The 72,089-nt window shown below is 39.7% G+C and overlaps 1 protein-coding gene across 1 annotated transcript; it reads right to left on the reverse strand.

Annotated features, from left to right (window-relative positions):
• Window positions 1–6,235: 6,235 nt before the first annotated feature.
• ache (acetylcholinesterase (Yt blood group)) lies at window positions 6,236–46,142 on the reverse strand. The gene is made up of 9 exons (XM_062444319.1): window positions 45,942–46,142; window positions 18,305–18,827; window positions 16,670–16,893; window positions 16,305–16,565; window positions 15,187–15,409; window positions 14,511–14,738; window positions 11,365–11,557; window positions 9,245–9,423; window positions 6,236–7,241 (listed from the first exon to the last, which is right to left on the reverse strand). Exons 2-9 carry the CDS (start codon window positions 18,735–18,737, stop codon window positions 7,120–7,122), a joined length of 1,863 nt encoding a protein of 620 aa, XP_062300303.1. The 5' UTR covers window positions 18,738–18,827; window positions 45,942–46,142; the 3' UTR covers window positions 6,236–7,119.
• Between the last annotated feature and the right edge of the window lie 25,947 nt (window positions 46,143–72,089).

Below are 72,089 nucleotides of genomic sequence, written 5' to 3' on the forward strand. Positions count from 1 at the left end.
TAAAGGAGTGTCCTGAAAATGAAAAATGTCAACCATACAAGATAATGCATTGTGCCAATGAAAGCTAATAAAATGCAGTATTACTTACGGTTATGTCAGTGATTTGAAGACCACCAGCCTTAAAAAGATTGGAAAGCAAATATTTTTCAGGTCCTAGCCCCCCTGGGGCATGTCTAAATTGTGGTGTTAAACAATTTATGATCCTATGTATCAAAAATGCCCAAATGTGTGCAATATCATGACAGGGGATGTAAAGAAAGCATACACACACCTCTTTCTCATACATAAAGAGCAAAGTTAAAGAGGCCACTGGGGTGATTCCTCAGTCCCTTATCTGTTGATTGAGCACCATGTCAGGTCAGACATGTTGAGATTCTCTGTTAAAGCTGAACTGATGTTAATATGATGCAATAGGTAAGCTAAAGCCAGCAAAATACATATGTGATGTCGAAAACAGGGGCAAGTATGGAAGACTGGTTAGCCAATGACGGGTAAGCTCCACCTGTGGTACTAACCTACCTAAAGTAAGCACAGCCATGAGTACTTGACCTTAATGCTCCTGTGAACAGGCACAGTGAGCAAGAACAGAAAGTGCTACGTATTGGTACGTGAATAGAGGATTGGTACAGACTTTAGGAGAACGTGGTGTGCTTTGGCTTGAGCTGTGTATGTCTATTGTTACATGGGACTGAGTGAGCCATCCTACCACTGGCCTCTATACCCTTGTCAGGGTGTGATGCCTCATAGAGTATGATTTGGAAAAACTTTGAATATGAATGGACCTCAGACCAAGAGGAAACATCTGATCTTGTGATACAGTAACATGTGTATGAGAACATAACTATCTACAAATCCTTGGAATGTCTACAAGCTATTGCAAATTATCAAAATATGAAAACAAAACAAAACACAAACACACAAAAATCCAGAAAAAAACAATAAATGATAATAATGACAATAAATTGCCTCAAGGTTAAAACATTGGAATATGTGACATGCAGATCCGCCCATGGGGTCAACTGGCTAATAATGATAGAAATATAATATCTCCCTCCTCACTCCCAAAAAAATAAATAAATGTATTAGATAAATAATAATAACAACTCAAGGTCCACTATAGTTCAAGTCTCATAAATGTGGTAATATGGAATTGCCTAATACAATGTCATATATTGTAGTAGCAGAAGAGGAGCAGCCATGTTAATAAAAACATACACTCCCCTTGATACTACAACATGCAGTCTTTGACAGAAAAAAATTCAATAGAGTTTCACAAAAGTAACGTAAAAAAACATTTGCTGAACAAAATGAATGTGTGCATGTTGCAGAGCACTCCTCTTCAGTTGTGTAGGTTTCCTGTTGTGTTTTGGGTGGTTGCTCATGTATTAATAGGTGGTTTACTACATGGTCATGGTTGCCTATTAACCTATTGTTGGAGAGATGTGCAAGGCATTCCTGAACCCTCCAGCTCTGAGTGGTTCTTCCACTGCCTTACTAGAACACAAATCTAGCTCAGTAGTTTGCCCTCAATTCTAAGCCTGGACAAAGTCGTGCTTCCTCCTCCCCAGTTGCCTGATACCCTTTTCATACATATAGACTTTTGCCTGCCACAAGTTTGAAGGTTCTAGGCATGTTTGGTGTTGAGTCTTGATTTGAAAATTCAGCTCATTGTCTCCTACTAAATTCCAAAAATTCATGAGCGATTTGTCAAACATCATTTTTAAAGTTTTTTTAATTTCATATTATTCAATGGGGAAGCTGCTCACAATGTAAATGGCTGCTTGTTCTGCCTCTAGTATTTGAGTCCAAATACTGTGTGTATATTCTTGCTCAAGAAATAACACCCAAATATATCTTGAAAACTATTACACACAATTGCCTTAACTAGACAAACCTCAGCCAACTGAAGGTATGCCCACAGCCTTTTAGTGGCTTTTAGTGGCAACGTGGACAAAAGTCTGCCTTCAATTTCTCCGTCACCTGGCAGGTTGCTAGAACCTCATTTATGCTCCCCACCCAAGTTTTTACTTTTGCGACCACAGAAACTGTAGTCCTTCTAAGCTCCTGATACCTACCTGTCTGTTGATTCAGCTAACCAAACCTAAAAGGCTTCTTTGTTTGATATGGATGCCTCTTCCAATGTCATTGTCCACTATCAGATTCATGGTTGTCTGCCACAACAAGCACAGATGACCTTTAGACCTCCACAACAGAGTTCTGAAGATGGCCCACTAAAGAGGAATACATAGGGCTGAAGATGAGAATAAACTATTCAATGTTGAACCTAAATGTGTAGTAAAACTTTCTTACTTACTTGGAGCTAGTGATGGACAGTCTTTGGCACCATAGCAAAGTCCACTCTGCTTTTGATTAAGAAAAATCAATCAATAAATAACCAAAAAAAGAAATTCTTCATGGTCTTATGTACTTGTTGATCCTTTACTATCTGCTGTGTTATTCCTCCTTCCAGTCAGTACAGTCAAGATTCTCATCAGAAATGTGAAGATATCCTTCAAGAATTTGTCTAGCAAATTTAAAGCATAAAGTTTCATAATCCTTCAGCGTGAACTTTGACTTTAACTCACAAGTGTCATCGTTATGTAAGGGCAACACTAGAACAGTAGAACTCAGTAAATTATCAAAGAAAAACTATCAAATCCTCCCAATGACACCTGAAGCATTGTTAAATCCTTTAGACCAAATGTTTATGCAGTATTTAATAGAAACACAATACGCATGTTCAGTATAATTTTCATCAGTTATTCATAGAAACAACACTAGGTGGCAGCATGAAACCGTTACAAGTCTGTGACTGAACATTGTGTCTCACCTTCCTCCCTGTGTCCTACCCAGTCTACAAGATGTTACAGTATATATGTTTTGATTTAAAATAATATATGTCTTTGTTCCATGTTTATTTGGCTAATAAATTCACCGCAAATGCAAAATCTCTGCAATCATATTCCATGAGTTTGTTAAATTACTCTGGTTGTGTTTGTACCTCTAAACACAAAACACTGTTGATGAAAAAATGCAAAACAGTTTTCAGATACAGACAATTTTTATAAACACAAGTTCATGGTCAAATAATTAATATTCATAAGTCACATTCTTAACTTTTCTCATTTCTTTGCGCTTTATGAAAGTAAGAATTACTGTGACATAAAGTGATTCTCTAGACGGTATAATCTACAGGAACACAGTATATTCAATTTTTTTTTCTCTCTCAAAAAGTTTCCAAAAGAAGACTCCTTTGTGAAAGTTGGTTTCTCCTCATTATTTGGATAATTTTGATGAAATGACCACTGCAGTCTGTTTTGAGTTTACAGCATCATTTGATTATGACATTATATACACAATGTGGTTATACTATAATCAACCTGATGAATTATCACATATTTTCAATTTTTATGCTACGCAAGATGTGACAATTTAGCATCAGCAGTCGTAAAATGCAGTAGGAGTGGAGTGTATGTGCTGTCCTGTTATGTCTATTTGTACACTGAGAAAGATCAACCTTCATTCATATGATTAAAATCTCAGGAGTGCTGATCATGCATGCAGAGACTCAATAAAAGCTCAAGGTGGACAGAAGCAGCAGGGTGTCTTTATTTCTGTTGCTATAGCTTAACCAAGTCAGCATTCATGATATACATAGACATACTGGGAAGCTACAGAAGCCTTCAACACTTACAGTACTAGTGACTGGAACAAACAACGATGAGACAGAGGACTGGAAACAAAGTCAAACTAACAGAAAAATACAAGAAAAATGATTTATGGCACTCATTTTTAGTTAATACTCAGAATAATATTGCTTTTAAAATACAACCTCTATACATCATCATTGCTGTTTTATCACGTTATATTTTCACTGCATTTAAATATCAAATATATTCTTTTACTGACGTATTTACGTTATTGCTAACATCAAACATACCTAACATTAGAGATATATTACTTAGTTTGATAATAGTTTTGTTCAAAAGTACAAATTTTACAGAAAATAACAGTCCGAGTTTGGTAAGGGGGACTGGGGACGGGTGGACTTCAGGACATGCACAAGGATTTGATAGGAGGGCAAAGGAAGGAGTAGGGCTTAAGCAGGGTCTTCCATTGGATGAGAGGAGCTGGAGGAGCTGTCACTCACACAGCCATTCACACATGCATTCCTCACTGGTATTTTAAACATCAGGTACAATAATTTATTCATATTTATTTTTCTTTTGAAAGCTAGACTACACTACTCTAGTCCATAAACAGGATCTTCACATGCCAACACAGATGCTTCCCTGGGACTGCATCAGCCAATCACAGTGCTGATGCAGCTCTCTCCCAGTGTTCAATAAAAATGAAAATGGCAGATGTTCACAGATGGGTACAGTGAACACACACACACACACACACACACACACACACACACACACACACAGGTGGAAAGTCCCATTTAGCAATTAAAAATGTTTAATGTTTAAGTCTGAAATGTTTCCTAGAGAGGCCGCAAAGTCCTGAAAGATTTATCTCGAACACACTGCAGGTCTTGAGGTTTTGTTGTTATTACTTCTCAGTAAACCACACTCCTTAAGTCATTATTGTCAGTGTCAATCCTGATAACATTAAACAACACTGTGCAGCTACTGTATATTTTGGGGAGGGCTTGAGGCCAATTGAATTGCCCTGCATGTTAAAAACAAATCTCAGCCGGATATTCATTATTAAATGAACTCATAATGCGTGCCAGTGTCAATTTTAGTTAAAATGTTTGTGTAGGTTTGTGTAAAATGTTATTACATTTTAAAGATTTATGTGCGACATGTGTGATGTGTGTGAGCTGCAGTTTAACATTATGACAAAACATCCAGAAAGAACACACACATGCAGAAAAGAGTTATGTAATGATGTATTTCTCTGACTGTCTTTTCATCTTTCCATCAGATCTCCTCCTCTTCTTCTGCCTACTCTGTCCCTCTCTCTCCCAGCCTCATCTCTCTACCTCTACCTCCATTTTCCATCCATCCATCCGTCCATCCATCCATCGTGTCCTGTTGGCTGGCAGGCCAGAGGCTGAGCCAGCGCTCTGTCACATTACCCTGCTGCTGAGTGAATTACTCTGCCTCCATTAGACTAATGAGAATGCAGGAGGACGGAGAGAGATGGGAGAGGGGGTAGGGACAGAGAGCAGGAGGGTGAGGGGAAGTGTGTGTGTGTGTGTGTGGGGGGGGGGGGGGGGGGGGCAACTAAGTGTAATGCAACTGAAAGATGAATCAGAGAAGGAGATGAGGAAGATGATGAAGGATGCAGAAAAGTTAGATGAGGTGGAAGGAGATGGGAAGGGGGCAGATAAAGGAGTGGTCTGACACAAAAGTGAGAGGAGGAAAGGAGAGGAGGGAGCAAAGGATGAAAGGAAGAGAGTAGGAAAGACAGGAGGGTGGGTGGAGGTTGAGTAGAGATGAAGATGACAGCCGGAGTATAGAGGAAGATTAAAGAGGAGGAAGACGGAGAGGCGGAAAGCAGGGCAACAGGGAGGAGATGGAGGGAGTGGAACAGATGCAGGAGGACAAGGACAGAAGAGATGGAAGATGGGAGGATGGGTTAGAGACAGGGGGAAGGTCGGGATAGGGGTGGGCAGTTGGTGAAAGAATATAATGAAGGAAAGGAAAGAAATAGGGAGATGTGAGGAGAATGTAGGAAACAAAGAGGAAAAATATCACTGACAGGACAGACCGAGCATACACACACACACACACACGCACACACGCACACACACATACACACACACACGTTAATGAAATACATTACAGCTGTACACGACACTGAGTGGAAGCACACACATCAATAAGTGCAGTTGTTCAGTAGACTAATGGCTCCCACACAGAGCCGGGACTGAGGTCATGAGTCCTTGATTCTTACATCTCAGTAAAGGTTTCGGAGTGAAAGACACACACACAGACACACAAACCTGCACAGACATGTAGACATGATATATTTAAATGGTTACTTTGATTATGTTGACATGAAAATGAATGAGTTTGAAGAGAAAGTTGATAGAATTCAACGTATCCCTTCAATCAGAAGTTGGCAGAGATATTTTATGACATTGACAGTTTTTACATTATCAGCTTTCACATTTACACTTCTTCCTCTGCTCACCGCCTGCATGCTGCTCTCTCTATCTGGGCTGAAATGGAAAAGCATGTGACAGATATAAACTGCAGACAGACCACCTGAGGAGTGGGTCTGAACGTCACATACCATCTACAGTAGAAATGAAAGGATCTAACTTTTGTCAGCAATCATGCCAAACCTACATGTAACATCAAGCTAGCATTAAGTGGTTTTCCAATACAGAAGAAAAGCTAAGGGAGTTTTTTTCCCCACACAAAAACCCGGTTTATGGCTTTACCACATGAGAAATAAACAAGACCAAGTGAGGCAGATTATGATAAGTAACAGGAATAGTGGTCATAATAGTAGTTAATGAATAAGAACATGACTAAAAGGCTTCAACAGGAACGTGAGACACAAATGAACAGTACTGTTGACTCAAAATAACAAAACTAACAAAACAAAACCCTGATATGAAAAGAAGGAATCCTCAGAGAACAAAAATTTGACGGTATGAGATTAATACAAAGACGAGTGAATCAGCGGTAAACCAGCAGTGTCATGGGCCTGTTGAGATTTGAGTTCAACCGGGGGCTTCCAAGCCACACACACGCACGCACGGACGCACGCACGCACACACACAGACACACACACACACACACACACTCACACACACACGCACACACACGCACACACACACCCGAGGTAATGACACGTCTTTGACATTTCTAATATTCCTCCATATCGATGACAAGTTCCCTCTATAGCCCTTAATTTCCACAGAGACACACACGTCAGAAAGAACAAAAACACATAAATAAATAGTATAAATATATAAATAATGATCATCAGTGCTTGTGTTTGTGTGTGTATAGAAAAAGAAAAGAAAACATAACAAAAAAAAGGTTTGAAATGAAGTCAGAATTCATCAAGGGGCTATAGAGGGAAATGGCCATAGCTTGTTCTTTCTGCCTCCCCCCTCCCCGCCATTCTCTCATCTCTCAGCTGAGGCTCTCAGAGGTCAGTGCAGCGCTCCTGCTTGCTGTAATGGTCAAACTGGCTCTTCCAGTGCATCATGTAGGAGGACCAGCGGTGGAACTCCACCTTCCACTGACGCTCTGCCTCATCTATGTTGTCTGGTGGGGAGAAACACAGGGACACATAGATGATGTTGGTTTAACCAGCTTCACACTTACACTGTCCTGTTACCAGTAACATTAATAAAAACATTTAATGTGAGCTTGATGTAGTATGCAGTATTACAGTAAAAGTACTGCAGTATTATGAGTGATGTAGTATGCAGTATTACAGTAAAAGTACTGCAGTATTATGAGTGATGTAGTATGCAGTATTACAGCAAAAGTACTGCAGTATTATGAGTGATGTACTATGTAGTATTACAGCAAAAGTACTGCAGTATTATGAGTGATGTAGTATGCAGTATTACAGTAAAAGTACTGCAGTATAATGAGTGATGTAGTATGCAGTATTACAGTAAAAGTACTGCAGTATTATGAGTGATGTAGTATGCAGTATTACAGTAAAAGTACTGCAGTATTATAGTGATGTAGTATGCAGTATTACAGTAAAAGTACTGCAGTATTATGAGTGATGTAGTATGCAGTATTACAGTAAAAGTACTGCAGTATTATGAGTGATGTAGTATGCAGTATTACAGTAAAAGTACTGCAGTATTATGAGTGATGTAGTATGCAGTATTACAGTAAAGTAGTGGTTTGGTCCTCTGACTGATATATTATTATTATGACATCATTAGATTATTAATAGTGAAGCATCAGTGTTAGAGCAGCATGTTACTGTTGTAGCTGCTGGAGGTGGAGCTAGTTTACACTACTTTAGAGTCCTTCCAGAAAAATGTAGATTTTTTTTGTGATTGTTGCGGGCAAAAATCCTTGATTATGTGGCACGCTTTCTTAAAAAATGCCATGGAATATGCGGAATATTTATGCAATTTTTATTTTACATACTACTAATATACTTACAACTGTAAGGTTTTTGAAACTAGTATGATTTAACCCACTGGTAACAAAAAAGTGCAATCTTACAACTGTAAAGTTGCAGCAACTCCTGAATGAAACTACAACAGTCCACTGTGAAAATGAAAACCTGTGGTCCAACACAGAGTGCAAAAATAATTTGCCCCCACTGTCATGTAATACACCAGGAAACTGCTTTGCACGGCCTTTTGCATTTATTTTTGTTGGCAAATGAGACTGATTCATCACAGGGTTTGCAGCTTTTCGATGACGTTCACGTCGCGTAATTACGTCACTTCATAACGTTCCCATGGCAACAGGGGGAAATGGCTGGTTTGTATGAAATAAACGTTACAATTTTCAACTTTTTGCTAAGATATATGTGAATTTTTTGCAACAAAAATGATGTATTTATGTTTTATTTAATTATGAAATCATGCAAGCCCCGCATATTTCGCGCATTTTTCGCGGAAATCAGCGATTTATGCGGCGAAAGTGCGGCGTCTTTGAAAAAATGCAGCCCCCGCATAAATATGCGGACTTTGGCTGATCATGCGTTGAATTATGCGATCACATAATTGCGTTTTTCTGGAGGGTCTGACTTTATATACAGTTAGCTAGTTTAGTCCAGTGGTTCCCAACCTAGGGGTGGGGCCCCTCCAAAGGGTCAGCAGATAAATGTGAGGGGTGGTGAGATGATTAATGGGAGAGAAAAAAAGAAAAAACTAAGTTCTGATACACAAATGTGTTTTCAGTTTTTGGACTCTTTCTCTAATCTTTGATTGTTTTATCCCTTCAAATAGATATTTTCAAAATTATATTCGTCAGATATTTAAACTCTAAAATTGATATTAATTGGGCTGTACATTATAATTATAATTTGTTACTACTTTACCCCTCCTAGGTGTGCTTTATCTGGCCTTTTTAGGGACTGGCCTTTATTGGACTGTGCCACTCATGGTGGCTGTTAATAGAGACTGATGATTGAATACCAGCTTTTATGTGGAAATTTACCGTAAGACCTTTTAGGGACACTCTCAGACCTATAATGTTGCACTGCTTCCTGATAACTGGAATGAAGATAATTAGTGAAGAATAGTTTCCAGTACAGATGTGCTGTGTAGGAGTGAGTAGAGTTGTACCAGTGATGTTGAGGAGTCGTGGCAGGAAGCGGTTCCAGAAAGCACACATCTGGTTCCTGAGACCCCTGTAGATCTTCAGTGGTTCAGTGTTGAGTCCAACATGTTTCTGCTCGCTGACAGTGAACAGAGGCCAGCGCCTCTTGTTTTCAGTCATGACCTCATGGTTCGTATTTGGATTTCTGACAAGGTGGAGGGAAGGGGGTTGGAAGAAGGAAGGACATAGGAAGAAGGAAGGTTATTATAATTTATAAATATATGCACAAACATTTTTTCTGAATGTTCGTGCATATATTTTTCTCTATAATAAAACTCAATTTTAGATGTTTAGATGTCTTTTTTGGTGAGATGTCTTAATGTGTCTTGCTATTTGTACAAATAAATAAAACAATAAAAAAGCCAACTAAAACTAAAAAACAAAGACAATATAGTATACAATGAATATGATCTCTACAATAATTTGCGCGTTTCAGTGTTCAAGGTTCAAGATTCTTGAAGTGGGACGATCTTTATCATCCCACTTGGGGGTAATTTGTTTTGCAGCTATGGTTCACATTAAGACAAAAAACAAAAAGACAACAACAATGACACATCAATACAATAAAACACAGAACTAGGGCAGGGAAATGAAAATTCATACAAATGTGCCACACTACAGATGTGCAAGTGTGCAGATGTGCAAGTGCAAGGAATGCAGCCAGAGTGCTATGTGTCATTAAGCATATCAATAGCACTCAGGATGATGGATACATGGAATATTTTAGTCGTCCAGATAGGTGCCCTTAAAACAAGGTCCTGAAGGCAATAGCTTAAAGTTGCAATAAACAACATTACAAACTTTCTCAAATTACAGCTAAACAGTAACTAAAATATGTATTTGAAAATCAGCACGGCCTAGTTTGACAGTTTGATCGGAATTTCATGAGTTATCAGTTCAGGGACCATTTTCTTCTGTGTCACCCAACTTTATTGAGTAAACAATGTGCACATTTGTTTTGGTCTGAGATGTTGGTGCTAGTACAACATCTAGAGAGACTGAATGTCATATTGAACTTCGAAACTCCCTCTGGAGTGGCAGTCCAATGTGGCATTAGCCCTCCTATGGACCTGCCTGTTATAAAAGAGCAAGAGCTTGCCTTGACTGCTCACTGAAATCTTACTGGCCATTTAACAAGACTTCCAAGTCTGTTCTTATTGGACAGCTTCAGGTTTTCAAATCAAGCATTAATACAAAAGGTTTAAACAAATTCAACTAAAACCTAGCTAAACACCCTTGACTGTGTTGGCAAAACAACCCACGTGTTTGCATATTTCACATTATGACTCAAGTCACTTCTAGATAGCAGCCTGTGTTAATATAATGATATTAAACCTGAAAGTGTTTATAGAGCAGATTTCTAGCTGATAAATCTGTTGGGCTGAAATTAATAGAAAATGTCAGAAATATCAACATATATTCAAGCACCTTTCAGTCACGTTGTGTCACTTTAGAAGCTAAGTGATCACTTGTCACCTGACCATGTATGTGTTGTAAAAACACTTGTGAATAGTGTTTCTGTTCTTGACTGGAATGAAAACAGTTCAGCATATATCTGGTGTTTTATTGATGGGCTGGCGTCAGCATTCTGCTGGAACATCAGGTCATTACTCACTTTGTGAGACAGAAGACACTACTTCTGAGCTAATCTCATTGGACTAACATTTGAATTTGAAAAGGATGAAAGAATGTATGCCTCAATATGCACAAAATACTTGGAAAAACTAGCTGTCTAATCTAAAAGATGAGATACTGTACACACACTGGAAGAATTAAATATTCCATCATGATGCCAGGTGATTACCTGAGAGTCCAATGCTCTAAACAGAGGAAAAATTATCTGGACAACTTGACTTGTGTTGCTCAGATAAGCTGTGGAAATGTTTTGGATGGATAGAGATTTGCTCTGCAGTAACCAGACTCTGTATATTCTGATTTGGTCTGATCTGGAACTGCCATCAACTCTGTATTGAAGCAAACGTATCAAGATGTGTCTGGCCTCTCCGATGAAATCTTCACTCTTTGCTGATTATTATAGTTAATAAGTATATAGCAGATTCATTCTTTGCAGTCTGTGATGTCTCACCCAGTCCGTGCAAAGTTGGCCCAGTATCTCATCATGCGTCGGCTCAGTTTCTCCTCATCTAAGGTGTAGTTCAGTCCCTTCTCCAGTGGCAGGCCAAAGACAAACTCGATCTCATAGCCGTGGATCACACCCATCCACTCTGGCCACACCAGGTTAGATGCTCGGTGGTCAAACAGGTAAAGGTACACCCCTTCTTGAGGAGCGGGTAGATGAGAGGGTGAGAAGTTATTTTGTGTCTACAGTAATACTGTGAAATCACTAGGGTTGGGTATCATAAAAAGAACTAAAGGTTTGCGTGTGTAGAAACGTGTGCAAACTTGACATCACCCGCAAAAAATGTGCAGCTGATCTACCAGCACAGCACACTGAGGATTGCATCTTTCAAATGTGCAAGATAGTACGCGCTGTCCATTTAGTAGTTTACCATAATGAATGTAATATTAGTAGTTTACCATAATGAATGTAATATTAGTAGTTTACCATAATGAATGTAATATGAGGTGTTTTAACCCCAGTGTGCAAAATACAGGGAGGAGAAAATGTAAATATGTTATTTAGCACACACATTGTGATTTACCAAACCTGAAGGTATTATTTCTGACGCTAAACTGTGTCTATAAATAATACCTTTGAAGGACAGGTATTAAACTGCTGTTACCATGGAGACGGAGGCACAATGACAGAATACACACAGGATGGAGTTTTTAAACCTGTGTTAATATTTTTGAAGTGGAATATTCTTGGTTTTACTAACAGCATTGACTTCGTTACTAATACTCTCCCATATGTGGGTTTTTCTGGTAATATTAGTTTTTGTTATAACTCAATATATTAGTTAACCTCTTCCACTAGAACCTGATCACATTTCATTTTGTGCTTGCAGCTTTCTGCTCGTCCAAACTCTCCATTAAGACACAAAACCCTTATTTAAATACTGCTGTCTCCACCCTGTTGCATCTGTTTTCATTTACGCAATTATTCTTAGTAGATCAGCTGCAAAACACACACAAACTAAACGCTCAATCTATTGCACCGTGCACGCAATTTAGTACCCACTATTTGGGATCTTAGTAAATCAGGCCCTTAGTGTACTGTCTTTTATCCAGTGTAACAGACATGTAGTGTAGACACACTTTAAAGCGTTTAGGTGGCATCTTGGCTGCTGAACAGCTAAGCGTGCTAACTCAAATTCACCATAACTTCACCACCACAGATGGGTTGTAGCTGCTGTGGCAGTGGACCAATCACATGACGCATTAAATCGAAGAATGCTTGTGTTGATTGGATGTAAGCATGTCTATACAAATAGTCATATTTTCTAGCTCTGGGTGCAAAAAGGATGGATTGCAGCTATCGTTTGACGGGAGATGTCTTGATACTACTTGGTATCAATTTATTTCAGTTGAAAGCTGATACGGTATAGAAACACACCTGACATCACAGCAATATGGCGGTGGTGCACACGGTGAACATCAGCAGAGTTTCCTTTTAATCAATTTTAATTTATGTAGTTTGTGTTGTGAAATATGCTGCACCAACTCTTTAGTTGCCATTTCCATTTAGTTCATTTGGTTGATTCAGTTCATTTGGTCCGGGGGGCAGACACCCTCTCTACATTTATGAGTAGGCTTAAAACTTTCCTTTTTAATAAGGTTTATAGTTAGGGCCGGCCAGGCTTGTCCTGGACCAGCTTTTAGTTTATGCTGCTATAGGCTTAGACTGCTGGGGGACTCCCATGATGCACTCCTCTCTCCTCCTCCCTCTCTCTATCCATCTATATCCATATACATTCATGTGCTATTAATACATTCACTAATTTAAACTTCTTCCCCGGAGTTCTCTTACAATGTGCCTCTCTCTCTCTTCTCCTTTCTCTCTACCCACTTTATCTCCTCCCCCTCTCTCTCTCTCTCTACCCCAACCGGTCGAGGCAGATGGCCGCCTAATTAGAGCCTGGTTCTGTCTGAGGTTTCTTCCTGTTAAAAGCCAGTTTTTTCTTGCTCATGTGGGAATGTTGGGTCTCTTTAAATTAAATTAAAGAGTACAGTCTAGACCTGCTCTATGTGTAAAGTGCTTTGAGATGACGTTTGTTGTGATTTGGTGCTATATAAAAAAAGATTGATTGATTGATTGATTGAATTGTGCTTTATAGAGGTCTTTGCCAGCACTAGTACTAGTAGGACTGGGCAATAAATCAATATTATATCGATATCATGATATTTTACAGATATTGTCTTAGATTTTGAATATAGTAATATTGTGATGTGGAATAAGTGTTGTCTTGTCCTGCTTTTAAAGGCTGCATTACAGTAAAAATGTAATTTTCTGAGCTTAACACTGACTGTTCTATTACTTGTCTTATTTACATTACCTGGTCATTATATGACCCAATGATTATTTATCAAGAATCTCATTGCGTATTTCGTGAAAGCACTGATAGTCATCCCGACAATACTGTCAAAATATCGATATCGAGGTATTTGGTCAAAAATATTGTGATATTTGATTCTCAGAATATCGCCAGCCCTAGGTACTAGCCCATCTCTTTTATTGTGTGCTAATCTGTTATATAAGCTGCGGTAATTGACGCAGGTCCTCAGTAGTTGCTTGTGAGGTTCAGAGACTTGCCATACAAACATACCATTGCTTACAAAACAAGACTTGAAAGTCTTAACAATTACATAATAACCAGTGCTGAAAAAATAACTTGAAATTGAAACAAATTGCTACCTTACCTTAAGATCAAAGGTCAAATCGAATCATGAGTTTGGAAAATCGTGACAACCCTAGAATATATACCTTCCATCACAGTTTTTCTGTTCTTGTCCAACAATAGCTACATTAATGTAGTTCAATCATTCAGTTCATGTCACCAGTAGAAACATCTATTTATATAACTACTGGTTAAGGTCATCTATCTATCCTACACACTGTATTGTACCATACTATACACTACATTTTTATTATATTTGGAAACATAATAAAGCCGTCTGATACATCAAGAGAATGGTCAAGACCATATTCTTTAATTTAATCAATTGATTCATTTATTAATTAATTTAGGTTTGACAAGACATTCCCAATTAACTGGTCCTAAGTCTGAAATTTGTCGCCAAAAGTAGCCTATGACAGATCACACATGTTACCTTGTGAGTTTCCTCCGCTGTTCATCACACCGTTAGCTTTGAGGGCACTGTGCTGGGCGTAGGAGCTAGCAAAGTGGACCAGAGGGCAGATGACGTTATGGTCGCCCACGATATCGTCCATGGCATCCCTGTTCTTCGCCCCGTTATTCTCATCCATCCAGTCAGTGTACTGCAGCACCACTGCCTCCAGGCCAATATCATTGGCATGTGGTACACACAGCTTTAAACCTGGCAGGGTGATATTTAAAGCTTTTAGGTGCATATTGAATTGTTTTAGAGGCCTACCTGTGGCTGTGATGAACAAGTTGTGGTAAAGTTCAATGGCCATAATGGTTTTGACTGAATTTGAATTAGATGTCTGCATTATTCTCACTTGTTAGTCCCATTATCAGAATAGTTGCGCAGAAATGGTGACAATGATATTTCATGTAACACTAGCCACGTCTATATAAACTCTATTCATTATATACAATAGGTAACTGCACAGATTTGATGGATCATTCAACCATGCACCATTACTCGAGGAATGTAATGTGAGGGTACTTGATTGACTCAATTGAGCTCAGCAGCAACTCTGCTGGTTGCACACAAATTATACTTCAATTTAACTCAGATTTGAGCAGGATTTGGTATTCTTCCTGCCTCTGTTCATTCTTGTCAGCCGAGTGAGCTTCACCTTCCAGGAAGTCCTCTCTGGAGATAAGGCTGTCGTTGTCCTTGCTGAAGCCTGGTGCGCCGTACAGCAGGAAGTAGGAGCCCTCGTCCTGGTTGACCCCAAGGAGGATCTGAGTGTCTTTAAAGTTGCCTGAGTTGATCATGGCCTCAGGGGTGTCGGGCAGAACCTCCCCATCCACAACAGGGACAAATGAAAATCGGAAGAGGGCCGACCATGGCAGGACCTGCTCAGAACAGAATGACACCCCCGAGTTTATCTCAGTGACAGTGAAATATATAGATATGTAAAATATAAAAATCAATGTCACTGAACTCATTTCGACTTAGTGCAAGAACAATGTACTCCCTTTCATAATAAGCACAGTGTTTTTGTATGGTGCCTAAGCCAAATTAATCAAGCAGCAACTATCATGCTAACCAAGCCAGCACCTAGCGGCTAGCAGCTAGTGTTAGAGTCAGCTCCACCCTCTTGTCCAAACATGGTCACTTCCAAAAAAATCCAAGATGGTGATGGTCAAAATGCTTTGAAAAAGGCCTCACGGGAGTCCGCAAACCAATAGGTGACATCACAGTGGCTACATTCAATATTTTTTTTACAGTCTATGGAATTAATAGAAGGAAAACTTCTATACTGCTCTGGGTTCTGTACTGCTCTGGGGAGAACAGGTTTTAATAATAAAAAGCACAGTGAGAAAACTAAGTCTTTTGTTTTAGGTTTTCAAAAGGAAACTTTTTGGTTGCTATTGTTGTCTAATGTTATTTACCGTATGGTAGATAGAGAATTGTTGTGTAAGTGCCATCAACTCACTGTGGGCACAGTGGGCACAGCGACTGCTGTTCAGCAAAATTAACATAACCTCGCTGTAACTGGGTCTGCCTTTATTAACTATATACAAAAAATTGTAGCTGATAACTTATTGATATGTGTAGCCTCAAAAGTTAATAGATATTATTTGAGTTTATTTTGGGTGCTAATAATTAGTCGGACAACAATTGACTATGGAAATGTAAAAAAACAAAGCAAAAATTACAACTTCCCTCATGAAACGGCCATGAATTGGCCTTATAGACAGGATAAAGTGAACTTCTCTGAGTGTTCAGTGATGGAGGCGTTAATACCTGCCATTCCTGGTCAATAAGCTCCTGTGGAGTTTTACTGCGCAGACAGTCGACCAGCTCCGTGTCATTTCCCCCATTGCAGCCCACCAGTTTGCCCAGCAGTGTGGCTCGTCTTCGGGCCTCAGCAGGGCTGACTGAAGCCCAGGGGGAGTTGGGGACCCCGCTCTGAAGAATGGCCCTGGTGAAGGTAGGCCGACTGTCGGGACACAAGAGGTGGAATCCTACTGAAGCACCACCTGCACTCTCTCCAAAGATAGTCACCTGTTCAAAGACAGAAAGTAGAGTGATTGGGATAAAAAAAGCTCAAACTTGTTTCCTAGTGTGGGAACAAAAGGACAGACGAATAAAAATGGTGAGAAACTAACCTGTTTGGGGTTTCCACCAAAGGAATGGATATTGTCTTGTACCCACTGCAGCGCCATCCTCTGGTCAAGTAAACCCATATTGCCAGGAGCCTCAGATGAGCCATGAAGAGCAAGGAAACCAAAGGCACCAATCCGGTAGTTCATGGAAACCACAATGACTGTCTCACTGTGAGCTAGGTAACGGCCATCATACACGTCCAGTGAAGAAGAACCACTGTAGAACCCTTGAAATGTTAGATATTACAGTATAGTATTAAGTCATTATCATCACATTCTCCCAAAACAGTCACAATAACCGCCGCCTGACTATCATTTAAGTATACACTGTTTGAAGGACACAGTTTGAGATGTTTAGTGTCTAGGGTTATCCATACTCTCAGCTGGAGAGGTATCAATCTATGGGATATTGCCACGTTTGGATTGCATTAGCTGACTTTTTTGTATGTTTAGTAAGTTTGACCATCTCTTCTCAGTAGATTAGCAGGGATGATACAGGTTCCAATAAACAGTATTAAAAAAATCATGTTGTCTGCATAAAATAAAACGTAGTACTTGCAGCACCTCTTATAATTCCTTTTATATTAAAGTCACTGCTAATTGCTGTGGCCAATAAGAGAGGCAGGTGATAAAATCCAAAGATTTAAATCTGAACAAGTACTGTGAGTCCATGCAATCCAATGCCTTTCAGAGAAAATGTAGTTAACAGGCCTGTGATACCTATGATACTAAGCTATGACACAGAAATTAGAAGGTAATATAATACGTAATAATAATAAATGTGTTTTATTTGAAGTGAGGTCAGCTGTTACAAGTGTTTAGTTTGTTTCTCTCATGGTTAACATTTTTAGATTTCAAATGTTTTGTATTGTTACAATCTAAATGTATTCAAACTAACCGATGAGAAAATAAAGGCAGAGAGTTGAACAGTTTTAATGATTATCATTTTTATTTATTTTCCAAAGACTGTTGTGTTTTGTCCTTCTTCAGTGTACCTTCTTTTACACAACAATAAGCTAGCAAGGCAATCTAAAATGTGCCTACTGATTGCCAATCACATGACCCTCGCCTTTGCCTGTCATACTGGTCTGCAATTTACAAAGAGTGGAGGAGTGGATGTTATACTAAACAGACGCCAAATTGTGGATCACTGTTGTTGGCCTGCAAGCCATGCTAGTTTCTGTAATATATGCTTACAACTCTACCCAGGTTTTATTTCCTGCCCAAGCTTTTATACGCTGGAAGTTTTGAATTTGGACGGATGATTACAGATCAAAAACTTATTTTTCCCACCTTCAAAAGGTAGTTACAATTTCAATTAAGATTGACAGCCTTAACCTACAGTGTGAACTGGACATAGAAGAATGCTGAAAAGCAATATTAGTAAGACAATATCATCTGCTGTAATTTTGGTCAAGATAGTTGTAGGTACACGTCTACTACATAACATTACTGCTGACCGTGTCCACACAATGTGATAGTGTTCATTTGTGCATTTTATCCTGCTTACTTTGGTCATTGGTTGACTTATTGAGCCATTGTATGTGTTCTGCTGTATGCTGACCCACTGTAAGACTGACACATCATGTCTAACCTATTTATATTTTGACTCATTCTGAAGAAGTCATGATCAAGTACCTCCACCATATATCCACACCATGACAGTTAGATTGTGAGGTCTGGGTGAGGGGGGCACCCAGACATTGAGGTACAGGCAATCCTCGCTCATATCTCTGTTGGGATTCCACATCTCCATGCCAGGGAAGCCAGGGTATGTCGTGTCAACAAACTGGTAGCAGGCATTGGGGTAGGTGATGGCTGGAAACACCCCATTCCATTGATTCTTGGGCTCAGGATGACGGAAACGCCGCTTCCCTACCGGTGGCTCAGCGAAGGGGATTCCCAGAAAAGCAGAGACATAGCTCCGTTCCGGCACAGGCAGGCGCACACCACGAACCCGGCCTGCACGTGTCTGAACAATAAGGTCTGCCTCACTCTGGGAAGAGCAGTCAGGGATGAGAAAAGACAAGAGGAGGACTGGGGAGAGAAGGAGAAGGACAGAGGTCTGCATGATGGAAACAATGATCTGTGTGGCTGGAGCTGTGGTTGTGGTTTTCTCTTCAATCAGGGAGGGCTGGGTCTGCTCTGCTTCCCCTCAGATCTACAGACAGAGAGAGAGAGAGAGTAATGTGATTACAGATTACAAGGAGAGTGATAGAGAACAGATTGAATGAGGAAAGGATAAATCAGATGAGGAAAGGGACGAGAGGACATAGTAAGAAGGAAATCTAGATGTGTCATCAACATAGATTCAAAGAATTGCTCAAAGAGGCAGACAACTCAAATTTAATTCTTATTTTTAGTTTGCAATATTGCTCACACATAACATTTGTGCAACTAGCCAAATGCATTGACATTTTCTCATTATGTTGAGCTGCTTTGCTTTAACAAGGAATCTTTATTTATAACAAGTTTGTGCACTGAAGAGTTTTGACTTCAACACTTGTATCAGCAAACCTGGCACGAAAAAGTACGAGTTTCAAGATAAGAATTCAAAACCTGTGTTGCTCTTCATGAGGTTTCTTCCATTTTTCCCTATTGAAGTTTTTTTTTATTCGAATCAAGGGTTTAAGGACAAACAATGTTACATTGCTGAACGGACTGTACCCTGAGGCAAATTTATGATTTGAGAAATTGGGCTATACAAATAAATAGAATAAATAAACGGAACTCTTAACACTGCTTTCTGTCAGATTCTTCATTAAAATCAGACTTTTTTTTTGTTGTTGCCAATATTGACTTAAAATACAATTTTTATTGCGTAAAAGTTGACAAACACTACTAATGGGTTGCAAGGTCATATAAAAAAATTAAGTATTGTTTTTAATGCATAAAACTAAATTAAAGGTATTTTCACAAACCACATTTTCCAGATATATACAAGAAACATTAGATATATAAAACATTCAGATTTTTATCATTATAAGCAACTGTATCATATTTGCTCCCTGGATTAGCACATCCCAGACTACTTCTGTCTGTGGTCCTCTTCTTTAACAGTAGTGTACAACAATCATTTTTCTGTCATTTATTTGTTACATCACTAGTTGTGCCTGCACCTGCTATGAAAGAGGCCAGGAGTGAACTGCAAAATGATGGATTTGGTGATGATGAAATGTCACTTTGACTTCTGAATCAAACAAATGACTACAAAAAATCTTCTCCAGTTGTTGTAAATCTATTTGAGTTGGTCATGCTAATACTTTCTAGGCTCATTTGGATATGAAATGTCAGAGTAATTTCATTTAGATAAATGTAAAAATGAACAAAGAGGTGGCCCTGTAGGGTTGGGCATTTAATATCACATATGAAAATGTATACAAGATCTGCGGTGCCCAATGAATGCAATGAATAATAACTGTTATCCATTACATCCAACAAATCTCTACACATATCATACATTTGGCTTTGAATTAGGACAACAGAATATTGTAAGACAACAGGATCTTATCATTAAACGAAATCACATCTAAACTGAATATCCAAAGACTGGATTGCAGGTTATCAGTGGACAGAACAGTGAGCAGAGAAGTGTAGGTGGGCTGTGGTTTCCCAGAAAAGACTTATTAAATATTCAACAGAAAACCAAGACAACATCAGAGTCCTGCTGCTCTACAGCACGGATGAACATGTCAGTTCTACTACAGAATCAAACAGCTTGCATTGCTTCTGCTTGTGGTCAGGTCTAGCTGCTCTTTGGTGGCTGTCAACATGCTTAGTAGCACTTGGAATTGGGCTTTCATACCGATACAGATACTGATCTCTGATTAAATGTGAATTTCAACAAATTCTGCAAAGCAAATAGAAATGAATAAATGGAAATTTGTGCTTGTTTTCATCAGCTAGATCTGTGCTAATCTGTAGAGTTAGTAACAAGGTTACATAACTGACATACAACAGTGGGTGGCAACAGTACCCACATCAGTACCAACCTACATATCTAAGACCTTAAGGGAACCACTCAGGTTCACTGTGTTGTAGTTAGCTTATGGTAGCTTATCAATTGTCAGTTTGTTTGTGGAAAGGGTATGTAGCACTAAAGCACATTATATACTGAAACAGTGGTTACTCCGTATTTCCTATTATGGACTTGCAGTTAGAATCAGTTTTAAGGCCTTTATAAATGTAATTGAAATAGTGTTCTTTCGTGATGCAGTTTACCAAATAGAACTGTGAGAGTTCTAATTTGGTAAAGAGTTTTAATCAAGTTATTACAAGTAGTTCCTTGTTAGGGCACACATATGCACTGCCCAAAAAAATAATAAACTACCTCTGGGTATTAGAGCCTGACCAAGTGTCAAGACTGATATGTTGGCTGATATTAGCCCATTGCCTATAAGTTAGGTGTTACAGTGAAACGCTGTCAGCATTTTATAGTCTGTCCTTATGTTTATGTCAGTTAAAATTGAACTAAAATGGTCTGATGTATAATTATCAGAGTTACTTTCAAATATCAATATTGGTATCTGCCTCAAAAATCCTCTACCAGTTGGGCTCTACTAAGTACAATTCACATGGCCGATATCTCCTATATCCAAGTTTCCACTACGAAGGAGGGACAGCTATTTTCTTTCAGCATACAGACATGTTTAAAGCCCCTCGCACAGGTGTGTGGTCATACGGGGCACTATAAAAAGGAGTCAGAGTAAAATCCTAATAAATGCCAAATCGTTTGATGGATTAACATGGCACTCAGCACATAACACATGTATATCCTCAGAGTATGAAACTCAATAACTATAAGAGACTGTATGGACATTGTAGCTTGTGGGTGCTGTAGGAAGAATGGGGGAAGGGATATTTTTTATTTTGGTCTATAGGTGGGTGTAGTCAGAGGAACATGATAACAGTGATTCTCATTGGGTGAGAGTCCAGAACGCTGTCTCAAATAAAATGTTTCCCTATCCCCAAAGAAAAGTTGAACCTGCTACATTGTTGTTGTTTCATATAGTGTGAAATATACATTGTTGATTGTACGGTGGATGCCAGAGTAATCGTTATATCTGGTGCTTTATCTCAGTTTCTTAATTTTTTTTTCAAACCACAGTCCAAAAAAATATTCAGTTTATCGTGTTATTAAACAGAAAAGTTTCAAATCCAAAGAATGGAGAATATTTGTATTTGATAAATGACTCAAACAATTAAACTCATTATAACCAGAGTTGGTGATTTTTGGAGTGAGTTGACTAGTGAGCAAATAAACCAGTTGTTTTGGCACAACCCTCAAGAGAAGGACAAATGATCATAGATCTCAGTCCATGGGCTTAACTCAGCTCAGGAAGAAACTGGAGCTCTCTGCTGTCCTTGCACCTAATAAAAAGTAATTAAAGAAACAGCAGTGGACTCCAGTTTCTGCCAGCACTCAACTCTGACCTGAGCCCTATGTTATATGTTATTGAGTCTCACACTTTCATCTAATCATAAATGAGGTTTCTATATGTCCTCTTTAATTACCCATTCAAATAACCGTAAGTCTGAACTTTAGACATGAATCACATTCAAACTGATACTATTGGCAGATGCATATTCTTGCTTAAAGGGACCCTACAACTGATTTAGAGTTGTGTTTCCATATAGTTGGAAGATTTATGAGAGACACATTTTAAAAGAAGGAACCAATCGAAGTATCCTTAGAATGGGAGAATTGATTAGACTCTGGGAGCTGATGGAGGCTGAGGTCTGGAATGGCTGCAATTTATTATAGGGTCCCCATAAATTTCCTCTTTGCTCAATGAAAATAATACATTAGATACCATCTGCAGTTTGTTTTTGCTTTCTTCAATAATAGAATTGACACACAAACATATACTGACCTTAAACTGACACACACAAACATAGTTTGATGCTGAAGGGCATATCAGCTGGAGAATATTTGCTATGTATCTAGACTTGTAAATGTTGTATGACAGTTGTTTAGATAAGACAATATGATGGAGTGGCCAAGCCGGAACTTTTTATACAAGCATTTGGGAGTTTTCTGTGGAACTCAGTGAACACAAGAAGAAAAAAGACCAGTCTCCTCTTTAGCTTCATTAACACTGAACACTGTCCATACAACATGTTGTAGTATTTAAAGTCCAATTACAATCACCAAAATAGATTCTCTATACAACTGAGACGGAGCGTGTTCAAAAATAGTATCCACACACACACACACACACACACACACACACACACACACACACACACACACACACAGTTGCCCCCTATCCTTTACTGCTCCTCCGAGCTAATCCTGTCACTATGACAACCATACATTGCAAAACATAAACAGCAGCCTCTAACTTGACAGGTGGGAGACAACTGTCTCCGGGCATTGTTGCACATTTATAAGCAAACACAAAATGGGGTACGACACAGTGTTTGTGAAACTCATTGGCTCATTGCAGTAGGCTGGTATGCAGAGGACAGACTCAAACCCTGACTTTGGTGAAGCCCATTAAATATATAATACAATTTTACAGGTGATCATGAGGAAGATGTGTAGGTCATGCTTAATGTGGTAGACAAGGACAAAATACAAACAGTACATGTTGTCAGACAGCAGTTACTATCAAGACATGGTCATTTTTCATTTTGGTTCAGCAGTGCTATCATTATTTTGGACGGGCATCGGGACTCCATACTGGGCTCTATTGATACTTTATGCATCTGCATAGCTGTGAGGCTCAGCCGGACATAAATGTTCATCTGCTCATTTTCACAAGGGTCTGCACAGACTGTCAGAGTGCAAACTAAAATGTATGTCTGTATGTCTCTCAATGAACATGTGAACACTGTCACCTAAGCAGACACACAATGTAGTACTAACAGATAAAGATGTATAAATGCGAGTGACTGAATATACACCCCTTTACACACCTATATACGTTTCTGGTGTTCTGTGAACAAATGAGATGTAATATAATTATTATTATTATTATTATTATTAATATGATTCATATAGAGCTATCTGATTATGCTTTAGGAGTTCATAAGTACACACCAGTTTGACATCATCTTTAGAGATATGATATGGGAACCTAGAAACATCAGAGAAACGTGAGAGGAACTGGTTCTGGAATAGACTTGTGAACAGTGTCTCACTACCGGGATCATATTTTGCATGGACATGCCTATTAATGAGATAAAATCTTCACTTCCATGTTCCAGTGTGTGCCTCAACTGGACAGGTATTCACCAGTACACAGGACTGACACTTCTACATTTTACTTTTTGGCACCAGCACTTCTCACAGGCTGTCAATACTCTCTCTCTTCTACCTGTCTGTCTCTGTTATGTGTGTCCCAGTAACAGTGAAACTACCCTATATACTAGTAATGCTGCTGCATTTGGACCCACAACCCCTCTTGACACTAACCGTATCAAAATATCTCGGGCATCTCAGTGCTACTCAACTCAATGAGCCAAATAATATTCTCCATGGTGTCTCATACTTGGAATCAGTCATTCACCAAATAAATAACAATACAATAACATCAAACAGTTGAACGTACACAAGCATATAGTTTTTTGACCCATACCTCTATTTTACATTTTTGAATTCATTTTAAACAAGGATTAAAGGGCGATTTGATGTTCAAAACTGTTTGTGTGCCTGTGTGTACTGCTGGATTTTACACAGCACTTAAAATGAGCAGTGGAGTACAAACACAACAGCGGGTTTCAGCAGTGAAAATGGAAAGAAGCAGCCGAGACGGAAAAATCAAAGCTTTCAAAAATAGGCAATTTCTTAAAAAAAGAAAGATGAGAAAGCAAGCACTAGTTGTTCGACTGAGCGAGCTGAATGAGACCTGCTAATGATGGCACTGGAGCGTGCCATCCACAGTGACAAACCTGAAGAGTCATACAATGATGTGAGTGAAACTTATTTATTATTTATCTGACTAATAATCAATCTGCACACATGTGTTTTGCGTTTATACGACCTATGTGCAGGCATGAGTAATGCCAATGTGGGGGTGCACTGTCACCATGTTTTCATTTGTTGAGTGCTCTGGCACCAGGTTTTGTCAAGTAGGCTTGTCTATCACAATCTTGGGCCTTGTTATTACGACTCCTATAGCATGGGGGTCTATTTTCTTAGTAATCATTTTACTAGTTACTGCAACTAGCACTGCATTTTGCTGTTGCTGGTTGTTTTAAAGCTGTGTGTTTTCACTTCTTTAATTTTGTCTGATTGTGACAGGCTGGCACGCTTTGAGCATCTTGTATTGGGGCCCAGCACTTTGGCAACTGGTTGGAACAGAGCACACACTTAAAAAAAACACAGCTCTCTATCACCATCTATCACTGTCTTACCTTGTAAGGCAGCTGTATTGGTGAGATGATGAGATGTGCAAGAATCCTCAGGGACCTCAACCACCACTACTTTGAACACAAGGACAAAACCTGAAGCCTGACAAGATGGATTGTTATGCAATCTTGTTAATTGAGCTGCCTTGCAAGGTAAGTCGCAAACAGATAAGTCTTAAACTTGGTTTTTAGTTTGGTTTAAGTACTGACTTGTTCTAGACACTTCATAATGTAGCAGAAGATCATAAATGTATTGTGTAAACTATTCAGTGCTTTATAAATCAACAGCAATATTTTAACATATTTTTTTTGATGGACAGGAAGCCAGTGTATAGGTGTATAGGTCTGAGAAGTGAAGTGATGTCATCTACGTTCCTGGTCTTAGTGAGACTGAGGTGTCTGATCTTTTGAAAATTACATTACAGCAGTTGAGTCTACTAAAAATAACAGCTTCCGCTACCTCCAAGGTGCGAGGGCCCATTCATCGCTGCTGGCAGCTTTAATTATTGTTGTTGCTGTGCTTCTCTGTGTCTCTCTATCCCCTCCCTCTTTTTCTCTCTACCCAACTGGACAAACCAGATTGCTGCCCCTCTATAACCCAGTTCTGCTTGATGTTTCTTCCCATTAAAAGGGGAATGTTTCCTTCTTTACTCGTGGGGGAATGTTGTGTCTCTGTAAATTAAAGATGGTAAATAGACTGTACTTCTATAGCTCTTTTCTAGTCTTTTGACCACTCAAAGCTCTTTTACACCACATGTCACATTCACCCATTCACACACATTCATACACTGATGACAGGAGCTACCACACAGTTGGTGCAGCCATCAGGAGCACTTTAGGGTTCAGTATCGACACGTGGACTGGAGCCCCAAGAGTATGGTCTAGACCTGCTCTAGGAGAATAGTGCCCTGAGATAACTTCTGTTGTGTTTTGGTGCAATATAAATAACTGACTTGACACCACAGCAGGGTCAATTTTAGACCCTTTTTGTGGGTGCTCAAGCACCCCTAAATTTGATCTCAGCACCCCTAAAAATAATTTAATACAACTTTAATTATTTTGCGAGCCTGTCTGTTAGAGATGGGACAAACACTTACAGTATGCTAAGTGTTTAATGGTTTGATGTACTTTGGATCGTTCTGTCATTAATATTGTCTTTCTCTCAGGGTTCATTAACTATCTTAGAGTCTTCTCTGTAGAAATCTGTGATTGTTTATTCTCAACCATTATTATCATACATCATAGTAGACCACTTTATTATGTATTAATATTTCTTGTTGTAATTTACTTTATTCAGTGAAATGAGTAATTTAGCAGGGGGTTTGAACACGTGCAGGTCAATTGTATGTCAAATTCTCATTAAGAGCTGAACCCCCCTAAAGGTCTGATCCTAGAATCGCCCCTGCATCACACACACTTGGTTCATGTTTATGTAGAGTTTATGGAACTGGTTTATGCAATGAATTATGCTATCTCAATCGAGGAGAGCTGAACATTAGTGGAAGACTTCATACAGTGTAAGATGGAAGAGAGAAGGAAGGGGAGAGAATGCAGGAATGGCGGTAGGAACAATGTTTTTTTTTTATGGGGGCGTGTGCATCGCAATTATTAATAGCAGAGACAGCTGCATGGCAGAAACAACAAGGAGGAGGGAGAAGAGAAGAGGGGGACTGAGGCTGCAGGAAAGTAGGGTATAAGGATGCTGGAGAAGGAGAGGAGAGGGAATGGTGGAATGGGTGATTACCAGAGGGTACCAAATATTTGCTGAAGGCCTAAAAGTGCAGTTCTCAAGGCCTTGGCAGACTTTGAGAAAAGTGCTTGTCTGATCATCCAACAGTGTGTCCAACAATTTTTGCTATATACCAAAAAAGATCTCAATTATTGTTTACATAACTACTTCCTTCACTTTTCATGTGAACGGCTGAGTACGGAACCAGGTAGCCTTCCGAAAGCACAATTCAAACAGCACACAAAAGACAGAATTAGTGAAGAGAGATCGGAGGCAGTGGGATGCAGCCAGTAACACATTATGATGGCAGGCTTTGGGTCAGGTCAATGGGAACACATAGAATTAGCTCTAACTATCCATATACGTTTATATCCAGGTACTTTTTTTACATGTGTTTTTCAATGGTATCAGAAGGATTGCACACACAAGTCCTACCATGATTTGCTCCCATCCCATCATATGACCAATTCAACAGAGTCTTCGGGCCCCATCTTGCGGTCGGCGCACAGCGAATGGCGGGCGTGGCGCATGTGTCTTTGTTAGTTTCCCCCGGCGCAGTTGTAATTTTCTCGCCCTGCACCCACATTGGCTAAATAGCAAATGCACCAGTCTGTGCGCCTATAGGCGTGTTGGTCTCAAAATGTGGTGAGGTCAGGCGCATTGGTGGCGCGTTGCTATTTTGAGGCAGAGGAAAGCGATTGCACTACTGACCAAAAAAAACCAGGTCTAAAGTCACTGGCGCATATTTCACTGTTATTTAAGGAGCATCATCAAGAGTCCAATATGCTCCTATATAAGCGGGTGTGCTGCACACAGACACTCTGCTTGTTACGCACACGGACGCGCAGCAGCACACAAACATGCAAAACATTACAAATAAAAGGACCACAATGTGAATTCGTATTATGATGTACATCAACATTTTAAAAATACATGTCATATTAGTTAGTCATAATATTTATCAGATTTAATTAATTGTAAAAAAAAATGGAGAGTGCCGCTGCGGACAGTCCTAACAAACTATGAAAGACTATAGCCTCTGAGATGCTGCACAGAGCACAGTGCCATTACGCACAGCTGCTCACTGTTTATTAAATCAGCTGATGACACCAGGCTGCTGCACACCTCTACACTCAGACTGGTTGGTTATAACTTCATATTCTTCCTTTATATGAATTAAATGTCAGGTTAGCAGCTCATCAGCCAACTTTCTTCTCAGCAGAAGTAACTCATGTTTTATTATTGAAACGCATTGCTGGGTAAATGCGCTGTTATAATAGCAATCTGCCAAAGTGACAGCCCTCTTGGATATTAAAGGGAATGGGAGATGACACTCTGATTGGTTTATCGCGTGTTACGCCCAAAACACGCCTATGATTAATGAGGGGACTTAAGTCCAACCCTTTTAGACCATGCGCTTGGCGCAGTGACCATTTTTCCGCCGTTAAAATAGCAAAAGTGGATTTGGACACACCCCAAAGGCACTTGTGCCACGCGCTTCACGCCATGCGCTATAGATCGTTAAAATGGGGCCCTATAAGTGACAACGACTCAGCACTTACCACTAAAGCTAGACTAATACTGAAGCTAGATACTGATATTGATAATTATGAGTTTAAAGAATCTGATAATGATATATCAGCTGTGATACGTACTAAGCAGTGCATGTTACAGTTAAAAAATAAACTTCATCTTGTGGACAAACTGCCTGACACCCTTTTTAAAAAAAACAGCAATAAAATCTTAAAATAAATTCTAAAGCTGGCAGGTAACCTGTGAAGGCAGCAAGCATTAGTGTGATGTGGTTGACTCTCTTAGAACATGTGAACAACCTGGTAGCAGCTTTTCATATTAGTTACAGTCTTTTGGAGGTTTCACCAATATACACTAGAATAAAATGTGTTGTAATAGTCAAGTCTGGAGGATACAAAAGCACGACTGCCCTTCTCTAGATCTGCAAATGAGAGGAATGTCCTACTCTTGATTAAATGTCTCAATTGGAAAAAGTAGGAGTGCACCACTTAAGTCACCTGAGCATCAAAAAACAACTGCGAACGGAAGCCTGTCAAAATTATCCATCACTGTCTTAACCTTTCACCTCCTACAGCTTGTTAAGACCCTGGTTAATATTAACCAATTAAAATCACAAAAAATTGCTATTTCAATATTCAAATGATTAATTGTTCAACCCTACTTCCAAGATGTATCTTCCTGAATGTTGATCATCAGCACTGCAGTCACAGATTCCAGCACTTTCAGACTACTTCATTGTTATTCTGACAGAGGAAACACTGAAAACACTAATGATGTTGAGTACATGAACTTCAAACCTCAGTACTTTCACTGAAAGCCTCAATCAGCTTTCTTTGACCATAACTGTGCAGTGTTCATTTTGTCAACAAAAAGTATGACATTTTTTGTTGATGTTTCTTTTACAATGACTCTTTACAAATTAGACTAAAACTGAATAAAAATGACCTTCCAAAATTAATATTATGGTGGAATGGTTTAAATTTTTCCATCAACAAAATTAAACTAAACAGACAAATCAATAAATATATTTTTCAGTTAGCTACAGCATCTGTTCTTCATCAGTCTCCTCCAGCAGCCAATCTTATCTGTTGCTCAAAAGTTGATTTAGGTGTTTTGAGCTGTTGCTCTAATGTTAATAAGAGGCATCTTGCATTCAGTGACGTTATGAAGCTTAGCGAAAGTTCAGACAGGAAGACCACCTTTTTGTATGCTCACGTCATAGTTTTATTTCTCATTATTTAGTCATCCTGATCCTTCTCACAGCTCATACTGATCTCTGTCAAAGCTCATATTTTCCTTGCTGTTATTTCTGGAGCATCAATTGACACATCAGCTGTTCACATCACCTGGTCAAGTCTAACCAATAGCACAGTGACACACCTTCATTGTCAGCCTATCATATTGCAGCTGTCTTTTTAAATGTTCTCCCTCTCTGCTCAGGTGCTTTCTTGATGCTGTTTTGTGCGACCCACCACCTCCACATCACCGTCTTCAGATTCCTCAAAGCAACACTTCAACTTCATCAGCCCGATCAGTTTCAGCTGATCTGGCTGAATCACTTGTTGTTATTTGGCCCGAGATTGATTGATCTAAGTCATCAGCCACCACCAGTGTCTGGACTCCATGGGGGATCTATCATGCTGATGCTCAGGACTTACATCCTTCGATTCAAAAATTCTCCCTGCAGAGTCCAAGCGCCAAAGACTTTGACAATACCTAATCATTAATATCATCTGCATAATAAACATCATTTTACTTCATCTCTGGTCTCTCCTGATTGAACTGTGTGTCAGTACTGTAATCTGACAAAGAAACAGATTTGTGGACTAAATACAGTATGTCTACACTCAAGAGAGAATGAGAAAAGAAAGAGTAACACAACAGCTATGAACACAGGCAGCACAGCTACATTTATTAAAAAGGTAAGATAATGTAACATGATCAGGTAGTATGGATGTGGATTTAACGAAATGCATATATTTTAGGAATAATGCTGGCAGTGTCCCTATTTAGTGTATCTACATTTTTAATGCCCACTAAAGAAATATCACTATGTTATCCCACGTTTGAGCTTCTCCTCTCAAAAAAACTCAGTGAACAGGATTTTAGACTATGGGCCCCATGTTAACGATCTATAGCGCATGGCGCAAATCGTCTGGCGCAAGTGCCTTTGGGGCGTGTTCAAATCCACTTTTGCTATTTTAACAGCGGAAAAATGGTCTAAAAGGGTTGGACTTAAGTCCCCTCATTAATCATAGGTGTGTTTTGGGCGTAACACTCAGTAAACAAATCAGAGTGTCATCTCCCATTCCCTTTAATATCCAGGAGCGCTGTCACATTGGCAGATTGCTATTATAACAGCACATTTACCCAGCAATGCGTTTCAATAATAAAACATGAGTTACTTCTGCTGAGAAGAAAGTTGGCTGATGAGCTGCTAACCTGACATTTAATTCATAAAAATGAAGAATATGGAGATATAACCAACCAGTCTGATGAGTGTAAAGATGTGTGTGGTTATACTGCAGCAGTCTGGTGTCATCAGCTGATTTAATAAACAGTGAGCGGCTGTGTGTAATGTCACTGTGCTCTGTGCAGCATCTCAGAGGTTACAGACTTATCAACACATCAGTCCTACAATATAAACAGCTGTGGATAACATACACTGTAAGAATCACACACATTCATTAATAGATCAGTAGAAATGTTTTAACCACAGATGTTCAGATGATTTTCTTGTTGATAAAATCACTAAGTGGCAGCAGAGCGTCTTTCCTCCAGATCACAAGAACACCAGAAACTCACTCTGTGCTGCATATTTTCTTGTCTCCTCCCATCAGGTCAGCGTGCATACAGCTGCACACCACAGACATCGTGGTGCTTTCTTTTCGTTTATTTATCTTCTAATTACAACTGGTTCTCTTTTTGTTCAGTCATGTAGTAACAGGTAAACTCAGCAGGGTTTTAATTGATGAAAGTATGTAAACCTGATCCATGTCATCTCAAGAATATGTTTTAAATATTGTTCATAAACTGCTTCAATCATGTTAACCCTTCATACTGTTGTTAGGACTGTCCACAGCGGCACTCTCCAAAGTGGTGAACCCCCCCCCCCCTCCCCCCAAAAAAAAAAAACAGTGGAAGGCTCATTCTCATTTAATTTCTCAACTAATATGACATGTATTTTTAATATGTTGACATACATCATAATACGAGTTCACATTGTAGTCCTTTTATTTGTAATGTTTTGCATGTTTGTGTGCTGCTGCTCGTCCCGTTTTTTTTGGGGGGGTCAGTAGCGCAATCGCTTTCCTCTGCCTCAAAATAGCAACGCACAACCAATGCGCCTGACCTCACCTCATTTTGAGACCAACACGCTTATGGCCGCACAGACCGGTGCATTTCCTATTTAGACAACGTGGGCACAGGTCGAGAAAATGACAACTGCGTTGGGGGAAACTGACAAACACACATGCACCACGCCCGCCATCCGCTGTGCGCAAGATGGGGCCCTATGTCTACATTAAGCCAGCTACAGAAAAGCTGCAAAGAAGAAACATTCATTCTGTTTTCCCAGCAGCTTCCTGACATTTAGTTTACTGTGAACCATTTCAACAGTGAAGGGTGGAAAAGCTCTGTTTTTGCAGTTGTAGTCTGGATGGAGGAGCGAAATGGAGAGAAAAAAATGCATTCTTAGTGAAGAGCTGTGCTAATGCTAATGCTAATGCTAATAGTAGGTGAGCAGAAACATTCTATTCAAAACCATAGATGGTTACTGTGGTGCCTAACAATCTCAATCCAAAAAAAAGAACTAAAGAAGGCATTATGAAAACTAAACTAAAATAGTTTTAGTTTCTCTTGACTAAAACTAACAAAAATTAAATGATTGAAATCTGAGTAAAACTAACACATTTTCATCAAAGTTAACTTTGATTACCTCTGATGGTGATCTGTGAGAACAGAGGAGGTAAAAGAGGAACAGATGAATACAAAACAGAGACAGAGGGGCTGACAAGAGGAGGAGTTTTAGAGGGTGAGGAAATAAGAGAGGGGGGCACAGGGAGACACTCAGTAGAGGGGACTGGGTGGGGGGAGAGTGTGTCACTTCTCAAATTAGACTAAGGAATTTGTGTATGAAGTTCACAGGAGGATTGGTTTCACTGGGGGCGGGGGCATGTCATGTGTCTCTTAGGATAAAACATTGGACAGAGTATAGAAGCAGTCTATCTGTATATTAGTTACTGATTTACAAAACAAAAAATATCCTGAAAAGACACATAAATAGAAAACAGATCTTTGATCAACCAGGTGTATCTTCATTATAGAGAGTCACTGAAGAAGTGCATGTGGTTAAATAATAGCTATATATAGGAACAAAGCTCAAATCACATAGAAAAGATAAAAGGAGCCCCAAGACAAAACTCCAACAACAAAAGAGGTTTTTTAAAAAAAACCTGAGTGATCAAACTGACAGTACAATGATGCTGCAACTGTCAAGCAGTTTGGATCATACTGGTCGTCATCATGCAGTGCAATTTTTTTCATAACACAGAACATTCCTTTGTGGTAGATTTAGATTTAGAAGTTAAAAAATAACCAGTGATTGTCTGACTTTAAATAAATAAATGATAAATAACCAAAAATCATCAATCTTGTCAGAAAAGATCACTGTTGCTATATAAATATAGATGTAGCAAGGTGTGTGATTGTAGTCCAAAGTTGCAGCTCACAGTCAGCGCCATCTTTTCCATTTGTGCCAGGACCTTCCAGATAGGGAGTGCTGGGTGTTGCCTTTCACCCTCTGGAAACACACCCCACTAACTTGGACCCAAACAAATGCTAGCTTACTCAGAACACTGAGTGCTGCTGACTTGGACCAGCATTAGCTACTTAATTTAAATTGTGCTAACAGGGCAGGTATTGTAATCAAGTAACATTCAACTTAGAGAGACTTAGAGACAACAATCCAGCTCAGTGTGAGTCCCAGAGCAGGGGAGAGCAGCAAGTGAGCCAACTGTCAATCACAGCTGTCAATCAACGGCCATACAGCAGACATCAAAGCTACTATAAGTCTTCAAATCTTAGTAATGGAGCAATCATTTACAAATGACCACCAGTATACGTATTAGAGGGCCTGAATTTTGAAGATTATACAACCAATATTAGTGCCATATATTTAAAAAAAACAACACACACACACAAAACCGACCTGGAGGAGGTGGGGGTAATATTTTGAGGGAAAAAAACAGAATTTCTGAGATTAAAGTCGTAAATTTAGCATATAGCACCCATAGAACCCAGCACCACTGAAGCTTCTCAGCCTTGTGATAGTTTGACTGGCAGCAGGGGAATCACTGGAATTTTCCATTTTGCAGTTTGGCTGTCTAATGTTTCACACAACACCACGATTACAGGACATAACACACATGCATATACACACACACACACACACACACACACGCCAACAAAAGTACACTAAATCGAACAGAACACCATGTGGAATTAGAGGGTGTTGAACAAGGCTTAGAATGGATTAGAATACAATAGAGCAGAATATGATAGCAAACAAAAACAAAGCAGCATCATCCAAGCACCACTCACTCTTTTCTACTTGATAAACACTATCTAGTTACTCTATAGTGTATGAAATATATTCTGATCAATTGAGGTAATCGCCCAGTCCTAGTCACCACCACACCGGTCAGTTCTGTAACATTTCAACCATCTGGGGTCAAAAAATCTCATTTTTTTCAGGCTTGAAATTGAATCACAGTTTTAATTGATTGTTGTTTTGTTGCCTGAAAATGCAGGGTTAAATCATCATATTTATTTGACAGTTGAGCAAGAATAATAATAGACCTACACTACTATAATCAATCCACATTAAATACAGGTTTTTCCATCCCCATGACTGTCAGTACTACATGCTTTAACTGAGCATTAGCACATAGTTTAATAATACGTTTCAGCACAGACAGGTGTACATGTAGTGTATATGATCATATCATAGTTTATGCAACTTTTGTATTGTCTATTTTGCTTTTTTGACAGATTCTTTTGGTGCAGATTCATAACTTGATTTTATGACATTGTGCAAAGACAAAAATGAGAATGAATTAAATGAATTTGAGACTCTCCCAGCCCTTTCTGTAGTCTTTGTGTACTCACACTATTATACACTTTGTTTGTATGTTCACTTGTCAGGCTGAATTTGGCTGCTGTTGCTGTATGAGTGAGCCAGTACATTTTAAATGAACACAGTAGTATATTTTGTACATGACACAGCACTGGACTAGGCAGTATTCTGCTGGACTCAGTTTAGGTCTGTGGAGAACACTGTTAGACTGAAACTTGCCCTGAACTGAACCAAAACCGTGTGTCCATAAATGGCCCTAAACCCACTTCTGAAGGTTTCTGAGATAGAGGGCAACACAGTGTGTGTGTGTGTGTGTGTGTGTGTGTGTGTGTGTGCGTGCGTGCGTGTGGCATAAAAATTGTTTGATTATAGTTCACATAGATCAAGTTACACAAGCATTCCATACCACCTCATTATATTTTATATACATAGAAGCTCCAGAATGAAGGTTGCTTTCTGTAAAACCTCTAACTCCACCATCTTTCATGAATTTGACTTCATTAGCAGACACAATGACAGCGCTGACTGTCAGTAATCCAACCAGGGTCAGTGCTATTAGACTGAAAAGGTGGGTCAAAAATAATGAAGTTACGTTTAACAAAGTACTACTTTTCCACTCACTTGAATGGGGAAATGGTCTAAGTGTAAGTATAGTGTATATATGTATATAATCACACACTGTCTCTCATCCTCTCCTATCCTTCCTTCTCTAAGTCTCTCTTCTCCTTTCCTCTCAAGGTCTTTCCTCCTCTCCTCCCCAGGCGCCTCCTCTTCACCTCTTATTCCCTCCTTTCCTCTTCCCCTCTGCTCTTCTCCAAGTCTCTCCTCCACTTCCCTACTTTCATCAACCCCTCTCCTCTCTTATCCAAGTCTGTCTTCCTCTTCCCTCCTTTTCCTTTCCCCTTCTGATTTCTTCTCCAATTTTCTCCTCCTCTTCTCTTCTTTCCTCTCGACTTCTTGTAGCGCCACCTATAGGTGAAATTGTATCAAATGCTACAGACTTGTTCAGCATCTCCATCTGTAAACTTTACTGAATTTGGTTACCATGGAATATTACATTTAAGAGATATGGCAGTTAATAACTAGTATGGTGGTGTTTCATTAATGGCCACAAGGTGGGGATAGTAGTGCCATACTTCAATATGTTGTGCAAATTCCCATGGAGAACTTACAGTAAGTATTGAGTTGCATTGTATTAAAAACCACAGAAATGTAGAAATATCTTGTTACAATATTGCAGTCGTGCCCTCTGTGAGTAGAATTGTATCAAATGTTACACACTCATGCAATATAACTGTATGCACAAGATTCCCAGATTTGGTTGCTATCCAATGTAGCATTGCAGAGTTATCACCCGTTAAAGGCATCAATCAACGCCTTCAACATTTTGGTATCCACTTAGAAACAGTGATACCCAAAAACAAACTCAGGCGTTTCTTTCAGGATAATCTAAATGTGACGTGTACCAAGTTTGGTGAAGATAAGATGAAATATTAGCCACAAGGAACCAAAACTGTGTTTACCAAAAAATTCAAAATTAAGGGACAAATTTCTAGGCGTAAACCGCCCAGGTGCATATCAGTAACATCCACATCGTCCAAAGAACGCACTGTGTAAATATTGTTTGTATATGCCTCATGGATCATGAATTATTAGCCATAACATACAACACGTAATAACTGACCATATGATGGCACAATGGGTACCAAGTTCTTATATGTTTTGGTGGTATCAATTTTTTTTTTAAATAGTCTTTATTGAGGATATTGCAGGTATTAAGAACACACATATAATGCAGTACCTCGCCTCATTTTCCTGTTCTAACCCCCTGTCCCACCCCCTCAGATAATCGAGCTTTAGAGAAATGGAGGACTTTGAACTGTATCAGTCCAAGTCGGGCACAGAACGAGCTTGTGTGGGTCCTTTTAATGGCCCTTTCCCACCCTTCCTCTGTGAATGTTATGCCCAATTCCTGCTCCCACGCCACCTTTGTTTTGGTCAAGGTACATTCATTCAGTGTTAAGAGCTGAGCATAGATTTTTTAAATCAGTGATTTTTCTTTAGGGTTTAGCTCAAGAAGATCATCCCAGGGATGTTTAGGGGGCATCAGGGGGTAGTTTGGAAAAAGAGAAGTAGCACAATGTCGGATCTGAAAGTAACAAAATAGATGGGTTGTAGGTAATCCAAATTCAGCACAGAGCTCTGTGTAACTGCAGAAGCCACTGTCTTTATACAGATCTTGAAAGCACTGTATGCCTCTGTTGTGCCATTGCAGAAAAGTAGCATCTCTACTTGAAGGAGGAAATAAATGGTTTCTCAGTAAAGGTGTTCTAGAGGAAGCTGGCAGGAATTTGAAATCGTCTTTGAAGCGTCTGAATTGATACCAAATCCTAAGGTTGGATCACACTACTGGATTGTCAGTAAAGCCAGAGGGGTTGAACGGTAAACGGGATGTAAGTAGAGCTTTGAGAGAGGATCGATTGCAAGATTGTGCCTCTAGTCGACACCATGGAGTGTCTGCAAAGTTAAGCTAATAAGTTATCTTCTGAATATGTGATGACCAATAATGTAATTGAAAATTAGGCAATGCAAGACCCCCGTTAAATTTAATTTTGTAATAGTGATTTACGAATCCTAGGAGCTTTATTGTTCCATAAGAATCCTGAAAGAACCTCATCAATAGTTTTAAACAATTTTTTTGTTAAGAACAGCGGAATACATTGAAACAAAAAAAGGAACTTAGGCAACATATTCATTTTCACAGCATTAATTCTTCCAATCAGTGTCAGTGGTAAGCTACTCCAGTGCTTGACATCAGCTTTAACCTGCGTGATCAAAGGGGAGAAGTTTACAATAAAAAGAGAGGCCATTGTTCGTGTTATGTTGATCCCTAGGTATCTGAACCCCCCAGGGTTAATTTTGAAGAGAATGTCAGATTGCTGAAGTTGGAGTGCAAGGTTATTTATTGGATAACAAATACTTTTCAGTGGATTAACTTTATAACCAGAGAATAAGCCGAAACGTTCCAAAATCGACTGTATTAAAGGAATGCTTTCGGTTGGGTCCAATATATATAGTAACAGGTCATCAGCGAATAATGACAATTTAAATTCTCTGTCGCCTCGGGTCACTCCCTTAAACAGGGAGGATGACCTCAGTGTAATCGACAAAGGTTCCATCACTAATGCAAATATTAGTGGGGACAAAGGGCACCCCTGTCTGGTCCCACGTGCTTGTGGAGATGTGTAGAGAAGACGAATCCAAGATATAAATTTATCACCAAACCCAAATTTCTTTAGTACGGCAAAGAGGTACCCCCACTCCACTCGATCGAAGGCCTTCTCTGCATCCAAAGAAATGACCACTTCTGGAGTTACCGTTGATTGTTTATAATAGAGTATATTTAACAGTGTGCGCACATTAAAAAAAAGCTGTTGTTCCTTAATAAAAACCTGTTTGTTCTTCAGATATTAAAGTTGGGAGGAACTTTTCAAGACATCTAGCTAGTATTTTTGCAGGACGTAGGGTCTTTGTTGGGTCTTCAGGAGCACTGTTATGGAAGCTTGAGTTAATGTTTGGGGTAGAAAACCCCGTTTAAGGGATTCATTGTATACTGAAAGAAGTAATGGGGTCAGTTTACTTTCAAATTTTTTAAAGAATTCTACCGAAAATCCATCCGGCCCTGGAGCCTTATTATTTTGCATAGCTTTGACTGATGCTACTACCTCTGTCGCTACCCGATGTGAGTCGCTACCAGAACTGAGTCACACATGCACACCGGTGGTATCAATTTTAACACATTTCTCCCATAGACTTTCCATTAGACATTTTAATAATTTAAAAATTATATAAAATCACTGAAGCATGTTACAGTAAAGAAAAATAATCGCATACATCTCCCTTGGAAGATATACATTTTGATGTTTAAACGAAGATGCTGTGCAGCTCGCACACAATGAGAACATGTATTAACAGAAACACAATGGGAAGAGCTGAATGAATAAAAAATGCAGGAAATACATTTATTTGATGTGATCCATTATGGTAGATACGTAACTTATATGATAATATTGTTGACTGTTAAACTAACCTGTACAGAAATCACATCCAATTAAAGAGGGAGGCTTTGGCTGAAAATTAGAATTGTGCCTAACTGATTATTTGTCTGCTTCTGTGGCTGCTTCACTGACAACTCTTGGGAGTATAAGTAAAACAGCCGTAGGAAGAAAGTGGAAGGTACATTACCATTTATTCTACTTTATAATGCAACTCCACTATATATGCCAGAGTTGTATTTTACTTTTAACCCCATTATTAGTATGTGTATGTGTATATGCTACACCATGAGTTTCATCGGGTGTATCAGTAGAAACAGGCAGTTGTATGCACTTGACAAACATTAAGTCATTTTTTGACAGTGGACACACAGTGAATGTTTCAGTGCAATGCACAGACCATGATTCTATCATTTGACCTCAAATGATAGATTCAAATCATTCTTCAAGTTTAAATAAAGAATGAATGAAATGTTTCTTGTTTTCTGCTGTTTTGAGAAGAACGTTTTATAAGCTAATAGCTGTTGTACCAGTCAGAAACATCTCTGAAAGGTCCGTCCTAAACATGAAACTGTAAGACATCATGCTTCACTCTTCTCTTAAGTTCATGGGTAAGTGATATACATTAACACAAATTTCATACTCTATGAGCCCTTTTCGCATGACCTATTTCCTTTTTTGCCATGTTCTCTTCTTTCTCTTTTTATTTCTGAAGTTTTAACTGCAGTTTTGTTATCCATGTGTCATACTTTACTATTTTTTCTTTCACTGCATTAGACAAGAAGAAGTGCTGGGTTTGATCACTGCTTTTAGATTGGCCAAAGCGACTCAGATTTATCTGACTCATCCGAGACATTCAAGCCAGTCTCATCTTCCTCCTCAACATTGTCTTCCTTGTCTTCGTTCTGTTTCACTTCATCACCTGAAGATAAGAAAAAGAAAGTCAGTAAGCAGAAAATGAAGAATAAAAGAAGATATCAAAAATAAAGAATCAGAATAAAAGAGAAGAGGGAGACAGAAAAAATTCTATATGAGCATGTTAACATTTCATTTTTGATTTACAGTTATACCTTGGTCCAAAAAGCATAATTTTCTGTATAACAATATGCTATTATAACTTTACAATAAGCTAATAATGCATTATCACATGGTAGATGACAGAGGTTGAACAAAATCAATTTTGAGTTCCTAATATAAAACATAGTTTACATTTGTCACAAATTAAGGTTACATTAACAACAGAATTACAAAGATTTGCACGTTTTGGTTGGTTAATTTTGGTAATAACTAAAAAACATATTGTATTGTTGTTGTTTTTTTTTCTTTTCTTGCTGTACAGCTTTAACTCCACAGCAAGTTGTGAAAAGATACAAGAAGGTCTTACGTGAATTCATAAGAAGGAAGAACTTGAGATCTTCCTACGCGGCTGTTGGAGTGGACAGGAAGTGGACAGGAACACAGTGGCGTCCAGAGCTGCGATTGTAGAGCTTGCTACTGTATTACAAGCACATTTTGAAGAACTCTTACAAGGCCAGCCCAGAGGCCAAAAGCTGAAGATCTTTATCATTAAGTGTTTAAGCGTTTAAAAGTGTTTAAAATGCTTTAAGCAATGACCCTGTACTGTTAGTTGGAGGTTGAGTATTGGAAAGAAAAAATAAATATTCTCCCTATAATTAAGAGAGAGTAAAAGACCAAAACATTTAGAGAGGGTGTGATGCACTGAGAGGACACAGGGACGAGACTTATACCAAGTAGCAAATGTTCACTCAATGCTGCTGTAAATACATTACAGATGTACAGGCCTCAATAATAATATATCAACAAATCATAAGGTTAACATTTACTAATGATTTGCAAATGTATATTTTATAGTTGACTAATCATTTATAGATGATTTACAACATATTTGTGATATGTTAACATAGTATTAACTAATCATTTACAAAGGTATATTAATGTTCATGATTTGTTCATTGTAACGTAATGTCATATATGAATGACTAATGATGGTCATTGTAGGGCACTACAAAATTCTTAGTGTCAAATGAAAAACTGATATATTTAGAACATGAAAATGAAAATCACAATTATTTGGAATTAGGTTTATTATTTCAAAACAAATACAAGAGCAGTTCAAATCAAATACAGTTTTTTCTCGATCGCTTACAGACTATAACTGAGTCTATTAATCAAACATCCCAAACTATGATGCCACCTTCCAAAGGACAAACCCATTTCTCAAAACTATTCCACTATTTTCACTCGTGGCATTCAATATCATTAACTCAACTCTTTTTAAAGGCCATGAGTCAGTTCACTTGTTTTAGATCAATGGATCCACAAAGACCTGTGGCAGAATAAATGGAATTTCTTTCTTTTTCCATTAGTTTATATTGATACATGGAAATGATCTTACTGTATTCTATGTTCTTTAACAGTTGCATATTTTTTACACAAATTTAAATTGGGGGATTCAAAAAATGTATAATTTATACATAGGGGTGTGCGATATGACGATATTAGATCGATCGCGATTAGAACGTGTCGACGATCTGACAAAGCAGAGAGAGCGTAGAATCGCCATCTCCATTTTACACAGCTGACAAACGACAGAATGGCCTCCTTTTACGGAAAAATAGTCCCATACCTTTGAATTACGAGTTCCTTTTTTACTTTGATCAGAGACGTATTTTTTGCGCCGACGTAATCGATGACGTCGACGCGTCGTCCCAGCCCTAGTCCACACCAGCCACACTGCAGCCAGAGGCAACAGCTAGCGTTAAACCAAAAAAAATGAAAACAATGTCTGAACAATAATATGTTCTAAGGCTGCTGGATTTTTAATAATCAAGTTGTAAACATTGTTAGAAAGACTGAGGGCGGAACCTAAGTTTGTTGTTGCTATGGTTTCCTCCCGTCCGGTTAATGCGTTACACGCTTTGAAGCCGGCTAACTTTATTTTCCCTAATGTGCGTCCTTAAATGATAAGTAAGTTATGTCAAGTGATGTTTCACTGATTGTTTGTTTTACCATAACCTGTTTATTGATTTATGTAAATTTGACGGCATGTATATAATTTAAACGCAGTTAAAGCACTAATACTAATACTAACATGCTAATATATTGTTTTGAGAAAAATTGTAATGTTTATTGAAGTCAATTCTTATGTTTATTGAATGTTTATGATTTACACGATAGCATCCAGTTACATTGTATACCATTGTTACCATGGTGATTAACTTTACTGTTTGTTATATTGTTTCCAGATCATACACACCCAAATATCATCACATCCTCCACCTCCAATCATCATCATCACCTGTAACATTTGCTGATGAAGAATTATAATTAAATGTTCACTAAATGAAGACCCCCAGTCCCTGACTCTTTAATGGGAGTCTCCTGTCCATATTGCCGCTTCAACCAGTATTACGTATAAGGTGCAGAAGAGCTGCTACCAGTGGTGTGCAGTCAGGCAGTGCCTCACCTAGGCTAATGAGAAAGAAGAAAAATAAATAAAAATTACAATTATTATTTTTATTTTTATATTTTTTTTGTTTTGATTGTTGATTTATTGTTGTAAAAATAAAAAATGAAAACGTGAAATGTGTTGTTTTAACGATATAAGGAATGCCAATACTCAGGAGAGCTTGTTTTCAAAGCTGTCCTATGTTAATACAGGAGGCTGACTGGGGATTTCCACCGGGTCCGTCAGCGGCGCGGAACGGCTGCGCCACGGTTTAGCTCCGCCCTTTGCCCAGCGTCAACTCACACCGGGAGCGTTACGGCAGCAGAGCGGACCATGCTCTGGGAGAGAAAGCTGCCTTTTAAAATGAAGTTGCACTGTTAATACAGTAATTACGGCAGCCCAATCAAATCCGAACGAGTGACTTTAATCTACCGTAATTACTGTAGTAGCAGCACAACTAAACAGCCCGATTTTTTTACTTTGCTCAAATTTTGTTGATTTGGTAATTTTCTTTGATTGTTGTGCTTATATCATGTGTCAGTAGGCTACGTAGCTAGATGGTGTCTTTATCTGTCTGTTTTATTCGTGTTTGTTGCTTAAATACGATTGGGAGGCTGCACGGGTTGTTTTATTTTGAAAGACGGAAGTTTTATTATGCCGATTCTGTGTCTGACTTCCTGTCTGGTGCAATCTGCTCTGTTGAGATTGTCGCGAGTAAGAAACGGCTCTGTCAAAAATAGAAATGCTACATATTGATAGCGCTGCGGCGCGGAGAGCCGCTGCTGGGACGTTGCTGAGACACTCCTGGTGGAAATACTCTCATTGATTATAGTGGCACCTATCAGCTCCGGTGACCGCGGTGCAACCGTAACGTGCCGCTGACGGACCCAGTGGTGGCCTTTTGATAGAATGCAGTTTTAAGTTACTTCCGCGTTGGAATCATTTCAGAGGACCGTAACTCCCCGCCTGGTAGAAATGCAGGTGAACGTATGTCTCAGAAAATTAATTGGCAGTAATTGTCCGCTGACTTTGCAATGGTTTTAATATTGAGTTCTACATAATATATATTTTTGTATGCTATTTAAGCTCTGGCTGATCCTGCCTACCCAGCCATGGACCTCAATGCACGTTACTGGCTGCTACAGACATTGCAGTTTGATCATTTTTGTTCTAAATCGTTGTACTTTAAGTTTTTATTTGGCAAAATTGCACAAACTATTTAATTTAAAATCTGTTCAGAAAGGAAAAGGTTCTTTTTTCTTTTAGGGCCATGTTTTACATAGGGAAATGGTTTGGTTGCACTGTTCAAAAACGTGCAAATTAGTCTCAAAAATCAATGTAAAAAAGAATCGTGATAAAATCGTGATCGTGATTTTATTATAAAAAAATTGTGATATGATATTTTTGCCATATCCCCCACCCCTATGTATACATATGTATTGTGTTCATCATGTGAAGATGTTGTTCTGGTGGAAAACCATAATTCCATGCAGTATAGTTTTTATTGTATTGTTTTGAGTTTATCTCAACAGTGTGTAATGGCTATTTTGTAGTGTATGTGAATTTGATGGCTTTTTTGTGACGTCCGAAGGCATAGTTTGGTTTTAGATGTAAGATTACCTGCTTTTGAGTACAGAGTTTAATTTAGATATGCAAATTTGAAGTTTGTGAAGATGAGCGTGCAGTTAAACATTTGGGAAAATTGACCATCATTTCGAAAAATATGCCTTAGCAATTGAGATCTCAATCCACCAAACGAAGACATGAGTTTATACAACATGCAATATTTTGTCAAGATAACTTTAGGCGTCAACTATTTGTATTTGTTGACTTAACCTAAAATGTTAAGGGAGTCGTTCATTCATGTTTTTAAGTCGAAACAAGTTATGTTTTATAGTGCCGAGTGGTGCGTCAAAACCTTCATCATAGAAATCTATTTTCATCTATAGACTATTCAAAACACATCTGTGAGACTGTTGTACTGGCTGACATGTTCCTTCAACATCATGAATACACACACTGTAGTTTATTGTGAATTCCACACACACAATCCTCCACAATGTGTTTATGAGGCATTTTTAAAGATGTTTGTCTTCAGTAGGAAACAATGGGTTTGAGTCTGACACAGACAGGTAATGAGACATGGGCTGACACATTGATGGGTTTGATCTTATTTGTGTGAGTCTTGTGCTGTTTTCCTCTAAGCTTGTCAAGCAAAGCAGTGTAACACAAAACCACAGTGTGGAACGAGTCCCCAGAGATCAAAAATGCAGAGTCAGAATCCACTTAGAGAAATGTTCCCTTACACAGAAATCCCTTAAACAAATAAAACATTTAAAAATGAATAAAAGCTGCAGCATTGATAACATTTTGGCAGTCTTTACACTCAGAATGCAGATATGGAATGTGCACCCAGCTGCCAAAACAGCATTTACCGTTATGACTTACAGGAGCAATAAATGAGGCTACAGTGAAGTGCAGCAGCAGCAGGGAGGGAGGAGAGGAGGATCACTTTGTTTTAAGCACACAAACACCGACTCCCCTTCCCACCCCCACCCCAACTCTCTCTCTCTCTCTCTCTCTCTCTCTCTCTCTCTCACACACACACACACAAATATCATAAACTAATTCAGCCAACATGCAGCATCCCTGAAATCACTGGCTGTTATGCAATATGCAACACAGGAGAGTGCCCAGGAGATCTGATCTGCCATCGCACGCACACACACACATACACACACACACACACTACGGGATGACACAGAATATGCTATCACAACATTACTGACCTAATGCCTCTGCTTGGAAATATTGACATTATCAAGCAACATTGGCACTGGTTGAAATATTATGCATTATAATAATGGGCATGTAATAATGGAAAATAAAGCACTGGTTAATGAGGCTGAGTAAACATGATACATTTACTAAGAATTATTGAACACTGGTTGATATAATAGAAAGGCCTCAGTATTACAAACAGCTGTGGTTAAAACATTTAACCACCAATACCATGCAGATGGTCAAGGGAAAGGTTCAATCCGAACTCTGCAAACCAAAACCTATGCAGATGTAATACTGTGTGTGTGTGTGTGTGTGTGTGTGTGTGTGTGTGTGTGTGTGTGTCAGAGAGAGAGAGAGACAGACAGACAGACAGACACACAGACAGACAGGGAGTGAGAGAGAGAGAGAGAGAGAAAGGGGGAGAAAGAGAGATAGACATGGAGACAGAACGTATGTAAGGAAAGAATACACCAACAACATACAGCAGCCACATGCGTCTGCCATAGAGGCGCGTTACACATTGATTTCCCGGAACTGTCTCCTCCAGCCATAATACATAGCCAACCGTGTTCATCAATTTCACAATGTCCCACAATTAAATTAATGAAGTGAGCCTGTAAAACTAGACGTCCACTTAGTGTTCCTACACCCTTGTGGGCAGCATAAGGCGGAGTGTTAATACATTTCTACAAAGACAAATTATTCCTCGCGTGATATGTGTATGCCGAAATGACACACCACTCTTGTAGATTCAGAGTTGATATCCACATTGATTCCATTGATTATATATATTTGCTGATTAACAATCGAACCTTAAATTGGAAGTATATTCAATTGAGTTTTGCATAGGCACCATGCATACGGTGATAAGGCTCCAGTAATAAAAACCCAGTCTGACCTGCTGTCGGTTCCGTGGAGCCGGAGAAATGGTTCGTAACCATGGCTACCAATGATGAAGCAAAGATTAAAGGGTATCACATCAGTCATGTACAGTCTTATAATGACAGTCAGTGCAGTGTTAGTGAACATTGTTCATTACCGCAGGAGACACATAGGTTTGCAGCTCTCGCGGTGTAAAGGCTGAAGGGCACGTAACGTTACAGACGGAATGAGGAAAATGATTCCACAATGATTGTACCTTGTAATAACCGTCATTTCAGCTGTCAGACAGGTTATCGAGTAACACTGGCTGGTCAGCACCCGTTTTCTCTTACCTGGCTACTCCTGCGGAGCAAACCGAAGCCGACGACTTGCGATCAGATGTCTTCTTCTCTTTGGTCTGACTTAGACAGAAAACAACGACAGAGGTTTGGGGCAAATGGAAATGTTTCCCGACGGAGAGGTGTCTCCGGTCGGCTGTCAAAGACGAAATGTCGGTAATGCCTCCTCCCAGCAGCCGCGCGCTTACTGCACATTCACACAGCCGGGCCGTACAGCACTGACGGTAGGGGGAGACTGCTGCTAATAAATACTGCTTGTAAACATTGAACATACAGCTCTTCTCGCGAGAACATGTACCTCGGTGTTGATCCTATCAAACAGTATGGAAATGCTCATTGTGCCAAATTTGCCAAAGCCAAGTGTTTGTCAACCAGTGCTTATAATTCATCAACTGTGACAAAAAGAAGAATAAAATGAAAAGAAAAGAAAATATTGCCTTGTATCACTATCATAGTTGCACGCAGTTGTTTTTAATTAAGATTACAATAGGCCTACTGATTATGCTACTGGCTACAAACACTGGTGGGAATATTACAGCTCTATAGGTAAAGGTTCAAACACCAGATCAAGACCGACTGGTAAATTAAAAAAGAGCAAACATGCTATATTAGTATCACAATTATCACCCTATATTACTACAACATATACAGTTCATATATTCACTATGTTATGAAGCTTAATGTCTGGCTGCATTTCACAGTTGACAGATCACTAACCATCTAAGTACAGGTCAGTACAGTACAGGTCAGTGTTGATTCAAATAATCCTTCCATTTGTAAGGTTTTTGTTTCTCCTCCTGATATCACACCTCTACACATACAGTAGCAGCCACTTTTTGTTGTTGTTGTTTTGGCCTCTCAGTGTTTTCAGGGAGGTGGTATCACATGAACAACTAACATGGGTGCTCACCCTTTATGAAGATTCTGCATAGGCATCACTCCCTTGCACCTCTTGCTAAATGCAGCTGTAAGAAATGCACTGGCACATTTAAACCCTAGCTGTATCACTGTTTTTTAAGCTAGTGACACATTTTTTCATTTGTTGATCACCTTTCTCACCTTAGCTATAAGACATAAAGTGGAACAATAAGGGGAATTACTGTTTGACAGACCTTAGTTGTTCCCTTGACTAAAATCCTTGTATCCCTGACTTTGGATCTACATGAGAATCCAATCATAATCCAATCAAATGAAATCAAAGTGTTACAATAAAAGGGAGCAAACATTACACTCTTGTTAAATAGTGTGTCTATAGCAATCACAACAGCCACCTCGAGCCTTCGTGGCTTAAAGGGCTACTCCAGAAATTTGATATAGAACTACTATGAAGTCAGGAGGCTCACAAAAGCCAGGTTAAAGCAACAGAGGTCCTGATATCCTGACTCTAGTGGGTCAAGCTCCAAAAACACTGGATCCTACATTTTCCATAATGCAACTATATTGTATTTTTTGTGAGAACCTTGCTGGCTATGTCTTTCAAACTCCACACACACTGTATACTTCTGTAATGAATTTGTAGTCTCTCAAGCTGAGAGAAAACATTATAGCAGCAAATAACAATTTTTTTTATTACCAATTAATTACTAAGCATGACCGGTAATGAACTTGAACTGCCAAAAACGTTTTTTCCTTACTGTTTTTCCCCTCAAGTTAAAAAGGCAGTGGCCAAACCCATTGCAAAAGCAAAGCATAACTGGTTGTGTTTTTATAATTTGTATCTTTTTAAAAAATGTCTTTCTACTCTTTACCCATGGGTTCTGTCTATGTCCCACCTGCGTCAGTAGTGTTGGCATTCTGGAGGAGTGTGTCGTGTGTATGTGTTTACCTCAAACAACTCTTTACCATGGCTTTAATGAAATGATGCAAAGGGAAAGACTATCAATTCTAGCTAGGTTATATTTTTGGCATTGTTCCCAGCAATTTATAAGAATGTGGTTGGCAGTCCTTCTCCTAAACACACACACACACACACACACACACACACACACACAGGGTCATGATCCCTACCTTCACCAAGCCGTAAAGGGACAACTGTTTGCTTTTATTGGCACTGGAGACAACAGCTGTTCCTACAAGCTTATGCAAAAGAAGCCATGCTGTATCTATGTAGCATAAACCTAAAACCTAAAATAACAATGTTTTCCCTCCCAACTAGTACCCAGTTTTTTAAAAACTGATTTGTGCTGACATCTGGCCAATCAGAGATGATGCCTCTGCCCTGTCAGTTTAATTTTACTAAATAAAAAAAATGCCACACTGTTTATGCACCTTTAAATTGGCCCTTTCTTATCAGGTTACTTTAATTTCTCCTTCGGGTAGCTTTGAGGCTGGAAAAATAATGTTATTCCACAGCACCAAAGTAAATTCTTGGTACCAGCTCTACAATGAAGCAATATGTTATATTCTCGATGTCTAAATCTGATTTTATACATATTTCCTCAACACCTTGCCAGACAGATTTGGTGTCTTTTTAAACTTTGGAATCTCCAATCAAATTTTAAATAGAGTTCTGTGCATTTGACTGAAGCTGGTTAACTGCACAGAATAAGTTAGTAAAGACTGACCCATAGGCGGGGTTGAAAAGCCCATCCTTCATGTTAAAACTAGAGAAAAATGAATTGTAATATTGAATATGACAGACACATTAGTAAATGGAATGACAAAAATGAAAATGTAAAAGCTAATTTAAAATCAGTTTCACTGTTTCAGTGTAGACATCAATTTTCAATTAATTTAAAAACAGAAAAGGGAAATTAAATGAATAAGACATGCTGGGCATGGAATGGCTAATGGGATGCAAGAGATCAGCAGAAGCTGGAGACTCACTGGGCTAAGTACTGGGCAGGTGAGGGCTGAACTGACAGCAAATGGTCACACACTCAAACCAAACAACAATTACAACAGTTGGAGGCCAGTATGGAGTACATTAATATACCACTAAGTGACAAGAAGCAGCAACTATGATACATCCATCTTTTTACAGTCAATCATTCATTCCCAACATGGAGGTAAATTAGAGACAGGAATAGAGGACAAAGGGACAGAAATCACCATGACATCTTTGGTGTTGAATCTTCAGATTAAATCATTTATATATTTGGGGGGTAATAAAACTGCAGCTATTCCTGGTCCCTCTCAGGAGAATCATAGACATGGTGGAGGGCCAGCGTAATGTATACTGCAACGATAGTAAAGAGATGGAGCAGGTAGAGAGTGATATTCAGGTTTATCCTTTGACTTGTTCATTTGTTGTAATTGTCATATTTCTATAATGCTGCAGGTGCAATCACAATTATCTTATACTCATCTGTCATTCTTAAGCTGCGTTCAGACCAAAAGCGTCTGATGCGAATTGAGCAGCTAGTTACATAGTAAATGAATGTAAATGGCGCGATCACACGCGATTTTATATCAGGCGGCGCGAATGAAGCGTCTGAAGCGAATGAATGAATGAGTGAATGAATCAAGCGTCTGAAGCGGCGCGAATAAAGTTGGAAAATTTGAACTTTTCAGGCGGCTAGATAGAAGCGATTCAAGCGATTTTTTCACGTCAGACGCTTTTGGTCTGAACGCAGCTTTAATGGTAACACAGTAAACTACTGAGATCTGGGAACCCATAGGTTACCCATAGGATAGTCACACTGCTCACAGTGTTTTTTTGTATGCTGTAGGTAGTCATGATGCAGCAGCACTTTGTTTTTGTTGACAGTAGGAAACTACTGAACCACAACAACATTAGAAAATGTAAATAAACTGTGCTTTGCTACATTCAGCACCACTACTCCAACACTGACAATAAGGAATAATTAGCATCACTTTGAATTATTAATATTGGATAATCAACTGATCAACTGTCTGATTGTCTGATTGCTTGTGTCTCTTGCCCTGTTGGACTTCTTTCTAGCAGTATCGTACCAATATTTAAAGAGTCATTCATTGATTTTTGTCCACTTTGGGACATCCAAATAAGATAAAAATGTAACCGTATAAGCATGTTAAACATTGTAGCAAATAATCGCCTCTTTACACAACCAGCAGACACAAAGCAACATTATGAGATTGAAAACCTAAACAATATGCTGAAAGACACTGTAAAGGACAAATGCAGAATTGGTGATAATTTTCCTGTTCATCACTATGAACAACACCTTTCATATTATCATCTGACTCATTGTTAATATAAATAAATAAATAGTTCAGCTTTAAAGATGAAATAGGATTTAACCTTCAAATATCCTTCAGCTAGTTTGATGGATGTTTGACAGAGAAATGTTCAAACAAAAACAACAAATATAAAACAGTTCTTTGGGTAATAATAGAAAGGTGGTGATGATGAAATTAAGCATAAACTTAAAATAAAGATTCATATGTGTGCTTGAAGGAGTCTAGCTTTTCTCTTCCTGCCTTTGGTTAACAAGGTTGGTGTATTGCAGCATTCTTTAAAAAGGAGAGCGGGAGAGGATGGTATAGGGAAGGTGGAAAGTAACGGAAAGTGTAAATGAGTGGAGGAGGAGAGAGACGGCATGAAGGAGAGGGGGCACTGCAGTAGAGAAAGATTTTAATCAACTTAAGTGCTTTGAAGCTGACCTGTCCCACCTCACTCCTTTCCTCAGGGTACATTAAAACACACACACACACACACACTGACGTTTACTTAGATCACTTTTGGGGACATTACATAAACTTACACTCATTTCCTGGAGACTTACCCTAACCCGAACCATAACCACTACTTGCCTAACCATAACCTATTCCTAACCATAACCACTAAAGTAACCCAAAAATGTCCCTTTCATGGGTAGGACAGAAGAAGATGCATACTGATCTTTTTCCTATCTCATTAAATTGGGAGCATGAAAGTACAATTTTCATAGCAGTCTGCCCATGAGGAGCCCAAATGCGAGCCACAACATCCTGTGGCACCTTAAGAAGTGGCTAATGGTGCTGGAAGCTTTGTCACTTTTTACTTTTCATTGTGCATTTTAATAACATTTCAGCTGATTAGAAAAGGAGACATTTACATCAAGCATATTTTTACATTTTCATGAAAATCAAAACTCAGAAAATAAGCAATACAATTGAAAGTACGATTAAAACATTCAGCAGTTATGTCAAATTGGTGAGATGACAGTGGATGGTTGTCAGTTATCATCTAGGAAGTCCATCCATCCATCCATAGTTTTACAGGTGCCCAGTTACAGTCTGTGATGTCATGGATGTGAAACACCTCATACTATAATAGCCTCCAACATTTACTTTGCTTTCATTTGCAGAAATGTTTTTTTTTAACCTTAATAAAAATACAGTCTGATATGAAGCACCCAAAAATAATATATAGTTTTTTATTTTGTGCACAAAATGTCAGATCGATCTTGATCAAACAAAAAACAATCTTGTTGGTATAAGATTTTTTTTTTTTAAACAGCATCTTTCAGGACTTCAGGGATCCAGTAGTCTAGTAATTTGGACATTACATCTATAACTTGATATCTTCTGTAGTAATACTTATCACTGCAAATGCATTGCTGGCACACAGAGTCAAATCTGGGCTAGGTGTGCAGCAGTTAGCATTAAAATGCATCATATATAATTAAAAGTGCACAATTCTGACAATTTATGGTTTGTACCCACTGGATGAATGCACCCAGCAACATTACCTTAGCTGCTGTTCTCTGATTAAGTGTGTGTTAAAACTGGAGCCAACAGGAGGAAGATTTGATATTGTGAACACACATAAAGAGTTAACCGATTTTTAGCCTGAAATATGTCCCCAAATGTAGCCTATGACAGACCCAGACACACACACACACACACACACACACACACACACACATGAATTTGTGAATTTGCAGCCGGCTCCTGCTCTTCTGTTGAATTAATCTCATTCTGTCTTCCTCTTCTCCTTTATCCACATCCCTCTCTTCCTCTCTCTCTCTCTCTCTCTTCCTCTCTCTCTCTCTCTCTCTCCATTACAGTGTCTGTCTCAGCATAATGGCAAACAGCTCTCAGTGAATTAAGAAGGAGTCATTGCAGCACCACTGGCTGTATATTACATAATCAATATAGTCTGCCCTAAAAGTGCACACTGTTCACTGTCATCCACACTGCTGCACACAACAATCCGTCCATCTGCTTAATGGATCGATCGATCTATCTATCTATCTATCTATCTATCTATCTATCTATCTATCTATCTATCTATCTATCTATCTATCTATCTATCTATCTATCTATCTATCTATCTATCTATCTATCTATCTATCTATCTATCTATCTATCTATCTCATACTGTAAACTCTTAACCAGAATATGAGGAATAGGTTTCTGTAGCTCATTAGATCGATCTTGATCAAACAATATATTATCTTGTTGGTATAACATATCAGTATTTCTGTATAACTTTTTTGGTTATTGTTTTGTTTGCCCTAATAAATTAATACAAACACAGAAGCTGTAATAGCAGTCAAATCTAACTGTTAACTCTAAGAAATATGTAATTTCTTATGTTATTTCTGACTAACAACATCAACAGCATTTTTCTGTAGCTTTTTTATGGATGTGGGGAGATTTGGTCCTATTCTTTATCCTACCTACAAAGCTCTGATTGCTCTGATTTCCCCTTTGATCAGATAAACTAGCAACCAGACAAACAAGCATATATAACAAATATGACCTATTGTGACAGGACAGGCTGTGACAGGCAAGAAGGTTCTGAGTTTGAATCCAGCGGCCAAATGCCACTATCTTTCTTAAGAAAAAGGTTTTTTTTTTTAAAGTCTGTGATTGTAAAAGGTGAAGTTGCTCTTTTAATTTTATATTTCAGGATATTTAATGTGAAATCATCTTTCCTAAAACATATACTCTCTCTCAATTAATATTGAGCCATGTTATCCAACCTTCTGTGTTGCATCCTTGGGGAGCAAATGCCAAGAAACATTCTTTGTATGATTGCATTGGCTAATAAATCTGATACTGATTCATATTTGGACTGAAGACTTTGTAATGCTGTTAAATCCCCAAACCAAAAATCATAATGATACAATGAAATTTCAGGGTTGTGTAAATAGTAGCCGTGCGTGTGTTGGTATTTGGCAGTTTGTGAATCAGAACATGTTGGTTTTTTCAGCCCTAACCCAAGCACTTCATGCCTTCCTCCAAGCCTATACTGATTAACCAGATTGTCAACAGTATTTAATTTCTGAAGGTTGCTTATTTTGGCCATCATTGGGTCACTAAAAAGAAAACAACTAATAAACAAACATTTTAGATATTGATTCTTCAACGGGCTCTGGGAAAACTAGCCCTGGGATTATAGTTTGTATCCATGACATAAAAAAATTTGTCGTAGAATTTAACCAAATACATTGTTGGAAAGGTCTCGACCTGGAGACTAACATTAGTATTATATGAAGAGTCTACATGGCTCCTTTTTGAAATACTGACCTTTGACCCATGATCCCAGTGCATGTTTGAAGGCTTATAATTCAGAAACAAAAGGGGCAGCCCCTAGACATGTGAACAACTGCTATGGAAAGCTCCTAACCTCAGGTGTCAGGGAAATACAGTCAACAACTGGGTGCCTTGTCAAATATAGATAAAAACCCAGTTGAAATTCATTTTCACCCATTTAACAATTTAAAATTGTCACAACCCAGTCTGTTAGGAGTACTGTGTGTTACTCTAGTGTCTCTTGTCTTATGTTTCTTGTTTTATTTTGATACTCACCTCTTGTCTCGTTTCAGGTCCTTCACTTCCTGCCCATGTGTTTCCTACCTGTGTGATTACCTGTCCCGCCCTAATATGTAACACCAGTGTCTCAGGGCGTACTCACACTAGGCAATCGTACCGTGCCCAAGCATGTTTGCCCCCTAAAATCCGGATTATTTGGCTAGTGTGAGTGCAAGTGTACCGTGCTTGAGTACGGTACACTTCCCTGGTACGGTACGGTTGGAAGAGGTGTGCTTGAGCATGGTACACTTGGTCACGCATGCGTACTAGGGATTAATATTTTTCCCGAAAATAAGACATTTTAAATCCCGGGAAAAGAAGCCAATTTTCCAGGGAATCCCGGGAAATCTACGATTTTTAAAAGGCAACACCAGCTGAGCCCTGGTCATTTCAAGCAACACTCAATGCAACGTGGATACATTATGTATGTATGGGTTCCCAATCCAACCATTTTTTGTGTATTATTTTATCATTAGTAAGGCAAAAGAAATCAATTTATGTCCATGGACATTATAATGAAAAGGCTAAAGGCTTAATATTAGTTTGCATCCAGCGTGCTGCGTGGACTTCATTACATCTGCTGCACCGCTGCTACCACAATTATGAAATGCTAAGTTTATTGTCTGTGACTGTGACCTTCATAAAAGTAATATTTTACAAATCTGCATTATATAAACTAACGTTGAATCAGGACGTCTGCTTTTACTGCAGTCTTTTTTATACAAGTATCTAGTACTGCATACTACACAGGCATGACTCAGAAGAACAAGCTTGCACTTTTTAATCATAGTGCATTGTGTTAATTGATCGGCTGTGTTGTGTTTTACCGGCGCACAGCACGCGAACACACACCTGTGCATGTTTTATGAGAGTAAACCGTCTATATGTTTTTACGCAATGTGTCAGAGGCAACCGTGCTTGAGTACACTTGGGTTTGAGTAATGTGAGTGCGGGCCAGCAGGGGACAGGGGACATCCGTGCTTCAGCACGGTACAGAACAACTGGTCCTAGTGTGAGTGCGCCCTCATTGTCTCCCCTCCCTGTAGAGTATAGTCTGTTTGTTTTCTCGTTTCTGTGCCAGTTCGCCTTATTCCCCTGTGACAGCATTCCAGCATTATCTAGTATTTTCCTTGTGAGCTTTTTGTGTTTTTTGACCAGTTGCTGCCTTTTGCTTGTTGACTTTTTATTTTTGCCTTCGCTGACGGATCTCCTGTGTACCAACTTTGGGCTTCAATGAAAGGACTGTCTCTGTTCAACAACTGTGTGTGAGTCTTCATTTGAGTCCGTTGAGTCAAAATGAATCTGATTTCACAAATGTGTAATTTTCTGCTTCTAGGGGTCTCTCAATCAGAGCAATAACAGAGTTTGATGACGTGGTGAAGCGTGGGATCAAGGGACATGTTGTCTTTAACAACCACCATTGCTGTACAGATGTTGCTCTGCAGTCAGCTTCTCTCAGTTAGAATTCCTTGAGTGTTTATTGTTCAGGAGGATTTTAGCAGGAGCAGAATTATCTGCAGGTCTCCTCCTCTCAAATACAAACACTGAATAAAGCAATTTCATGTTAAAAATCAGTGTTTCTCTGACGTTGTCCAGTAGACAGGACGTTTGGAGGGGCTGCAAGCCAAGCTGCTGCTTACATTTGCTCAGCTTGTTTCGCTGAAAACTTCAGATGTCCAATGACAAATCATTGGACATGTGTTTTAGCACGCAGGTGGTCGAGTGTTTAAGAGCGCATGCCGTGTACGCAGCGGACCTCAGTTCGAATCCCGGCCGGAGGACCTTTGTTGCATGTCACACCCCTCTCTCTCTCCCATGATTTCCTGTCTATCCACTGTCAAAAAAAAGAAATCCATATGTAGTATCCTCAATGTCAATCAAAGGTAGTAATAACACACTAACATCTATCTAGGTCTGATGAGCAACTGTCTTGAATAATTCAGGGAGTGAATTAATGTATGGTTGAACAATGACGATTTATTGCCTCAAACCGTATGCACAATAATACACAGGACTGTAATTCCTTTGAAAAGAATGGAAAATAACTAATCAAATAAGAAAATCAACAGAAATAGTCCGTTATGGAAGCAGAAGACCTCCAATGAAATGTCCTTTAGTTCACTAATTGTTCCTTTAATCCACAGGTACTCCTTATGATTAAAGAGCTCAAGAGTTCAGTTCAAAGTTACTTGTGTCTGTTCCAAGTGTTCACTACTATTGCTACTACTACCCGGGTAAGATAATTAGTGTTTGTGTCTTATCTGTAACCCACTGAAACCGGGTATCACTTTAAATCAGATGTCCTCTGTGGGCAGTTCCTACGGTTGGCCAACACCGTTTCTCCAACCGTACACAGGGTCACGGGCTGGGCTCGCCATCTTTGAATCTATCTGGACTTTCTATCTTTACATGCTCACACATCTGCTGTGTTGGGTGAGCTGCTGCAGTGAAAAGGGAAGAGATCACGTAGCCCCCTCAATACAACAGGCGCACAGTGTATCAGCGCCCCTTGAAGGAAGAACATGTAATTACACCTTTAAATCACATATATGGGGTTACACCCAGTGGTGTAGTGCAGGGTATACGCGGGTATACAGCGTATACCCACTTATTTTTCAGTCAGCATTGCGTATACCCACTTCTAAATCCCCCCTGATGCACACCATTCAGTAGTATCTGCGAGCCAAATTGCCCATTTTTTTCCTAGGATGGTGAAGTCATGACCCACGCTACTCTGCCTCTAACTGGCTAGTACTCGCTGTCAATCTCATCAGTAAACTGATGAGCCAATCGGAGGCAGAGAAGGGCGGTCCATGCCAAGGTAAATATTGCTAACCGACAAATTTACTTTTACAAGTTTACTTTAAATGATTTGCATTTAGGATATGCAATGAACCGGTAAGTTTAGGTAGATTGCCAGTTTGGGTAACTTCTGAAACATTGGACACAGAGAAGAGTGCAACACAAATAATACAACATGTTGCCAGTGAGATGCAGAGCAAAATCGTCAGTAGCATTATAGCATCATCCTTAAATTAGCTGTCCTAATTGACGAGGCATCTTCTTTAAGTCACAAAGCTGTCATGACAGTTTCTATTAAAGCATCAATTCAAGAAGAAAGCACTTTAGAAAGCAGTTTATCTGATTGATTTTGATGTGTGGAAGAGAATGATATCTTTTTTTAATCTAAGGGGAAATATGAACAAGGATGCATTGTCAAATTCAGGTCTGAAGTATTTTATTTAAATGTATGTTCAAAAAATAACTGAAACACCATGTTTGCCTCATTTATATTTTACATTCATGCAGGCTGCCTGTGTGACCATTAATACCTACAAACTGCTCCTGATCAAGTCATGTTAATTTTATAATAGTGGCACACTGGCCCACACTGTCTGTTGCAAATCAACTGTTCAAAGAGACAGTTTACAAAAGAAACTACTGACTTGCCAAGTGAGAGAATAGGTGTCATTCCTTATTCCTTAATAGTTCACTCAAAATGCATAGTTGTCTCTCACTAGTCTGTGGGTCGGTATTGGTTTAGTAATTTCATAATCCTTCCTCCTTGAGATCAAGCAGTAGAAATGATGTGACAATGAGAAAATACTACTGACAGATTTTTGGGTAAACTAAATAGAGTAGTCTTACATGTCACTGTTTCTAAAACAGAAACTGCGTTTTTCTGGGCTGCGTTAAAAAAAGGGCAAAAATTGAGAGTATACCCACTTCTCCAGGGACCACTACACCACTGGTTACACCCTCCCCCCTTGAATCTGCATGAGTCCCTTCATGCTCTGCTCTAGAGTTCATAGGAGAACTTTCATAGTCACCAATAATGACAAGTGCTTGATTAAAGCCCTCTAAGAGACTCTGTGCAAAGGAAATAAAGGGTTTCCCCAACTGAGAGTAATGAAAACGGTCAGGCGGTCCCCGTGACCTCTCACTTTTTCGTGTAGAGTCATTTGGTTCTGTACCAGTTTCGTTTTCACTTTGTTTTTTCCTGTCAATTGTTTAGGAGGTTGGTGTGTTGCTCAGCTCATCATTTTGTTGAGCTTCAACAGCTTCTCCATCCTCAGAATCCTGTTGATGAGTAGAGATTACATCATTGTCGTTCTCAGCATCAGCTGGAGTTTCATTTGTCACATCCGGTAGAATCGTATCATCTCCAGCAGTAATTTGCCTGTCCACAACGTCTGGCTCCTCTCCTTCGACTGTCTCAGGAGGTGTTCCAACAGGTTCCACAGCCAACCCAGGGGAATTTCCCTGATCAGACTCCTCCCGAGGCAGGGAGGTCAAGGAGGTCGTCGGCCCGGCTGGTAAGCATTTAGCCTTCACTGCTGGAGTTATAATGGGTAGCTGTCTCTTTGGGATTTCATACTCTTTCACAATTTCTTCCCACAGGAATGACAGGCGACTGGGTAGGACAGCAGGGTGAATCATCCTCAGACTCTGAGAACGAATGCTCCTCAAGGGGCTGGGGTTGACTACGCCAGGTCTTTGTCCGCGGAGCTTTTGGTTTGACCTGTTCAGTTTCCTTTGCTTAAGATAGACCACCACAAGGGAGTAGGTGATCCCTATGCAGTGTTCGGATGGGACCATTTCCATTCATGGGCTGTACTGTGTACACAGGTAGGTCTCCCTTTTTTTCCAGGACCTTATACATAGTGGATTCCCACTTATCCGCAAGCTTGTGTTTGTTTCGTAGCCGCAAGTTCCTTACTAACACTTGGTCGCCTTCTTCTAGAGTTGACTCTCTCACTTTTTTGTCGAAGCAACTTTTATTTCGTTTTGCAACCTTTTGCGAGTTCTTGATGGCAATCTGATAACTCTCTTCGAGACAGGCCTTCAGGTTTCTCACGTACTGGGAGTGAGATTTGGGAGCCCCGTCCTTGACAGGTAAGCAGAATGCGATATCTACTGGTAGCCTTGGCTGGTGCCCGAACATCAACTCATACGGGCTGAACCCAGTGACCTCGTTTTTGGTGCAGTTGTAGGCATGAGTTAGGGGCTTTACATAGTCTTACGTAGTCTTTACGTAGACTTTTCTCTTTTTCTCTCAACGTTCCTAACATGCCAAGAAGGGTTCGGTTGAACCTCTCAACCGGGTTTCCCCTTGGGTGGTAAGGACTTGTGCGCACTTTAGTGATACCAACAATGGTTGAGATTCGAAATCTCTGCCCTGATCACTAAGCAGGCGCTCTGGAAACCCATAATGCACCAAAAACTGTTCCCCAAGACATTTAGCAACTGTTGTATCCTTCTGGTCTTTCGTTGGTATGGCAACAGCGTACTTCATAAAATGGTCTGTTATGACCAAGATGTCTTAGGTGTTGTGACTGTCAGGCTCCAGTGATAAATAATCCATGCATACCAGTTCCATGGAATGAGTTGTTTGGACATTCACAGGAGGTGCTGATCTTTCATGTGGTGTTTTCCTTCGGACACAACGTCTGCATGTTTATTTTTTTCTCCACATCCACCGCCATCCTAGGCCAATAAAATCTTGACCTGACTAGGTCAAGAGTTCTTTCCAGACCCATGTGCCCCATATTCTCCTGGAGGCAGGTGAGAATGGTAGGCCTGAGAGACCTGGGGACCACAAACTTGCAAGTGGTGTCACCATCGGATTGGCGAGTTCTGTAGAGAAGGCCACTTCTTAGCTCCAACCTCATACGTTCCTTGAGCATTAGCTTAAGCTCCAAAGGATCAGAATTGAGATTGGGGTTTTGCTCATCTCCTTTCTCCAGCACGTTGACAACATGCCTAATAACTGGGTCAGACCTCTGATGTTGTTGGAGTTCTGCCTCGCTGTAGGTAGGTATGGTGGAACAACCCAGTGCTTCCTCATCTCCATAGATGTCTGGAACATGGCATGTTGTTGTCCGCTTCACCTAGGAGATGTGGCGGTGGCACAAAACATTGACTGTATCAGCTGGTAGATCTTGTTGGTCGGGAGATGACGACAGATGGTGGGAAGCAATCTGTTTCATCCGCTCTCTCTCCTCAAGAGAAGCATGGTCATCGGCCAGGGTGTCATGGGGCCATCTGGAAAGGCCATCTGCGTCTTGTTTGCTCTTCCCAGCACGATACCTGACGTTGAAGTCGAAAGTGGAAAGAGCAGCCAGCCAGCGGTAACTGCCGGCGTCAAGTTTAGCTGATTTCAGAATATATGTCAAAGGGTTGTTATCTGTTACAACTGTGAATGGGGCTTCCGGTTTGGAACATGTAGTGGTCGGACGTGCGAACGAGTGTCTCCTGATACCTTGAATTTAATTACCTTAAAACTCCCTGTTATACATACGGGCGTCGAGTTAATATTTTCAGTTTAGTATTGTATTTCATTTGTTGTCAAAATCACAAGTTCGGAACATGCCTGGTCCTCAGAAAACCAAAGGGGATACAGAGTCGAAGAAATCAACGCTTAGTAGCAGAGTGGCTAATATGGCGACGGCTACAGCTAGTAATGAACTTGCGGTGATGCTAACAGCAGAAATGGAAAAGCAGCGTGAAAATCTCGAAGAGGACATGGCTGCACCCATTCAAGCCTCTCTTGCGCCTATCCAGTCATCTATAGCTAGTTTTCGAGAAATGGTGGATACCCTGGGACAAAGAGTTACATCTGTAGAGATCACTGCAGGCGAGAACTTTGAAACACTCTCTAATGTGGAGAAAACCATATCGGAATTACAGGCTGTGAATGCTACACTAGTGGACCGCATCGATGACTTGGAGAACCGCTCTCGAAGAGCAAACCTCCGCATAATAAACGTGCCGGAGGGTAGTGAGCCCAACGGCGATATGGGGACTTTCATCTCCAACCTATTGAAAGACACGATGGGGAACCAGGTGTTTGCCACACCGCTTGAACTGGACCGGGCACATCGTACTCTTATGCAAAAACCCAAGGATGGCCAGCCACCTCGAGCAATCATTGTTGCTTTCCACAGATATCAAGACCGGGAGAGGGCATTACGCTGGGCTAGGCAGAACGAGATGCTGTATAAGGGGCATGCATTGAGGCTGTATCCTGATCTGAGTGCCAACCTCTCTAGGAAACGTGCAGCTTACAAGACCGTCAAATCAGCTCTGTATAAGAAAGGGATTCAATTCAGGCTTCTCTACCAGGCGCGCCTACGAGTGTCTTATGGAGGGGAGACGCTGATGTTCGAGACACTATTGGATGCGGAGGCGTTCTACGCTCGGAGGATTGAGAGGAAGGCCGACATTTCTGATGGTCCGGAACAAGAGGATTAACTGAACACTGGCTATCAATGACATTGGGTAAAGTAACAGCCACGGCTAACTCAGTGTAGCATAATTCTCAGCCACGCTATATACATTAACCGTTGTCGGCCGTCTCAGGACTTTTGGATTTGTTGTTTTATTACGGCATGTTTAAGTGTTATTTCATATGACTGAAAACTGAACTTTGATTTATGGTTGGAGTTTATTTGTTTCATTAATATTCAGGAGCTCTCCAAAGCAAAGTTTAGATACTCAAGGTGTTTTGTTGGAAGTGTTCAGAAGGGGGACGAATCCTGCGCGCTGCCAGTTTGGCAGAGAAAGGGAATGTTCTAGGGGATCTGGGGCTAATGACTGGACCTTTTTTTTTTTTTTTTTCTTTTATATATACTGTACGTATTTGGGATTGTATTATGTTTGTTTCTGTTGAGGGAGGGAGACATGACGTCTACATGGTTAAATATGGACAAAAGGAGTCATGTACACTACATTTATAACTTTATTGTGTGGCTATGACTAACAGTTTACAGGGCGCCCAGGGTGGGGGGTCAACTATCAGTTTCGCATCATGGAACGTTAAAGGGCTCAACAGTCCAGTAAAGAGATCTAAAATATTTACTCACCTTAAGAATTTAAAAGCTGATATTATTTTTCTTCAAGAAACTCCCCTACGTAATTCTGACCAACTACGTTTAAAAAAACAATGGGTAGGACAAATCTTTCACTCTGGTTTTAATTCTAAAGCAAGGGGAACAGCAATAATACTACACAAGAAAATTCAGTTCACCTGTTCTGGTGTTGTGTCTGATTCACAAGGCCGCTATGTTATTGTCTCTGGACGGCTTTTCCATACCCCTGTTGTACTAGTGAACCTGTACGCTCCTAACTGGGATGATGCAGGGTTTGTGCAACAACTTGTCTGTAAACTGCCAGATCTAAATTCTCATTTTTTGATTTTAGGGGGTGACTTTAACTGTGTCATGGACCCAAACTTAGACAGATCCAACCCTAAAGTACATACCCTATCGAAAATGGCCAGTAAATTTTTAGAATTGTTTGGGCATGCAGCATGTGTAGATCCTTGGCGTGTTTTGAATCCTCAGGGCAAAACTTTTTCATTTTTTTCTAAAGTCCATCATTCATACTCGAGAATTGATTACTTTTTCATTGATCAAAAATTGATGAGCTCCTTAGAGAAGGTTGAATATGGTGCCATCGTAGAATCAGACCACGCCCTCGTACTTATGGATCTTTCTTTAAAACACATTTGCACTAGTCGTCCTCAGTGGCGCTTTAATACTACATTATTATCAGATGAGAAGTTCTGCAGTTTAATCTCTATAGCCATCAATAGCTTTTTAGAAACAAATAGAACAGACTCAGTTTCTCCATCATTACTTTGGGAAACACTTAAAGTTGTTGTTAGAGGGGAGATAATAGCATATTCAGCCTATCAGAATAGAGAGAGACAGAGGAAAAAACAGCAGTTAATGGATTCAATATTTGAGCTAGATAGGCAATGTTCCACATCTCCAAGTCCATTACTCTACAAAGAGAGAATAGATCTTCAGACTCAGTATAATTTACTCTCTACTTCAGAAACAGAACAACTTCTTATGCGATCACGTGGGATGTTTTATGAACACGGTGAAAAAGCAGGCCGGCTTCTGGCTCATCAACTAAAATCTAAATCTGCATCACAACACATTTCTCAAATTGAAGATACTACAGGACAGCTGACCACAGACCCTTTAGAAATAAATTCCATCTTTAAAAACTACTATTTTGATTTATATAATTCAGAGTCATTTAAAGACACGTCACTTTTTTACAAGTTTTTTGAGAAAATACAAGTTCCCACCCTCTCTGATGGCCACAAAGAGCAATTAGACCAGCCACTGAGCCATGAAGAGGTTACCTTAGCCATCTCTGCCATGCAAAATGGGAAGGCCCAAGGGCCTGATGGCTTCCCCATTGATTTTTACAAGAAATTTTCTGGTCAGCTAGCCCCCCTGCTGTTAGATATGTTTAACCACTCCTTGTCCCAAGGTAAATTACCAGGATCCCTTACTGAAGCATCAATTACACTTTGCTGAAACCTGGTAGGGATGCATCTAAATGCAGATCATACAGACCAGTGTCGCTGTTAAATTCTGATGTTAAAATACTCTCTAAACTGTTAGCTAGGAGATTGGAGGCACCCTTGCCATACCTGATTTCAACTGACCAGACAGGCTTTATTAGAGGGCGGTATTTGTTTTCCAATGTGCGACGTCTTTTAAATATACTTTACAGCCCTTCACCTGACAACGTACCAGAAGTTGTGGTTTCCTTAGATGCGGAAAAAGCATTTGACCGCGTGGAATGGGATTTTCTTTTTTTTACTTTGAAGCAATTTGGTCTTGGTAAAACGTTTAGCCAGTGGATCCGACTTCTTTATTTCTCTCCACAAGCATCAGTGGTCACAAACCAGCTGCGCTCACAAAGTTTTACTTTATCTAGAGGTACTAGACAAGGTTGCCCACTTAGTCCACTTTTATTTACAATAGCAATAGAACCACTATCCCTTGCCCTAAAATCTACACCCTCAATAAAGGGTATTCCCAGATGGGGAGTGGAAAATAAGCTTTCCCTCTATGCAGATGACATGCTGCTTTACATCTCAGACCCACTGTCAGGTATCAATTACATACTTTCACTACTGCACACTTTTGGGCAGATTTCTGGCTACAAACTTGATTTATCAAAAAGCGAATGCTTACCTGTGAATAAATCAGCGATGGAAATCCCAAATCAGGCTCTACCATTTCATATATCAAGGTCAGGTTTTAAATACTTGGGCATTAAAATAACTCCTACCTTCAAAGATCTTTTTGATGAGAATTTTGCCCCACTTATTGTTAAACTGAAATCAGACCTACAAAGGTGGGATATCTTACATTTGACCTTAGCCGGCAGAGTGAATTGTGTCAAAATGAATGTATTACCAAGGTTTCTGTTTCTGTTTCAATGTCTCCCTATTTTCTTATCAAAATCTTTTTTCCATCAGATAGATACATTTATTTCAAAATTCATATGGAATGGTAAGATTCCTAGGATAAGTAAAGACTTACTCCAGCGACCAAGAGCAGTAGGTGGGTTGGCACTCCCTAATTTTAGGAACTATTAGTGGGCAGCAAACATCCACAAAATAACATATTGGGGGCAATCTCCAGATACAGATTGGTGCGAGTTGGAGTGCAGGTCATGCATGTCGACCTCTCTACATGCTCTAGCTTCATCTAACCTTCCTATCAAGATTTTACAGTTTACATCTAACCCAGTGGTCATCTCCACTCTTAGAATATGGACTCAGTTTAGATTGCATACTAACACAAGGGGAACACTTTTGATTCAGAGCCCGCTGTGTAACAATCACACATTTCTACCAGCCAAATTAGACCAGGCCTTTGCAAGATGGCATAGGCAAGGGATCCAAAGATTTAGTGATCTTTATGGGAATGGGATATTTTCTAGCTTTAATGATTTGATTTCCAAGTATGACTTTCCACAAACTGACTTATTTCGTTACTTTCAAGCTCGCCAATTTGCTAAAAGCCACAGCTCAACCTTCCCGGCTCTCCCAACAAAGTCCCTAGTGGACTCACTTTTGGAAGTTCCTTCCTGGTTGAAAGGTTTTACAGCACATTCTTATTCATTGATTATGTTACTTGATCATGTTAAGATTGGCAAGATCAAAAATGCATGGGAAAAGGAACTTGGAACTGAAATTTCAGAAGAGGTATGGACTAATGCTCTAACAAGAGTGAACAACAGCACTTCCTGTGCAAGACTGGGTTTGATCCAGTTCAAGGTTGTACATCGTCTACACTGGTGTAGAGCTAAGATATCCTCATTCTATCCTAATGTAGATAGCAAATGTGTAAGATGTCATGTTAATGTAGCTGACTTGACACATATGTTTTGGTCATGCCACACATTAGTAGGATACTGGTCAACTATATTTGATGTATTATCTGAAGTTCTTGGGATGACTTTAGAACCATGCGCTATGATTGCCATATGTGGTGTACCAGATGAAGAAACAAACTTGACACGAAAACAACTCAACATCATAGCATTTGTATCTTTATTGGCGTGTAGGCAAATCTTACTGCTTTGGAAATCAAGCGCACCACCCACTGCAGCACAGTGGCTTAAAGATGTAATGATGTTTTTACATCTAGAGAAGATTAAATTCACAATTAGGGGTTCTAACAAATTCCTCTCAGTGTGGGGATCACTAATGTCATATTTTAGTAACCTCCAAGCCCTACCAATGTAGTAAGTGGACATCCTGGCTGACTCTAGAGTAATTACTGCCCCGCTCTATATTCAAGCTACACTATAAAAACCTGACTATAGTAATCCATAATGGTTGTCATGTTTTGAAAGTGTGCCATCCTTCACAGAAATCATACTTGTGCATTCATGTTGCAATTTCAAGTATGTTTTTCCATTATAACTGTCTGTATTGTTTGTTTGTTTTTTTTAGTCCAGTCGGGGTGGGATGGGAGGGGGGTGTTTTTTTGTGTGTAAGAAAAAAGAAAAACTCATGTAACTGTACTGATGTGTCTCTGTTTGTAACCTATATTTCTCAATAAAAAGAGGTTTAAAAAAAAAACAACTGTGAATGTGTTTCCGTAAAGATAGTCTTGGAATTTCTCCACAATGGACCACTGCAAAGCGAGAAATTCTAGTTTATGGGCTGGATACCGCTTTTCACTGGACGAAAGCCCTCTGCTGGCATAGGCAATAACTCGCATTTCGCCATCCTGTTCTTGGTACAGTGCAGCCCCTAAACCAGAAATGCTTGCGTCTGTGTGGACTACGTACGGTAATTTTGGATTGGCAAATTCGAGTACTGGTGCGGAAGTGAGTTTGGTAATGATTGTCTCAAATCCCTCTTGGCAAGCAGTGGACCACCGCTCAGCAAGGGGTTCTTTAGGGTTGAAGTACTTTCCAAGGCAAGGAGATGCTTTTCTGCCCTTCTTGTATGGTGGGTAACCTCCAGTAAGATCGTTCAAGGATTTGACTATTTTGGAATAGTCCTTCACGAAGCGTCGGTAATAACCCGCGAAGCCCAAGAAAGACTTCAGCTCGCTGAGGGTTTGGGGTCTTGGCCAAGTGCGGAGGGCACTAACCTTCTCAGGGTCCGTCTCTACCCCTTTGCTGGAGAAAATGTGTCCTAAGTAGCGCACTGAGCTTTGGAAGAAGCAACATTTTGATGGTGAGAGTTTCAAGCCATTCTCTCTCAGTTGCTGGAGGACATGCAAAAGTCTGTTTTCATGTTCCTCTAATGTGCTTGAAAAGACAATAACGTCATCCAAGAACACTAGCACTTCCTTCAGATTAAGACTTCCCATACATCGCTCCATTAATCGCTGGAATGTACTAGGAGCGTTAGTGATGCCTTGGGGCATGCGGTTGAATTCGTAAAATGTCAAGGGACATACGAAAGCAGTCTTGGGCTTGTCACTTTCCTCCATCTCTATCTGGTAATAACCAGACTTAAGGTCCATTACCGAAAACCACTTGGCTCCGGCAAGGGCTGAGAAAGCCTCTTCAAGGTTCGGAAGCGCATATGCATCTCGTATAGTCAGTATAGTCGATGCATAGATGGACTTCTCCATTCTTTTTACGAACGACCACAATGGGTGAGGAGTAAGGGGATTCAGATTAACGAATCACCCCTGCATCCAGGAGTGTTTGCAGATGTTTCCTCACTGCTTCATAATCATTTGGGTGAATTGGTCTGGATCTTTGTTTGAAGGGTGTTTCTTCTTATAGGTTTATATGATGTTTTACTTTAGTGGCATGCCCGAAATCCAGATCATGGTGTGCAAAAACATCAACATAACTGTTTAGTCTCTGGGTCACCCTATCCTTCCACTCTTTTGGGAGAGGGGAATCACCAAAGTCAAATGTATGATCTGACTTGGTGGGTTCACTGACTGATTGAGGAGTGAGTGTGCAACAGTTCACAGTGTTGGCACGTTTGTCTGAAGCTCACAAAGATTCCACCAGGCAGGGTAGATATTGCAGGCTGTTCGACAATTGCACAGTCGCTGGTGGTGTTAGCTTTGACATGACCTTCAAAGAACTGTCCTCTGAGCAGGTATTAGTGATGTGTCGTTCGCGAACGAGCCGGCTCTAAGAGCCGATGCTTTGTAGTGAACGAGAAGAGCCGATGCCCGTCGGAGAGACCGAATCTTCAGCCTCCTGTTCAGCAGTCTGTTTGGCTGAGAATCCATGCAGGCAGGGGCGGGAGTTTATTTTGATGGGCACACCATTTGGCCAATCACATGCGAGGACAGACTAGGATCATACCATTATGTGAAAGAAGGAAGGGGGGCAGACGCTCCAAAGACAGTGAGTGTAGTGGTACAGGCCAGATACACACAGCAGAGACAGAGGAGGATGTGAGTGCAAGCATGTCAATGTGTTCAGTTGTTCTGTGTTCAGTTCAAGGTTTTTCAGGTGTTTAACAGTTTGATTAAAATGTTAAACAAAAGTTACTGTATTTTTTTTGTAATGACAAAAATGCATACAAATAAGGCTTTTATGAAAACACTGAATAAAAACTTGCTTACCAATACACAAACCATTCATAATTGCTAAATCAGGCTAAAATAGAACGCTCAGAGTGATACTAAATGAAGAGCCGTTTGGGAGCCGTAAGAGCTGGCTCTTCTAAGGGAGCCGAGCCAAAAGAGCCGAATCTTTGAAAAGAGCCGGTTTGCCCATCACTAGCAGGTATCACTTGCTGTGCTCTGCCGTACAGAGTCATTAGGCCAATTCTTCCTGTAGAGCTCACTTCTTTCCTCATCTTCAGTGCACGAAGGATTTGTCTATAGCCATAGACAGAAGACAAGTTGCTTGGGTTTCTCCCATGACAATGTTAATCATATAAGACATCAAGGGCCTGATTTACTAAGATCCCAAATAGTGGGTACTAAATTGCGTGCACGGTGCAATAGATTGCGTGTGCCGTTTGCGTGGGTTTTGCGGGTGATCTACTAAGAATAATTGCGTAAATGAAAACAGGTGCAACGGGGAGGAGACAGCAGTATTTAAATGAGGGTTTTGCATGTCCTTATGGAGAGTTTGGACGAGCAGAAAGCCCGCAAGCGCAAAATGAAATGCAGACCTGGCAACATGTACGCATTTTGCGTAGTGGTCACGCATTTTGACCTCCTAGTACGCTTGTACGATTCCATGTTCTAAAGTACGCTTATTATTTGATCTCGCATTTCGCCAGTTTCAGTCAAGTTGTCACCAGGTTCTCACTGAAGATCTGCGCATAAGCGGAGTGCTTTCGGCCAATCAGAGCGCTTAATTTTCACCCAACCACCCCGCCCTTCCTAGCTTCGCGCCTCAGTTCAGTGCAGTGCTGCAAGCAAGCCAGTTAGATAGCCGGTCCCCTTTCGCCCGTTCAGCTGATAACATTGAAAAGGTAAAATTAAGACGTTGAGTTAGCCAAATATTAACCACTCGTCAAGGTTCATCTATTCGATGTGTGTTGCAATGGTAACCGTCACGTTTCCCCGTATTCTTCGGATTTCCGAAGGTATAATAATAATATACATGTGATACTCGACATTATTATTACAACAAACACACAGAGCAGGCATGGGTAGCCCGTGAGTCAATTTCCAAATATCAATTAATTGTTACAATGATATTGGAAGCAAACAGACCATAACTGCATCTAAATTACTGAGTTAAATGATCACAGCTCTCCACCGCTGTGTGTGTGTCTGCTGCACGGAGGAGAGGAGCAGCTAACGTTAGCCTCTGCTGCTAGTTGCGGTCATCGCGCTGCTCTCCTCTGAGAGTCTGTTCACGGCAGACTATTCTGCCTCGCTGTTCTGTATAAAAGGTCCGGACACTGAATGGAGGATGGAGTTGCTCCGTCAGTAAGCGGCTACAGAGGTAGCGGCTGTAGGACACTGTTGTGTTAGCTGTTAGCTTCCCCACACACCTCCACTCAACCCTGCAAACTCAGCCTCAAACACCTGTGTGCTCCATAGTCAGAAACGTGAAATTAGCGACACCAGGGACCATAGTCAAATGTATTCCTGGGGCCAGAGCGGGCGACATAGAGTCAATTTTAAAACTGCTGGCTAAGGATAAACATAGATACAGTAAGATTATCATTCATGCCGGTGGAAATGACACCCGGTTACGCCAATCGGAGGTCACTAAAATTAATGTTGAGTCGGTGTGTACATTTGCTAAAACAATGTCGGACTCCGTAGTTTTCTCTGGGCCCCTGCCTAATTTGATCAATGATGACATGTATAGCCGCATGTCATCATTTAACCGCTGGTTGTCGAGGTGGTGTCCAGATAATGATGTGGGCTTTGTTGATAATTGGCAAACTTTTTGGGGAAGACCTGGTCTGATTAGGAGAGACGGCATACATCCCACTTTGGATGGAGCTGCTCTCATATCTAGAAATATGGCCGAATTCATTGACCAAAATCCATGACAACCCAGAGTCCAGACCAGGAGACAGAGCTGCAGTCTTACACGCTTCTCTGTGCTTCCACTAGAGCAGTTACCCACCCAATTACATATAGAGACTGTGTCTGTCCCCCGACCTCCTAAACCAATTAAAACAGCTTTTAATAGAAGAGCGATACATAAAAACCTGACCAAAATTAATACCACTCCAGTAATGGACCATCAAAATAAGAGAGTTAAATGTGGACTCTTAAACACTAGATCTCTCTCCTCTAAAGGTGTATTAATCAATGATATAATATCAGATCATCATATTGACTTATTCTGTCTTACTGAAACTTGGCTGCGTCAGGATGAATATGTCAGTCTAAATGAATCCACTCCCCCCAGTCATATCAATACCCACATCCCTCGAGACACCGGCCGAGGAGGTGGAGTTGCAGCCATTTTTAACTCAGACCTAACAATCAACCCTAGACCTAAACTTAATTATAAATCATTTGAAAGTCTTGTTCTCAGCCTTTCTCACCCAGCCTGGAAAACTTTACAGCCAGTCTTATTTGTTGTAATCTACCGTCCTCCTGGCCCGTACGCCCATTTTTTATCTGACTTCTCAGAGCTTTTATCAAATTTAGTCCTTAGTACTGATAAAATAATTATAGTAGGTGACTTTAACATTCATGTGGATGTTGAGAATGATAGCCTTAACACTGCATTTATTGCATTATTAGATTCAATTGGCTTCTCTCAAAATGTGAATGAGCCAACTCACTGTTACAACCACACCCTCGACCTTGTTCTGACATATGGTATTGAAGTTGAACATTTAATAGTTTTCCCTCATAATCCTTCTTTATCAGACCACTACTTCATAACATTTGAATTTTTATTACTGGACTATACACCACTGGACAGACATGTTCTTACTAGATGTCTGTCTGATGGTGCACAGCAAAATTCCCAGTGTATATTGTACTCTATAAGTGTACATTTAACTCCAGTTTCGGTGTATATATAGGTCCAAGAGTTCGGTGTTCACTGAACACCGACAACAGTGTAAAATATATACTCAAAATAAAGAGTTGGACTTGAACCCTCTGAGTGTGCAATTGTACTCTGTCACTGGTACTTTTAGACACTACTTTGGTGCTTTTTGACACTTGCAGTGTAAACCTAGAACTCCCAGAGAGTAAAAGATATACTCTTAAGTAAGTAATTTGTAGCACTTTTCAGAGCTGATTATTTAACACTCTGAGAGTGAGAATGTACTCTGACTGGTGTACACCCAACACCTTTGAGGTTAATTATTAACACTTCAGGAATGTATAGTCCACACAAAAGTTTCTTGAAAATATAACATCTTTATTATTATTGTTAACAAGTATCTTGTCTTAATGTTGTTGAAGTGAACAGTCAACTCTTGTTAGGACATAAAACATGTCTTAAGTTATGGAGCCATGGTGAAAAAAAAAGCATCTTACCACTTCAGTGACACATTTCTTATACAAAAACATGCACAGGCACCACATACTGATCATCTCTGTCAAAACCATACGTTGTCTGCAGATCAAATGGCTTAAACATGGGCAAATCATCAACTTTCAGCATGGATACATTTTCAGGATTACCCTGTCTGACATGAAAAGAATGAAAATGCTCTGCAAAACTAAGTGTCTCAAAATCTTCTGCTACAAGAAAATAGTCTCCATTAAATGCAACAATGTCTTTTATCTGACTGAATACTGGGAAATACTCCTCTATGTTTGAACAAACCAGAAGGCCTGGGCGATACTCTGTCCCAAAACAAGTGATCCAAGATGTCACATCAACTTCACAGTCCAAGTCAACCTGCTGTTCTTCAGCAATTATTTCACCATTTGCCAAGGCATTAAGCTGAACAGTTTTTACTGGACCACAGTTAATACTTTTAAATGGCATTGATTCCCAGTGGTATGCCACAGCCATCTGATGTTTTTTAGCTAATGACTTTGTTATATTTTTGAAATTTTTGATTGTGTTCTTGAAAAACCTGTGTTTGGCTTCGAACCTCATTGCCCAAACATGAAGAATTGGACCTATTTTTCGAATGGAACTGGGGTAATGAATCATGAAGTGATGTTTAGGAATCAATCTGCGATGTGAATAGAGCTCTTTGAAAAGTTTATGATGTTCAAGAATGAGATGCTTCAGACATACTGTCATACCATCAGTAATGACAGGAGAAAATATGATGTTCATGATTTGCAGCAGAAGCAGCAAGAGTCTCCAATGTGCATTTCCTTCTTGTACAACATCTCCAAATATCAAGGGCACATTCCGGATCAAGCTAAATGTCTGAATGGCATTGAGACCAATTCCATTTCCAGTCTGCTCCAAGTTTACTCTGGTTGGTCGATTTTTTCTCTCAACAAAGCCATAATTGTATGAATATATCCTGTTACAAATATCTGTCTTGGATATGATGTTGTTGTCTGAGAGGTAACCAAAAAGCAACTTTAGCTCAAACTGCCCAACTCCTTCCAATATGTCATGCATAATGTCTACAGCATAGTTATCAGAAACATCAAAGTACTGTAGATCATTGAGTAAACATGTTCGCTTCACTCCAAATGTTGATGGCAGTGTAGGATCTGCTTTCAAGTCATTGCAATGCTGAGCATGCAG

The sequence above is a fragment of the Scomber scombrus genome, chromosome 23 (genome assembly GCF_963691925.1).
Source record: "Scomber scombrus chromosome 23, fScoSco1.1, whole genome shotgun sequence".
NCBI classification, from domain to species: domain Eukaryota; kingdom Metazoa; phylum Chordata; class Actinopteri; order Scombriformes; family Scombridae; genus Scomber; species Scomber scombrus.

What these genes read in the sequence shown, in the direction of transcription:
- ache (XM_062444319.1), bottom strand. Translation starts at nt 18,737, where the DNA reads ATGCAGACCTCTGTCCTTCTCCTTCTCTCCCCAGTCCTCCTCTTGTCT. An exon ending in CAGAGAGGACTTCCTGGAAG is followed by an intron (nt 14,739 to 15,186) that starts GTGAAGCTCACT and finishes TCACCCTGCCAG; the next exon opens with GTTTAAAGCTGTGTGTACCA. An exon ending in ACGACTCCTCAACATCACTG is followed by an intron (nt 7,242 to 9,244) that starts GTACAACTCTAC and finishes TCTCCCCACCAG; the next exon opens with ACAACATAGATGAGGCAGAG.